Here is a 57,775-nt window from a genome sequence, read left to right as displayed (position 1 = left end):
GGCTTCTCCGGGAGCCTTGCCTTTCTTCGGTCGCCCTATGGTAGCTGTGCACGCGTGTTCACTAGACGAGAGAGGCGACACGTCTATCGGAGTGCCGGCTGCTCAGAGCTTTCTAGTATATCATTGATGTCACGGCTAAGTGAACACTTGCTTCTGCTCGACTGTTTCGTCAGATCAAGATGCTGAGCAGGAGTTGCGACACATTGGCACAAGAGTGTTGAAGCGACATCTGTTATCTCACCTGTTAAACTGTGAGACGTTGCTATCATTTTTTTACTTGACCGCTGCACGCATGCGCATCTGGTGTACTCTTTCGACTCAATAATCCGAAGTTTAGCGACCTGCCTGCTCCTGTTCTCTCCCTTAATAATTACGTTTTGTTCCCTCATCATGCTACTATGCCTCGCTTAGTTCAACGACACCTTTGTCACCCTTTGCGGCGGACGAATGGCGAGGTTGGCATTCCGAAATGCTCAAATTCAAAAGGGGTCAGTTGTCAACACGAACTAGCCCAGTCCGTAACAAAGGGAAGGGGTTCAGGGGTCCTCGTGACAGTCTTTGTAAAGGCCTGCTGCCCATAGTTGGCAAAGAAGCGTTGTCTTATGTCTGGAAGCAAGACAGAATCCCAGGGCTGACTGAAGGTCCAAGCCGTGCAGCAGGCTGGGTTGAAAGCTTGCCGTCTATTTCATGGACAACGTAGTCTTTCGTACAAGACCAAAAGTGTTCATAACTGCATCTTTCCTTGAGAATGGTATTGATTCTTGTGTACCACCGCCTTAACTACCTCACCGAGTAGCGTCATCGGCGTACGTGCTTGCCACCCATAATGCCGTGGTGGGCTAGGATTTGAGACACTAAAGAAAGCGTTATAATGTCGTTTCTCGGTCAATAAGTGGCGAAACTTTATCATTTCAAACACTAAGCACTGATTCGTGTGGCTCGCGCCACGGGATGGTAGTTACAAACTGCCACGTTGCGTAGAATAGATACAATTTAGACGTTGTTTGGACAGATAAACCAAAGTGCAGCATGTAGAGTGGCAAGTCTAGCAGCTGTCCTTTATTTAGGTAAGGTGCGACGTGCTCAGCCCGACAGTGGTTGCTCTCGCTCGGAAGACTACAGCTCCTGCTCAGCCTGAACACTACGACTCCGACTGAGCCGTAGTGACTCAGTCGGAGTCGAAGTGACTGGCCATTCGTATAATATACCACATATATTAACGAAGTCGTTCGATGCATCCATCGTACCAAAGGAGCAGAGATAATTGTACTACTCCGCTATTTAACGCATCGTTGACGTGGTCGTCGTTGTTTGTGTCTGAGAGTAGAAACTGTTCCTGCTGTAGCCACAAGAATTGCTGGAACCTTTTGTGTTGGTATGACGCGTGCGCTTTCGGCAATGAGTGTGGATAGTTCCGTCACATGACGCAAAGCTTGTTTCCTTGCAATACCACTAGATGGTGTCGCACTCTGGGCGTCATTGACGACGGAACCCATCGATTGCGTCCGTAGTATTGTGGGAATATAGTCACTATAGGCACTATAGTCCCTAGAATAATCTTGGCGCTATGTGGAAGCTTTGCCGTGGCGTGCATGGGTACGCCTCGCCGTTTCCCTCGTGCCGATGCCCTCATGCACGTCGGTGGCAGGGTGGGCGTTTGCCGCGGCGTCGTGTTCACGACAAATGCGCCATGCAATTCCAGCTGACAACGTTTCTGGCGCTGTGTCACGCTCGCTACCTTAGCTCGCTACCGTCTATTTCGGCACGTCCGCTGCATAGACACGCCAAATTTCGCGATGATGATTTGTCTGTTCGATCGACCTGCATTTTTTGCACGATTTCACTGCGCAGATCCAAGCTCGTGCGGCACCAGTGCTGAATCGGAAACGGGTGCGAAAGTACCGATGTGGTGCAGGTCTTCTGCGTGTGCACTCGCATCTCGCGCCTTACGTTGCTGGCGTTGTGTAGCACGTGCTGCGATTGTATCGGTAATGCCCACTTTTTTTCAATTTCACGGCTGCGGTGCAGTCTTTGCCAGCATTCCGATATCAAAATTGAGCAGTTAACGATCTAGTTGCAGTGCTGGCGGGTAAGTTGGTGATAAAAAAAAACGAATACCTCGATAGTGTACAATTATCTCTGGGCTTCATTCTCCATGGAAATGCCTTGCTGCAGCGCGTTTCAATGCAGCAGCAGGTCAGAGAAAGGGCTACCATTATTTTCTATCCCCCGAGGAGAACGGAATGTCGTGCACCGGAAGCAGTGGCTCCATAACATCGGGAGAAAGGATTTCTCGCCTTCTAAGCACGTCAATCTTTGCGAGGTGATTATTTCAGCTTTCATTATAGTGGTAGGTGAAGCTGTATGGAGATTTTTATGCCGTTTGCACAGCCGGACTGAGCTGGGAACGATGAAGTGCCATCTCGCACACTTTTGATGTAGCCGCACTGTGGTGCTTCTTTATTTCGCGAACGCTATTTGATTACCAGGAGGAGACTAGTCAGGGCTCCTATATAAGCATAATTGCAGTGGACTGCGCATGCAGTCGTGATAATAAACCGGGAACGACTCATGTGCAAACATGTTTATATCTTGTGGCAAGTACGATGATAAAAATTGTTTCACTGCAAATTTTGTTCCGAGCACGCAAAGCATAACAAAATATTCTTAAGCGACTGCAGTTTCGTTGAAGCGCAAAACACCAAGGCACTTTGGGCGCGCATCTGTGACCCCTTTTTTTTTTCAGAGTGAGTAATTCGATGACCCTTAAGCTAATAGTAGCGTAGCTAAGTGGGAAGACCTTCATGTATACACAACTGTGGCTGTTCTCGCTATTTATGCATCTGCCATAACTATCGGTATGTTGCATGTTCAGAATAACCGATGCTTGCAAGAGGCAGTGAAAACATGCTTTATTGGCACATAAACCAGCACTATCTACAGACTGCTCGCTTATAACCACTGTCGCGACGAATTACATGGCACTGCGGCGGCGAGGTCGCAAGCGGCGGTGCCTGAGGATGCACGAGGCACCTGGGGTTCTTTAAGGTGCACATAATGCACTGTACACAATAGTTTTCTGCATTCCGCCTCATCGCAATGCGGCGGGATTGTACCCGTGATCTCGTGCTCAGCAGCAGAACGCCATAGCCCCGGAGTTACCAGAGCGCGTCTGTCATTGGCAACGACAGCACGGCGATGCTTCGCATTCCTGCTCCTCCTCCTTAGTAGTAAGAAGCGAATGCAAGGTGTCGCTCGAATATATATCAATTTTTGCAAGTTGGAAAATTGATGTGTTTACTGTCGGTCTTAGTGTGTTGTAGTTATGGAACAGCAATGATTTACATCACCAAATTTCTGAAGTGTCTTCGTGCTTTCCAACACTTTGCACATAAAATAGCTTTTGTTCATGCAGCCTGAAGCAGTATTTTATAACCTTCAAGCACACTCATTTGTCCAGATTGCAACCATTGGCAGCTTAGCAGAGGCATACGATTATGAGAGGTATATCTAGGTTGTACGAAGTATAGGTGCGAAGGGTTCAGAATCTCAAGATAGATGTTATGGAATAATACCTGGTTAGAATAAATTGCTCTGTGGGTGATAAAGTACCTAAATTATCGAATGTTCACGCAAAAAAAGCAACTTCGTTGGTATACATGTCAACCTACTGAACCAATGCCGACTCCTCCCAAGTGAGTTGCCAGCAAAGGCAGCAAGACACAGGAGCCTCAGGATGCGGAAGTAAGGAGAAATGCACACTCACTTGCAGTTTTCACTCATCTTTTCGCAGCCGTCTTTGTTTGCGCAGCTCTTCAAGTTTGGCAATCCGCCGCTGCGCTTCTTCGAGGCGTCCCAGTAAGTCCATGGTAGAGCCCGGCTCAGCCTATAGGAAAGAACGAATTAGCAAGGGGGAAGAAAGTAAAATTGTGTTCTGTACGGTAGGTGTTTAGTAGATGAACCAAATATGTCGCCTTCAGTACCTAAATAATTCTGACCATTGGAAATTCATTCAACACTGTTCTTGCATCTTCAGAATCATGGAAAGCGTACAGCTGCAGAACGGATAAAGAATTTAATCCTTCAGCTAGTTTTGTCAAGTACAGATTGTGGACTCCACGTGTAAACTCTGTACAGAAATGTCAAATGTCAAAACAACATCTATTTAATGTCTAGAATACACGAAAACACTTAGCCGGCCACTTCAAAACTACGCTTGATGGAGAACAAGGAAAGGGGACCAGCTATATGACGGCATAGACACCGAAAGCAAACACTTAGCCATCTACCTGTCAACTCGTTTTACTAACACACTTTGCATTTATTGAAACTTGCATACATTTTGAAGCACATCTGATGGAACTTGTGCTGCTACACGTTTTAGATACTTTGATCAATGCTGTTGCTGTTGGTGTGCATCTTAACGTGTACAATTGTGTCCCCAGTGCCTCAAGGGGGTATAAACCTAATCATATTTAGAATGTCAGGAAGGACTGTTTCAGAGCAAAAAAACATAGTGAAAGTCAAATAAGATTACCCTCCTGAGCAAGGAAGTAGCTAACTAGGCGTAACAGCAATTCAGTAAGTTGGCCTAATCGGTTTTGCATACAGAGAATGGGAATGAAACAGTGAGCGAATTTTTAAATATAAATCACGATTCATTCCACTGCTGTTCATTTGATTTTCAACGAAGCATCAATTAAAATAAATAATAACTAAGGCATAAAGCATGCATTCACGATAATGTTGGCTCAATGTTAAAAATTGTTCCATGCCAATACGTGTCTTGTGGTTTAGAAAATATGATAAGCAAGCAGATAGCCTAGTGAACCTCCAGTGTCCAATAGTTCTGTAGGCTCAGGCAAAGCAAATGTCAACCAATGTCTAGAAAAAAAAGAATACTGACATTCACATGCAAAGAAATGTTCCTGCATGTTGACTCACTCACAGGTTGTTTGAGTGCACATATTGCAACAAGAATATTTTAAGTGAGCACTTGACCTATGCAGCATTTCATACCAAGTAGCTTGATAATATTCCGAATCAATGGTCATAACACAAATGAGCAATGTGAACCATCTTGAAGACAGAATACAAAGAAGCTATTAGCAAGCTATAGTGTAGGCTTTACTTTCGTAGAGTTGAATTGCATGCCAAATTTACGCTCAAGCCTACAAGCAAGATGATTAGAGCAGTGTGAATATTTCGACACTATTTCTGTGTGGAACAAAAGCAAGTAAAAAACGGTCGAAAGGAAGAAACCGAAAAAAATATACTTTCCCCACTAAGTGTTCGGAACATTGAGGCCTATCCACAAATTTCTGGGTGAACCTGTAAATGTTTCTGCGCTGATGTAGGCATATATGCCTACATCTGCGCAAAATATAGGATCTTCAGTATTTACATCTGCACATCTTCACTATAGTGAAGCAGCATAAGAAGCCTATCACAGATACTACAGGAAACAGACAGCTGTAGAATATTGTAACAAAAGAATCATCAGAGCCTCAATTTCGAAGCAACCTCGTCAAAATTTTCATTGCTCGCAAAAAAAATCACCGAAGATTACAATACTCCCTAATGCGAAATTTGAGCGCAGCACTATACGCGTTTTCATTTTCGCGATATATTGGCTGGCGCGGACAATCTGACTCGCGCGGCAGGTTGCAAACGGAGCGAACGTGGCGCGACTGCCTGGCTAATTGACAGATCACTAGAGCCAACGCGTGGGCGCGATTCACAGCAGCTCCCGCAGACAAATCTCCGCTCATGAAGCGATTTCATTCGATACAGACGACATGCGCTTCTCTGGCGCCATCTCGTTGCCATCGTCGCCGCAAAGCCCGTCATGCGCGGCACTACGCTTTTCTTCTCACGCTTTCTCCAATACCATCCTCCTCCGCTTAAGCCTCATGGTTTCGCTGGACCTTCCTCCTCGCGCTCTCTTCGCTTTCGCCGTCTTTCATCTCCACCTGTGCTCCGCGTTCGCTTTCATCATTCGCTGCACTCGCTCGCTCGGTTACGAGGGACAACGCCGACGCTCGCCGAAGGAACGGGCACCTAAGAGCTGCGCTCTAAACACCGGAGCCAGTAAATACAACTCTTTATTACACCTGTAAGTTGGGTGTCTAGAAGGAAAATAATATTCGAACGAAGCTAATAAACGTTGAAACACTGACATTTGAATGAAACCATATTCTACAGCATGTGTGCTAGTATTGGCCAGAGAATAAATATCAAAGCCTCCTTGATCATTTGGAGAATGCAAACAGGCGTGCAATGAATAAGGCACGGTTACCTGCCGGTGTACTTCAAGCCGCATTTTCTCGCAGGCGTTCCGGATGCGATCTTCCATCTCACGGTCAGCTTCAGGTTCCATACGCAGCGACCGCTTCATGTGTTTCACCAGGTCCTGATATTCCTTGATCTGTACTTCATGTGATTCAGCCTTTAATTCAGCCCACCTGCAAAGAATTTCAGATTATTCACTCGAGATTTCGCTTACTCATGTACCAAACAACCACAATGACACCACAATATAATATTAGGTGAGAAGACTGCGTTCTGATATCAAGGCTTACAATTAGCCAGACGGCGTTAAAATACCACAACTTAAACATGAAATATGCTGACGCTAATCCTGGGATTGAGCTTTGCTGCCAACGGTATGCAAAGTTAACAGCCTTTAGTTTCACGTGCATAGGAGCTCCACCTAAGGTATTGTGCGATCGAAAGGCGCATACGCTCAACGCAAATGTTTTACGTCGTTGTGCACTCCGCATACACGACTGAGCAGCAAGAGCCGGACATTGTGTCATTAAGACAGTGTTCATTTTATCCCACATGAAAACAGATAGGAAATGATCATAACAAAGCGTGGCAAGGCATTTTACCCCTCGAAACCATGAAGTAACGGCACCGTAAGTTAGTAGGAATGTGCAGTTTGCGAATTTAGCGAACTGTATGGCGCTGACTGCAGATCGCATTGAAAAAAAATTGGCTGTGGCAGCGTTCTTGTACTTTGAGAGAAGGTGCGAATGGGTCTATCATACGGTGACCTGCTGCCACATGTCATGCAGAAGCAATCACTATGTATCCGAGAAGATATTACAGGCATGAACTTTCGCGTGCACAAGACTTATGTCCATGCGTCTAAAATTATTATGTTTGCCAAAGCTTCTACGCACGTGAGATATACTGTCCACCTTGTTCTAACAAAAGGGGAGGGGGGTGTACAACACGCAAAGCTCAAGCCTTTTGAGGGATACTTATGCACTTCATAAACGATGATATTCTGTAGACATAACAACACAAAAAGTAGCAAGCTCGGAACAGTAAAGACTGACAAGCAACACTTTTTAGATCGAGACAGTGAAGACTTGCCTTTTTCGGCTGCTTCAGGAACTTACTTGAAACAAGTACCCCACTTCCATTCTTTCAACATCAAAAGACTTATTTTTTCGCCATTAATATCAATGCGACATTCGTAAAAGAAGCTCATATTTGTAAAGTTTGCCCACGATTTGGAGAGCTGATAGCTATGGCATCAGGATCAAGAATATTCAGCATTATCAAGGCCCCTATACGTCAAAACACGACTGCATCTAGAAAAATGGAACGGGTTTAGATTTACCGTCTCATAAAAACACCACAGGTGCAAGAAGAAGAATGGTGACTGACAATCGCTGATGGTAAGCAGTTTTTCTAATCAACACTGGCTGAAGCACTGATACAACAACAGGTTAAATCAAATGAACACGCACCTCAACTCGCCCCGCGTGTTCTCCAGTTCCTGCTCAAGCGCGTTGAAAGTCTCGTAAAGCTCCTCAGCATCATCCCCATTGAAGACCACAGAGGCTTCCGCGCCGTCACCAGGATTAGGTGCAATGGCGGCATGAAGCTCTTCGCCTCCAATGGCAAGATGCCACCTTTCACTCAGACGACGCACGGCCTCTCTACATCGAATGTGGCGCAATTCCAGCAGGTGCGGCAGCACTTCAATGGCTACTGCCGAGGACCTCAGTGCATTCAAGGACTCCTCTAGCATGGACATGGCTGGGCAGATGTTGACAATCAGAGAGACCTGGCCGCCCATAGTGAAGTAAGCCTGCATTACCTACGAAAATTAGGCGAAAATATGCAGATTCAATGCACGTGTTAGAACGTGATGCTAAGCTTTTAGAAAGCAGTTAATCGTACGCATCGCATTTAGTTGTATAGCATTTAATTGTCTATTTTCGTTCTAAAGGAATGTTCTCTACAAACAATATATGAGATTACACATTTCAATACTTTAAACTCCTGCAATGTTTATATTTACTTACCTGCCAACCTGTGAAGATTAGAAATTACAAAAACACGCAGACTCATCACCAAAAAGAATGAAGAAGGGCGGTAGGTTAAAAGCACAAATTTTTTTTAAGTTTACCCTGAGGAGAAACCCTTTGTGGTATACATACACAATTATTAACGTTTATCTTTAACCGCAGCACACAAGTAGTCACAGCAGAGGCTGACAAGCCACACGTTTTTAGGCATTGACTTCCTCAGCAACGCTGCTGTTGCCGATTTTGTTTTCAGAAACTTTTATGAATAAAATTGCTCGAAGCAAGTACGTCTTGTGTCCTCTCACCATCGAAACACTTCCAAGGGCATGGCCGGACACAGACGAGCGGAAACTTATTTTAGTCTTGTTTTCAGTAATAAATATTGTTACTTGCTATTCCCTTCATGCCGCGCTATTGCTTGCGCAGAAACAGCGCAAAACAGGTCGCGCGAAAGGGACAGACAAGAGCGCTGTGTTCTTTTCTAACGTCCTCTTTTTACGCTGTTTCCGCTCAAGTCTTCAACGAACCAGCCCAAATGTGCACGCTTCTCCAATAAATATCTCTTCACATTCAGCATTACGGTGAGGCAATGGCATCACCTCGAGCATTGTCACTGGAACCTATGGAACCTTAGGAAACATTCGAGGTGTAGCTGTAATGATATTTGGGCGCACTGTACGTCGCATTTTGGTTTGTTCTGTATGTCTAACAAAAATTATTTGCATGCATCTAACCTTGCGCCACATAATTTTTCACCACCTTGTAAACTTTACGAAAATTTCGAAAGCGTTGGCAGGTATATGTTTGTGCACTACACCGCTGACATTCTATGCCAAAGCGCAAGCATCAAATCAGGCAGATTCACAATGCGAGACGTCGACGAAGCAACGTCACGAGGTCAAAAACGATGTTTGGTGTTTTGGGGAGGAACTGTGAGAAGAAACGTGTGCAGAGAGAAATGAGACATGTGATAATACAGTTATGGCTTCTTTGAGTCAATGTCAAATACCCAGTGGCCCAAGAATCTGGCAGCCCAACTATTTGGAAATTATGAAAATCAAGGCATCCTAATATTTTGCGGTACTCCATGAAAAGGTCCATTTCCTTTAGAGGTATACCAATGAGCTGACATTACATTATCACATAAAACACCTACAAATATTGTTTGCGTATGCAGAGCACATGTGCTCTCACTGGAACTACTTTGTCGGCCGAAATTTCATGCTATATAAGTAAGACCATCTGGCGAAATACCAACCAAGCAGACATGTGTCGGAGAAGGCCTGCATAGGGGAGAGCAAGGAAATCTTTAGTTTAAAAGAAGTGCTCTACGTATACATTTGTACGTTCGCCTCAAATAATCCACAGGAGCTGGTCACACGTTACGATTGTTTCCTTTGACAATGCCTGCATAGGTTTTGTTGCAGCTAAACCTGCATTTGTTTCGCCTTCATCACAGGCCGCTGTCTTCATTACCCAGCGCAGCGTGAAGGTGCGTCCACTTGGCTTCGCTTTTGAAGAAAAATGCAGTACGAGTCTCTGGTGGCCTAATACTAGACACGTAGGCCGCTCATGTGCCGTAGATGGGAGGAAACATGACAACGCCGACAGCGAACGCGCCTCGAGCGTCCATATAATTGCTGTAGTAAAATTTAGAACTAGTCTCAAAACTAGCCTTAGTATTTTATGCTCTGAAATATCAACTGTAAAAGCACAGTAGAAGAGGCTCAGAGAATAAAAATGAGAAAGTTGATGTGAAGCGATGCTTCATTAAAATGGCAAAGGATAAAATCCAGATTACAACGTAAATCCATAACAGTGTAATTGTACCTGTGTGAGCTTGCTCTCTTGGAAGGGCAAATGGATCTTCTTGTATGAGCCACTGAGGTCACGTAGGCCCTCGAGGCAGCAGTTGAGCACCAACAGGGAGTTGTTGATGCGGCCCCCTTCGTGAAGTAATGGCCCTTCACTGCCAGATTTCGATGGCCTCTCTGAACCAGCCAGTTCACACAGCATCAGTGTGCTGACGTGCCAGTTCCGGCTGTCCACCACAGAGTTGACAAGCCGCATATTGAAGACGCAGTGGCTGCGACTAGAGCTGCGGTTCAGCTTAGACTCGGCAAACACCCTAATGCGCTTCATCAGCTGAATGTACGGGCACTTCGACGAGGCCGCGAACAAATGTGCGCTCAGCCCGGTCTTCACCCCGCCTTGGAACTGCGCGGCGCTCAGCCTATGGAAGCAGCAGGTCATTGATGCTCTCGTTGTGAATTTCGTAAAATGAGAGTCAAAGCGATGCCTGCTGAAGAAAGACGTGATAAAAAGTAAGGAACGCATCTAGATGGAAAAACATGCACAGGGTAATTGTCCTTATCACAAGCAGAAGTGATTAGACAGCTGGTACAAGGCAGGGTTGTTATTTGGAAAGGCCTTGTACCAAATATGACTAGCCCATAGCTGCAAATTCCCTTCTACGATTTTCTACGATTAACTCTTGGTATTGTTTATACTCTTGTCCTGGTCGTGGTTCAAGTAACATGCTTCGGAATGTTACTCTAGCTGGATAGCTAGAGGATGTACCGGAACTTGAATGTATCTGCATTAAAGTAACACTGTGGGGCCACTCGTTCATCTTATACACATTATATAGACCACCTGACTCAACTCTTGACTACTTACTAAAATTAAAGGCACATATGTCTAAATATCAGGACAACAAAGTTCTTTTGGTTGGCGATATTAATATGCCTGGAGTAGACTGGAAACGTTTTGAGACTTTTTCAACCAATACCTGTCATGCAAATGCAGTGTTTTACATAATGCTGCCACATAATTTGACACAATTAGTTCATGAACCAAGGCATTACCAAGGTGCCTCTAAATCTGTTTTAGATTTGGTATTCATTCCGCGTGATTTTCGCACATCCACCGTTGTAATTGATCAAGGGCTCTCTGATCACTACCTTTTCTGCGTTTCTATTCCCCTGGTGCCACTTTCGCAGACTATGAACCCGTCCTTTCATCATGTGAAAGACTATACACGTGCCCACGATGTACGCATTATCGACCACCTAGAAAATTGTCTTGTAGATTTTGTTGATACGGATGTTTGCCGTTTATAGGACCAATTTAAACGCATATGCTTCGACTGCATCAAAAATTTATACCGTCTAAACGTAAAAAAGCACATAAGCATACGCCCTGTATGACGAGATCTTAAGCGTAAAGCGAAAAGATTAAAGAAAAAGCATGCTGACCCCAAACGTATATCTAACACTCTAAATAACCTTGCAGATGCGGTGCATAGCTCGAAAGAATACTACTTCAACACGTCACTCGCAAACTTCATAAAAAATGATTACAAGAAATTTTGGAACTATATCAGCGAAAAAAAAAGAAACCCATATCACAAGTTTTTGTCGATGGTTCAATGGCATCTGATCAGACCGCCATTGCTCAACACTTCAATAACTATTTCCATAGTGTATTTTCTGCCCCTAGTGCTTCTCTACCCACCAAAACGGAGGACCATGCTGTAAATGTTAACTTCATTTCTTATCCAGGTGTCGTTGCTATGTTGCTTAACTCGAAGACTAAAACTTCTTGCGGGCCCGACAATATCCCTAACATATTTCTTCGTCGTTATGCCGAGTCTGTTGCAAAATCCATAGTTATTATTTTTCGTGTGTCTTTGTTATCAGCGGAATTACCAGACCACTGGAAGTCAGCCCGTGTTGTGCCGATATTCAAGAAAGACGACCGTCTATTATTGCAAAATTATCGCCCGATCTCCTTAACATCATCGTGTTGTAAACTTATCGAACACATAATAGCTCACAAATTAAACGAGTTCCTAGAAGAACACTCAGTTTTAACAAATCATCAACATGGATTTCGAAAAGGATTTTCTACTACAACACAATTGGTTAGTATAGTCCACACCTTTGCAGCTTGTCTTGACACTAACAGTCAAATTGATGTAATATTATAGATTAAAGTAAAGCATTCGACACTGTTCCTCACGATAAAATAATTATAAAGCTTTGGTTAATTAGCATAACAGAATTGTTTGTTTCCTGGATTTTAGCATTTCTGAATAACCGTAATCAATACGTTAAGGTGGGAGAAGAACAATCGGGCTGCCTTCCTGTAACTTCTGGCGTTCCGCAAGGGAGCGTACTCGGCCCCTTACATTTTTTTGCTCTATGTCAATGATATTGTCAATGTGGTTAACACCCCCGTACAAGTTCATCTATTTGCTGACGATTGTGTTCTGTTTAGAGAAATTACATGCCTTAGTGATCAATGTGACCTTAACTCTAACTTAGACAATGTGTTAAAATGGTGTGAGCAATGGGGAATGCTTCTTAATGCAACTAAATGTGTCCATCTCCCCATAACGCGCAGAAAAGTCCCCTAGACTACGCTTACAATTTGGCTGCAACACCTTTAAAGAAAGTAGCCTGCTATAAATACTTAGGTATAACAATAACCATTAACTTATCGTGGAACTTACACATAAATAACATCTGCTCTGCTGCTTTCCGGAAACTATGCCTTCTACGCCACAAACTAAAAACTGCCCCGCCTAGTGTTAAACTACTCTCTTACTTTTCCTTAATTAGGCCAAAATTTGAGTACGCTTCTATTGTTTGGGATCCTCACACAAAAATTAACATTAAGAACCTCGAAAGAATTCAAAGATAAGCGGTCCGATTTATTTACAATAAATTTAGGACTACTGACTCCTCCACTGCATTACTAGCCGCAAACGGCATTGAACTATTACAAATTCGAAGAAAGAAAAGTAGACTAGAGTTTCTATCAAACTTAATTAATCATAGGCTACCCTTAGACACCGCAACATACGTATCCCCCTTGATAAGCAGACCCACTCGACACCACTACTCTCATTCGCTAACACCAGTTTTCGCAAGGACTGACACTTTTGGGTACTCTTTTTCTCCACAAACAATAGCTGACTGGAATAAACTAACTGAAGCATTCCCCCCGCGCCCGCGATCTGTATGCCATTTGTGTAATTAGTGGTGTTATTTCGTGTTAGAGTTTTATTATAACCAAGTTGATTAAATTTTCTTAATCGTCTACCTTATGACGACACACATTGTGAAAAGTTTGTTGGAAACTTGTTGCATCCAGTTCCTTTGTGATTTTTCTTGTGCATCCTGCTCACCCTGCTTGGACTTCTTGTCCGCAGTATTTTTTAAATAAATAAAAAAATAACATTTCTGTTCTTCCCTTTAATATTGATGAATATTAACAAGGCACTATGCCACTTGAAGTCGCACCTATCTCTTTCCTTTCGACTTGTTGCTGCCGTTTCTGTGCAGTCCTATATTTTGAAGGTTCCCCGTTACATATACACTGTCTGCCGTGAGTGAGTATTATCAAAAGGAACCCACTGTGCAGTTTACTGCTAATATCAAAACTTACACTCTAGCTGATTCCTGTATTGGCAAAACTCTCTAGTATCACGCACTATCAAACAATCAATCATTTTATTTAAGCATCAATGAAAATCAATGACACTTGGTGGGTACAGACAAAAAGCCATTATTCAGGCTTGACAGGGTCTGTACCCCCGGGCTTGGCAAACAAGGCACATGATTATACAATACAGAAGTATAAAGGAACCAATCTGTATATTATAAGGAAGATAGGTTTTTCACTGAATGGTCATAAATGCGCTAGTAAGGTCGGAAATGCTAAAGGAACTGATAATGCCATCTTTATACAAATACAAACAAGACACGCGAGCATGTTACATGTGAAGGTCTGAATTTTTAAGTAGCCCAGGTAAGTGGTATTTTAACATTTGTGTGCCGTAATTTGTTCGTATTCTAGGCACCCTCCAGACTTCGCGTACCCTCAGGGTGCGCACATGCTCAGCCTGTCTTAACCCAGACAATTATGTAAAAAACGTGTCGTTGTTTTTCGTAGCCAATGTATAGCGTTTCTGTAACATTGAACGGTAAACCTCATTCACTGGTAAAAGATTGAGAGCCTTGAAAATTGGTTCCGTGTGTGCGTCGTATGCAGCATTAACGATATTTCGAAGTGCTTTCTTTTGAAGAAACAATAATATAGCAGAGACTGGCAAGCATCAACTAGTTGTAACTGCCGGGGAACTTAAAATTCACTTAAATACGAAACAGCAATATCGAACAAAGCATAGAACAGAGTTCCACCTTCCACATTGAGCAAACAGGCAAAGCTCTGCTTAGGAGCTCTCGCATCAGAACATTGAAAGTCAGCATTACTTTAGAAAACAGTGCAAAAATGCATTTTTGCACAAAACTGCAAAACTAGTCAAGTGCGAGTTGCGCATTCAGAGCAAGTGATCAAAGTATAAAGTTGCCATGAAGTTAGCTGGTAAGCAAGTGCGAATAGCTCAGCGTGTGTGCCTTTTCTACGAGCAGTCCGCACGTGTGACTGTCACAAAGCGGCATAGTTTCGAGTCATCGACACGCCGACGGCCGCCAAAAACGTCGTGGTCTCATGGTGCGGCATATAGCTTCGAGATAGCGACAGGCCGATTAACGGGCGTCAAAAACGTCGTGGTCTCACGGTGCGGCATATAGTTTCGAGATAGCGACACGCCGATTAACGGACCCAAGTGTGTGCGTGTGTGTATGTGTGGTGGAGTGCGGGGGGGGGGGGGGCAACCTCGGACAGCGGGGAGGTGAATCAACCGTTCCCTAGCCCCTGATTAAAAGGGGCGCAGCCAAGACTTTTGGGAGGAGTCATGAAATAATGAGGTGAACTCTGCATACCCGCAGTTCCCCGACATAGGGAACTAGGGAAAGGAGAGGCTATTTAAGCGCAGGTTTTCGCCCTGCTAATGAGTCTAGAAGTTCAGCCTGTAATCCGCTGAGAAGCAGTCAAGGAGCTAGTGCCGTCCAGTATCGCCTGGGCCACCTAGCCACGTCGGAACTCCAAGTAACTAGTTGACGTACGAGACGACAAACCAGCATCTGCAGCGAAGCTCACGCTAGTTCGCCTCAAGTTAGCTCAACCTGCTTGAGCGAAGTCGTCAGATCTAGACTCCCGGGAAACCCAGCCCAGCAATCGCATCCACCTCAACCAGATCGGCTCACCGGCATTCTTTGGGAAAGCTTCGCGCGCCGGCTTCACCGTTTATGGACTTGCTGCTGCTACCCGGCCATGCGTATGACATCGTTTGTTTATTTTGAACTTTGTTTTAGTGAACTACTGTTAAGTGTATTCTTGTATATTTGGTCCGCGCCCTGTTTCATTTATATATGTACTGTTAATTGCTCGTAATAATAATTTGTCGTCATCATTGTGCTATATTAAGCTCAGGTGTGTTAGTTGTCTTGTGTCTTTCTTATTATTTTATTTTATTATTCGTGTATCGTTGTCAGTCGATAAACATCTTGTTTTTTTTGTTTACTCCCGACTCTAACTCTTTCACTGTGTTCGCTCGAGTACGGAATGACCAACCGGCTTGTATATCCCGTCGATCGACTTCGCGCCGACGGCGAACGGGTGACAGTCTTGACAGTGACAACGGTTTTTGATTTGTTGTAAGAAAGGTCAAGTGCCGGTTTCGTGAACCATTGACACACTTCCGTAATCAATGCATATATCTCCCGCGATAGATCCGACAAGAGTGCGTTTTTGAGCCCATATAGTGTGTAGCAACCTTCCCCATTCTGAGTTTAACACCGGGCACACAAGCTTGCCAACATCAAAATCATGCCGAAAATATCACTTTACTTTCACTTACTTGAGCTTCTTTTATGAAGAAACAGACCCTAAATAGTGCAGCTTTCTTTTTCGCTTGGTTTTGAAAGGAATGGAATGTTTATTAACCACTTATAGCTGCTATTATTTTGCTTAAACACATTTGAATTGCACTTAGTTGGACTTCTCTGCAAGGTTGGAATATCCAAATTTAGTCTCGTGACATTCTCTACCCCGGTGTGGGATTTGATGACTCTGTAAACTGAAACGGGCATTTAGCACGAAACAATGCCGTTATAGTCGCATGGTTTCGCATTGAAGAAACTGACTTGGCAGCTAAGCCTGCATCTTGTGACTGTCTGTAAAAGAGACCGTATAGCAGAGATGGTGACTTCAACTGATGTACCTCAATAAATGTATGTGTTTCTTGAAGTGTTCACCCTCGCTGGGAACAGCATGCCACCTGGTGATACCCGTGGTGATACGCTGCCGGGTTTTTGCTGGAACACCTGACATGACTTCCAAAGTCAGGGTTTCTCGTGTCGCGTTTCAATTTATGAGAGCAGGTTGGGCATGTCGCGAAATCACGAAAACAGGCAACAAGATGTTAATTCATCAACTGTTTCTGCGCCATGAGCACACGGTGTCCAAAACCGAGCCATCTTGGCGAGCTATAGTGTGAGAAATATGCCCACCTTTGTGTCCTTTCTTGGTTGCCAAGCCTCTGCTCATAGCGAGTTTGACGTCCTCGTCATTGCAGATGTGTAATCCACCACTCTGGGTAAATTTATGTACACCTGTAGTGTCATTTAAATGAAACTAAAGGAAACAATTAACTTTAACTTTTTTAATGCGTTACCCCTAAACTCCGAAACAGTTCAGAAGCGGCTTGCGTAGTCAAAAAAGACGCAAAAATGAAAGACTGGCGGTAAGGCCGCCTTTCCTGCACCGAAGTTTACCGTGATGTCATAGATTTGATAGTGTCGCTCAGGCCTAGCTAAACTTTTATAGGCAAAGCTTTACTGCATTAAAGTCTTAAAAAATATTACGCAGAAACTCCTCTGAGTTGGATAAGTATGCGTAAGCATTGTGCCAGTTGATCATCTCCGCGCAGCTCATGTCATTATCAATGTTGTGAAACTTTATCCGACCAGTATAAGCGACAGCGCTGCGGCGACAAGAACTGCTGCGGAAGGCGGTGCAATGTGAATGGATGAGGCAAGCAAACTACTGCAGGTGGCGGTGCCAGGTGCGCTGATGACGTTGCGATCATTATCAGCCGGTATCGCTCTTAGCGCCTTATCAATCCGCGTCAAACCATTATCAACCGTGACCAACCACACTCCGGTGGCGGCTGTGTATGGCGCGGTCGCGCGCGATCCTATCTTGAAAGCGATCTGCGATGGGGACACAGTGCAGCAGTGCAGCGAACGCTGTTAGATCGTTCGCGCTGCGTTCTCGCCGCTTAGTTCGCGTTGAAGCGAGATTCGCGGGCCCCTATCTTGAAAGCGATCTGCGATGTTGGCAGAGTGTGGCGAGTGCTGATGGCTTCGTGAGCGCTGCGCTCTCGCCGCTTAGTTCGCGTTGAAGCGAGAGGCAGCACGAAGGTGAATTCGATGCGGGCGTTATCTTCAAAGCGATCGTCTTAGGGAAAGGACGGATGATTTTTCTCGTTAGGTTAGCACAGAAACGCTTACGCATTTAAAAGCCAAAAGACTGAACTCAGGAAGTTCCAGAAATATTATAGAGTCATAGCAGCCCAAATGAGAAAAAAAGAACAACACGTCTAAATCGATGATGTCACATTGATGAGCCAAGGCTGGATTTCCGGTGAGCAATTGTTTTGAGTGGAAGTTGGGCTTTCATTTTCTCTTCAAATAACCTCTCATACCACGAAAGTCACCATCATATTTTTCAAAGAGCGCTGTCAGTCTAAACCGATTTAGTGTTTCTTTTTGTAGTATCCCTTTAAAGCCAAGACCACTGCAATAATAAGCACCTGTGCTTTGTCGCTGTAGCTGCTGTCACAGCTGCCGGACGGGGACCCATCGCTGTTATTTGAGTGCGGGTGGAAGGCGCTGAAGTCGGCAGCGCTGCGGGCTCCCTCTTGGTCCAACAATTTCCTTTTTAGGGATAGTACAGATGCCTTCTCTTCTGCACTGAAAGAGGCTACGTCGTCGTAACCCACGGGGCGCACTGGTGCCTCCTGGCACACCTGAGTGGGGAAGAAGAGAGGAGCAGACATTTAGAAAATCACTGACCGATTGATGGGAGTTTGTACCAGAGAAACGCGGTGGCTATGAGACACTGTACGGGAGAGCTTCAGATCGAACTTGACTACCTAGGCTTCTTTGCAACATAGGCAACATACGCAACTGGTATATAGCACTTTTGTGCAGTGTCCAGCCATAACTTGCTTTCGCTCCGGTTCAGCGGAAACGGTTCAGTTTTGGTTGGAAATAGCGGTTCAAACCAGTTCGTGTTCCTTTGCATTACCGCTCAATATTTACAGCAAAAGAGCATAACCCTATTGTGTATAAAAACGGGACGGTGCTCGCGAGCAGCTCGGAGACAAAAAAAAAAGAAAGGTGGGGGGGGGACAGGGAGGCATACCCTTCAGGCATCCAGTAGATACAAAGTAAACTTATGCAGATCTAACGCAAACGTTGCGTGGTATAAAGCGAAGCGGCTCAGTAAATGCCATACAACTAAACGGGATAGTAGACAATTCTGTCTACCGTGACCTTAGTGATGTCGCGAAAAGTAAGGCTATGTCAGATGTTTCTTGAGGGAACAGTGGTGTTGAAAGGTATATGGCACAGAAATAGGGAACATGCATATGTAATGCAACAAGCGTATTCCTCAGTGGTAGAGCACTTGACGAAGCGGTTAACCAAGCTGGCTCAGTTGAAATACGACCTAGAGCGAACCACACGATCGTCAACGTCTTCTTACACAATGGCACAGAGCTGATGCCCCCCGATGTGCTCCTGTACGATCACTCCCCACGCAAAAAGGAAACAACCTGGCGACTTAGGGGAATGACAGCACAGGAGGGTGGTAGCATGGTTTCAGCCGTGCTACGTGAACTGTCTCACGCCCTCGGCTTTGGTGGTCTGAAGATGGCTCGAGCGGCTCGATGATATAGTTAACGGGCGATGTTTCCTCTACTACTCGGTAGGGACCGTGGTAATTTGAAAGAAGATTGGTGGAAATGTCGGGAGTAGTGGACGGGACCCAGAGCCAAACTAGCATTCTCGGGGAATAGTGGGCGTTAAATGCGGATTCGTCATGGCGAGATTTTTGGCGACATTGCGCTTGCGCGGTAAACGAGCGAGCCAGTTGACGACAGTCTTCAGCATAAGCAGTCGCTTCGGAAACAGGAGTGGCTTCAGAAACATCGGGTCGGTAGGGGAGAATAGTGTCCATGGAACATGATGGTTCACGTTCCCATAGAAAAAAGAAAGGAGAGAAACAACTGGTAGTTCGTGGCGTAGAGTTATAGGCGTACGTGGCGAAGGGGATCACCCGGTCCCAATTGGAGTGATCATCAGACACGTACACCGCAAGTATATCTCGAAGGGCATGGTTGAAACGCTCCGCCATGCCGTTTTTTTTTTTTTTTTTTTTTTCGAGGATGGTACGCAGAGGTGGTGCGGTGAACAATGCGAAATTCATGGAGCAGTGCCTCGATAGCGTTTGAGAAAAAGACGCGGCCACGATCGCTTAATAATTCACGTGACGCACCGTGTCGCAAAATGAGGTGGCGAAGAAGGAAGCGAGGTACATCTTTCGCAGTCACAGCTGGCAGCACAGATGTTTCAGCGTACCGTGTTAGATGGTCGAATGGTCCACTGGTTGCCTGCAGGAGTGTTCGGGAGGGGAGTGTAAAGATCAATGCCAACGCGGTGGAATGGTCGTGCACGGCACGGTAAAGGTTGTAGAGGACCAGCGGTGCTATGAAGGGGTGCCTTGTGGCGTTGGCACGAAGAGCATGACCGCACGTACTGGCGAATGTATCGATACATGCCGCACCAATAATACCTCAGGCGTAGGCGGGAGTAGGTCTTGAATACGCCAGCGTGGCCGCATTGAGGATTGTCGTGAAAGGCGGAGCATAAGTCCCAACACAGATGACGGGGGATAACAAGCGGCCACCTGCGGCCATGAGCTTGGTAATCACGGCGGTACAAGCCTTCATGAACGACGAAGTGTTGTGCTTGACGACGAATGATGCGTGAAACAGATTCAAGCGAACGTTGCTCAGCTGTCATGTCGGTGATGCTGAGGGACGAAGAATCGCAGGTGGAAGTTTGTAAGCAAAGTGGGTCAGAAGGCAGCGGAGAACGGGATAAGCCATCGGCGTCTGAATGTCTGCGTCCCGGGCGATAGATGACACGTATGTTATATTGTTGTAGGCGTAAAGCCCAACGAGCGAGGCGGCCAGTGGGTTCTTTCATAGATGACAACCAGCATAAGGTCTGGTTGTCAGTAACAACGTCAAACTGGCGTCCGTATAGCTAAGTACGGAATTTGCCGATTGCCCAAATAATTGCCAAACATTCCATTTTCGTTATGGAATAGTTTGACTCTGCCTTTTTTAGGCTACGGCTGGCATATGCAACGTCATATTCGTCATAGCCGGCTTTGCGTTGGGCGAGAATGGCGCCAAGACCGACACCGCTAGCGTCCGTGTGAATTTCAGCAGGCGCATTGGGATCGAAGCTGCGCAGTACTGAAGGGGACGTAAAAAACCAGCGGAGCGTCGTAAATGACTCGTCGCAATCGGGATTCAATGCCGAGAGGTCAGCGCTGCTGGCAAGTGGTTGAGTCAAGGGGGCGATAATAGAGGCGAAATTACGGATGAAACGCCGATAATAAGAGCACAAGCCGATAATAAGAGCACAAGCCGATGAAGCTACGGAGCACTTTAAGACTGGTTGGTTTGGGGAACTCGGCAACGGCTCGCAGTTTCGCAGGGTCTGGTGGGATTCCCTCTTGTGAAATGACGTGGCCTAGAATGGTAAGCTTTTAGGTACCAAAGTGGCATTTTTTCAAGTTTAATTGCGAACCGGCGGCCGTGAGACACTCAAGAACTTGCTCGAGGCAATCGAGATGACATTCGAAATTGGCAGAAAAGACAACTATGTCATCTAAGTAGAAAAGACAGGTACGCCCCTTAAGTCCCCGGAGGATAGCGTCCATCATCGTCTCGATAGTCGCAGGCGCGTTACACAGGCCCGAAGGGCTTCATATTAAATTCGTATAATCCATCAGGGGTCACAAAAGCCGTTTCTGGACGGTCTGCTTCAGCCATCGGCACTTGCCAGTATCCAGAGCGAAGATACAGGGAAGAGAAAAATTCGACACGTTGTAGACAATCTAGGGCATTGTATATGCCTAGTAAAGGATAAACATCCTTGCGCGTAATATTATTTACACGGCGGTAATCAACGCAAAATCTGATTGAGCCGCCCTTTTTCCGCACCAGTACGACCGGAGAAGCCCAAGGACTGTGTGATTGCTGGATCACGCCACGTTGCAGCATGTCATTAACTTGCATCCGCCTCACCCGACCACGACGTCTTGTTGCGCAGCGTCGATAGCGCGCTCCCGCAAGCCCAGCGCAATCAGCTCGTTCAACGCGCAAGTGACGGCATCGATAGGCAGTGGTGTCGTATCGCAAGGCGCATCAAACGGGAAGATGGCATCAAAAGTGTCGAGACGCCCAACAGATTCGCCATGTAATAGAGTTGAAGGGTAGGGAAACGGACTGCACGCGTAAAGTGCACCGGAATCAACAGCAAGTGTGACTAAAACCCCTATATATAAAATGTAGCGACACTCTCCTCCTCCGCCTTCCCTCCTCCTGGTTTCTCCTCTTTTTCGCGCTCCTTTTTCGACCGTTGCGCCGCCTACACCTCTTGAAACACGTGCACTTGTTTATCTTTCGCCGCTGATCAGATTCGACGATCGCCGACTGTGTTCGCCGCTATCGTTGTGCTCCTCGCCAGTCGGTATACGCTTGTCGGGCGAAAATGGCGATGGAGCGTGATCGTAAACAAACGCAGCCAGCGCCCGGCGGCGCGACGGTCCACGTGATGCCATTAGGCCAATACCGACGCGGCGTCGGCCTCGGACAGGGAATGCGAGGAGGCGGCGGCATTATTCAAAGCGTGACGCTACTTTTTATATATAGGGGTTTTAAGTGTGACGACTGCAAACGGTTAGACAAGGTTCCGGCGACGCGCACATTCCTCAGGCCTCATTCGCACAGCCGTCAAACGCTCCGTCACGTCACCGTCACGGCATCCGTTTTCGTCAGGGGAGAGGGTTTCCGAGAGGGTTTCCGTCACCGTGCTGGCGGCGGAAACGTAGAGCACCGTCGCCGGCGAGCCGTTTTTGAGGGGAAAACGACTCGGAAACCCTCTCCCCTGAAGAAAACGGATGCCGTGACGGTGACGTGACGGAGCGTTTAAAAACGGCTCGCCGGCGACGGTGCTCTACGTTTCCGCCGCCAGCACGGTGACGGAAACCCTCTCCCCTGACGAAAACGGATGCCGTGACGGTGACGTGATGGAACGTTTGACGGCTGTGTGAATGAGGCCTCAGACGGCGCAAAAATCACAGTTGAATTAAAGTCCCTATATTTCTAAAGCCCCTATATTTATAGCGCCATTCTTAGATCTTGCCGCCACCGTGCTCACCCCGGCATTTCCTCCTCGCAGCCTCCTGTCGCCCCAGCCTCCTCCGCTCGCCTATTGGCCAATTCGTGTCACGTGGTAGCAGGCGTTGCGCTGTTGTATATTTTTTTCTTTCCAGCGCGCTCCGTCCGCCATTCTCGGGCCTGTGCGACGAAAGTGCTGTACGCACAAACGGATCAAACGTGTTAGGGACAAGAACTTCTTCGTGATGGCATGCTGCTGCGCCTTAAGTTGCCGCAACCGACAAGGCGAGGGCAAAATGCTTTTTTTGTTTACCATCCGGCGAGCGCAAACGCTTGCTGTACACTTAGCATTTGCGACGTCTCGCATCGTCGCGTTGCTACTTCCAAAACGGCATTATTAAGGCCAGTTACTGACCAAGCAAAATCGCGCCTCAAAAACTGCTCCGCAGGGCGCGATCGAAGTTTTCCGCGGATTTCCTCTGGTAGCGCGTTATCTGTCGTCTGCCACGGCAGGCCCGACGTAGGCGGCGCCACTGTTGATATCGCGCTTAGATCGCGCTGGCCGCGCCGTGCTCGACAGTGGAACGGAGGAGGAGGGAAGTGGTTGGCGCTACTTTTTATATATAGGGGTTTTAAGTTGAATTGAGGACAGCGTCACAGTTGACGAACACTAAGGCGACAGAGAGAGCAGGGATGACGACATCAGCAGCAACAACCACTTTAGCAGACGGGCGAGGGTCATCGATGATTGTGGTACAAAACGGAGGCAAGGCTAGCTTGCACGAGCGCAGTCGATAACTGCATGATGCGCGGAAAGAAAGTCCCAGCCCAGGATAACGTCATGCGACGCATGAGAAAGGAGGACAAATTCAACGACGTAGAGCGCATCTTGAATTAAAACACGAGCGGTGCAGGTGGCCGAAGGCTTGACGTGTTGCGAGCTCGCTGTGCGTAGCGAAATATCAAAAAGCAGAGTCATCACTTTGTTCAGTTAGCGGCATAGACCTTCACTAATCACACAAACAGCTGCGCCTGTGTCGACAAGAGCGTTCATCGCGACACCGTCTATAAACACTACAATCTCGTTAGGCAGCGAAACATGAGGCCTTCAAAATTGAGACGACGGCGCAGTTCTTGCCGCAGGAATTGCGGCGGTTAGTTTGCCGCCTGGGCATGGCTGAAACGGCGAATCATGAGGGAAAGGGAGCGGCGGCGGGGACAAGGAGACCGGCGTGAACTGAAGGCGGGGCGACGTGAGTACGAGTCCGTGGCGTCAGGTGTAAGACGTTGAGGGGCATGGTTAAGGTAGTCGCATTTCAGTTTTTAACTACGGGACCTCCTTCTGTATATACTTACCATGTAATTAACCCCGTTTTTTGTATTGAATAAACTGATTCTGATTCTGAGCGCCATTGCGAAAATAAGAGTCCGTGGCGGCGACAGAGGCGCGCAACATATCCCGGAATACCGCAAGCGTAGCACACTGGCAGGTTGTCAGGAGTGCGCCAGGGGTTTACAGGTGGTCTCGGATGCGTAAACGGTAAGTAAACTGGCCGTACCGGACTTGGTGGTGTCTAGAAGTTCGTGGCTGGGCTGGATGGGACTCGCGTCGGTTGGGCATGAGATCGTGTAAGGGCCTCAGCATAAGTGAGCGGCGCCGTAACTTGAGGCGGCGAAGCGGGGGATGGAAGGGCCTCAGCAACTTGCGTCTAGATAACCCGACGAAGCGACTGGTTCAGTGTGGTGAGAGGCTCGGGGACCGATGCCACAAGAGAAAGTTGACGCGCAACCCCCTCGCATACGTATTGCTGAATTTGAGGCAGCAAAGAGGCGTTGTCAATACCTGCGCTGCTGGGATCCAAAGCTGAAAGGTCAGCCGTTTGCATTCCAGGGCGACGTGTGGAGATTCGTTGTTTATGAACCTCGTCACGAGCATACGAAAGGCGTCATCGTCTATGCATTTCATTATGTGTTTGATTCTTTCAGGTTCCGACATGGACGCATTCACCCGCCTACAGAGGCCGATGGCATCCTCAATGTAGCTTGTGAAAGTCTCACCAATCTGTTGAGATCGTCCACGGATGCTGTGTTCAGCGCGAAGCTTGCGCACCGCTGGCTGGCCGAAAAACGAAACGAGGGTCTCTTTGAAAGCTGGCCAGGTGGTAAAATCAGCTTCGTGGTTCTTGAACCACAGGTTGGCCACGTCGGTAAGATAAAAGATGACGTGAGTCAGCTTGTCGCAGTCATTCCACTTGTGTGCGCTAACGCATTATTACTCGGCCAGGCAGTCTTCCACGTCGTGACCGTCAGTGCCACTGAAGACTGGAGGATCACGCTGAAGAAGCCCCCCCCCCCCCCCCAAGAGCACACGACAGATGTGGGAGCGGGAGCAGCTCGCGAGGGGCCGGCGTCTTCGATCATTTCGAAGGCAGATGGTAGCGTACGGCTGCGGAGTTCCAGGATGCTGAAGGGGACGACCCAGCACCTCGACCACATGCAACAAGCACATTCTTCAGTAGTAGAGCACTGGACGAAGCGGTTAACCAAGCTGGCTCAGTTGAAAACGGACCTAGCGCGAACCACACGATAGTCAACGTCTTCTTCCACACTGGCACAGAGCTGGTGCCGATGTGCTCCGGTACAGAAAATACATTTACGTATTTTTTATCCTTTGTGGAAGTGACAGAGGAATGATCGAGAATGAGACCATATCGAGTATTAGATAACCCAATTGGCTAAGAATGGCGAGTGCAAATATAAGGCAAGAAAATCAAAGAAGCCTTTGAAAATCAAAGAAGCCTTTCAGAGGTCGGTGCACTTTAGAAATACCTATTTGCCGACATTATGGTTAATAGATTTGTGACGTAACTTGTTTTATTAAGAAAAGAAGTCCCAACATGCGCTCACTGGCACTAATTTATCGGCCAAATTTCAGTAATATACAAACAGGAGCATCCTGTGGTGCCTACCGAGCTCCTGTGGTGCCTACCGAATCCGTAGACTCGAATGGTAAACATAACGTGACCAAGATTTACGTTTTTATAATTTAAAAAATTTGGTGCAGCTAAAAAAACACCCTGTATATTTATGTCCACTGCAGGACGAAGGCCTCTCTAATTGCGATCTCCAATTACCCCTGTCTTGCCCTAGCTGATTCCAACTTGCACCTAAAAATTTCCTAACTTCATCACCCCACCTAGTTTTCTGACGTCTTCGACTGCGCTTCCCTTCTCTTGGTATCCATTCTGTAACTCTAATGGTCCACCTGGTATCCATCCGACGCATTACATGCCCTGCCCAGCTTCATTTTTTTTCTCTTAATGCCAATTAGAATATCGGCTATCCCCGTTTGCTCTATGATCCACACCGCTCTCTTGCTGTCTCTTAATGTTAGGCCTAACATTTCTCGTTCCATCGCTCTTTGTGTGGTTCTTAACTTGTTCTAGAGCTTCTTGGTTAACCCCCAAGTTTCGGCCCCATATGTTAGCACCGGTGGAATGCAATGGTTGTACACTTTTGTTTTCAACCACAGTGGTAAGCTCCTAGTCAGGGTTTGCCGATGCCTGCCGTATGCACTCCAACCCAATCTTATTCTTCTGTAAATTTCCGTCTCATGATCAGCGTCCCCTGTGAGTAATTGACCTAGATAAACGTACTCCCTTACAGACTCTAGAGCCTGACTGGCGATCCTGAATTCTTATTCCCTTGCCAGGTCAATGAACATTATCTTTGTCTTCTACATATTAATCTTCAACCCCAATTGTTCCATACAGCGCCCTAAAGGGGCCCTAGCCTGGCTTACACAAACTACAGAGACAACAAGGCTAGGATAAGAGGGCAAGCAGCTGCTGTCATTGGCATATCACATGACAATATATCAACGGTACCTATATGTGCATCCCGTTCTTCTGACTGCCGACTAGGGCCAGAATAGGGCAGAAGTTATAAACAGTGGCAACCAAGGGATTATGTGAACCAGCGCTAGGCAACGGGACATGAGACGAAGGCGACACAACACGTCTCCTGTCCTGTTCCCCGGTGCCGGTGCGCGTTATGCAAAACTAACGAGCCTAACGCTGTGTGTCAGCAACCAATAAATGTCGCTGGAACTATCATTTCTGCAAGGGCTTTGTCTTCGAGAAGTAAGCTTTTAAAAGGCTTTCATGAAGTCCACTCATTGAAGCGTTCACTCCAGCTTGAGACAGCCCTTATGCAACCATTGTTGATCACTTGAAGTCTCCATCTTCCAGTGATCATCTGTCGGGTGCTGGGCAGAGTTCGAGAAGAGATATATGAAAATTCCCTTACCCCAGGGCCCAGCAGCCTGAATACTCTTTCAATAGTGCGAGGCACCACTCCTGGATCAGTGGGCGGACCCTCCATGGTATGAGTCTTGCCGCTGGCAGTGGGACCGTATGCAAAGAGCAGCACGTTCGCGCCCTTCACGAAAGCATCCACACGATCCTGCACCGCTTCCTGAAACACCTGCTCCTGGCTGCTGCCCTCTGGAAACACCTGGGCATAGAGGGGAACAATGTGACAAAACACATTCAAGAAACATGGCCTACAGCCGAGGTTTATTTTGGGATTAGGCATGAATGCAGAACTGAACGAATGCTTCAAAACGCTGCACATCATATTTCCCGAGTGGAAAAGCTGACGAGCAGGCGAGACATTGCAAGAACCATGCCATCTATGTCCATCTCTCCTCTGATTCTGCCGTTTCACATTGGTGAAACTTCGCCAAACAATGCACACTGCAGGGATAAATGTACGCGTCCACATTAAAACTGCACAAAGACATGACAGCAAAGAAGACAAGGGAAGGTGAAACCTGTCCAACTTGTCCTCCTTGCTGTCATGTCTCTGTCTGCTTATAATGTCTAAGCATAACCTAGAAATTCACTGGGTGAATCTGTCTAATAAAACTGTTGCATTTGCCTCTGCAGCACTCTCAATATGACGAAACATAATGAGGGTTCTTTCGGTGCACTTAAGGTACATTCAACTGGCTCTTACCGTGCTTCAACTAAGCAATTATGTGGAGCCCTCTAGAGATTGCTTCCAGGGAAAGCCTGCCCGAGCTGAACATTCAGCTGATCTGAGAGGAATCGAAGGAGTCCTGTGAAAAAATGTCTATCAGATTTCTATCGTGTTCCAAGCTCGAAGGTGAAAGCACCTCTGGAAGAACAAAGTGAATCTTCCAGTTCTGTCCTAGCACTCTAACGCAACCAGTCAAACGTACAAGGTACATGCCTCGTTAGCACTCGGAGACTCATTATGAGGCGTTGCCCCCCCATCGTCGTCGTCGCCGTCGTCGCCGTCGCCGTGAGCTTCCGTATAAAGTCCAATGGCGATAAAGTCGTCGCTACGCGCCGTATGTGCGAGTGATACTTTCCCGGAGAGCGAACGCACGGCGATGAGCAAACGCGACTTCTTCCGTCGCGCGAGAGGCCGTGGGGGCAGCGAGGGGGCGACGCTGGGCTGCGGCACCAAATGCGTATCTTGCAACCGGGCGCAAGTGGCACTGGCGACTGAATCTCCCACGCGAAAGGAGGAAAACGGGAAGGCAGTGACGGGGTGCGGCTTCTACTCTGCCAACAACATTGCGCCGCTGCGGGCTGTCGCGCGCACCGTATCTTGAAAGCGATGTCCAAACAGCTCTTACCTTTGTATGCGCTGTGCTTTCGCCGGGCAGTTTCCGTTGAAGCGATACACCTCACGAACCTTCGCTCGCTGCTGCGGCTGCGCTTGCTCACGCAGGCGTTTTGACAGTGGTTTTATGGGGTCACCGAGTGTGATCTATTCATGTTTGCTTGTGCACGCTGACACCGTGCTTGTTAATTCAGTTAGTAAGCGGTAAGCTCCAAGTTTATGGAGCCGATAAAACTGCTATCCCTACTAGTAATTTGCTATCGCAATTGATGCTTCGCCTTTCGGGTGAAACTGTGACATTTTTGTCTATGTGCCTCGGCTTTGTGGCGAACAAATACGCTATAACCTGGACAACATTCTGAACGCCTTGCACAGTTGTGGACATTGCAGGTCTACTATTACGGAAAATATCCACACTTTCATGGTAAAATATTGCACCAGTGCCAACCGTGGTAGGCAGCAAAATCCTTACAGTGGTATGAAATAATTCACAAGCAAGACATTTTATTGATACCAGTACCTCGGGCCTCAATAGTGGAAATTGCGTCTGAGTTCCAAGACAAGACTCGGCATCAAACTGCATGAAGCTGGTTGTTTCGAGTTAAATTGATGCACGTGTTTTGTCACATGCAAATATTGAACACTGTAATGACACTGGCTGTAAAACCCACCTTTGTAAAACTAAAGCGTTTCTGATGTTGATGCTTCCGAGTGGCAGTTGTGGACTCCACAGTTGTGTCGTTGCAAGGTCGGAATGTGGGATCTGCGAAGGGGCGCCCTCCAACTCTAGGTCGGATGCGTACATAGACATTTAGGCTGGACCCTGCAAAGAAAAGTCATATTCTCACTGTATGCACCAACGCCGAGTACAAGACCTCATCTACATAATTCACTTAATTGGCTCTGAAACAATGCTTTTTCCCAACTATAGATTATAGGTGATTGGACTGTATTTTCTGGCCATTTCGTTCAGACATTTCTACAAATGTACACGTACCAATAGGGAGGGCATTGCCTCTCGTTTATTGCAATAATTGTAGTAGTACTAAAAGAGCAAGGAAGTGGGGGTCACGGATGCTATTTTTTAATCATAAAACGCGTCGAAGAAATGTTCGAAGGAAAGCACTTCAGTGCAATAGAGGCCTTTAACTCTACTAGTGTACCCTGGTAACAATGCAGGCATTAAATATGTACTTAAACTACGTATACCTGCTAAAGGAAATGTTGTAGCCAAAGCGAGAAGGAGTTACGTGTGCATAGCCTGAACAAACTATTGCTGCGCCATGTCTGCTACCAAAAGCGAACACGTTGCCTGCTTTTCCAATGTAGCCAGTGCCGGTGAAGTGATCGGATGCTATACTGGCGTTACAAGCAGGCAAATCGAAGATCATGGTGCAGGTGTTCCAAGCTGCACTGCCGAAGTCGAAGACAAAAGTGCTGCGTTGCCTGAACCAGCGTATAAAACGCAGCCAAACCGAAGAAATCACATGTAAGGATGCTGGGCTCAATTCAAAATGGGCAGCTGCACAACTAATGCCAGATTAAGGCATGCTTTGCACAAGCAAATAGCCCAAAGTGCAAGAAAAAAAGCCTGGGAAATAGGAGCTTCAAGAGTATTCATGCAAATTTTTGATAAACATATAGCAATCAGTAATCAAGCAGCACTTTACATTAATCTACCATAACAGCTTTTCTGGGAGCCTAAGCGGCCTCCTTAGCTGGCGCTACTATACATTGAAGCCATCGGTAAGAAAATCATTCTGCCGAAAGTGGGAGCCGCTTTATACCTCAATCTGACGTCGGATATAACGTCACTACCCGAGTACTCCAACACCGGGACATGACACGCACACCCTGCCTCTCCTATGGCTCTGCGCCGCCCTGATCCAGCGCGAGCGGTCTCCGGTTGGCTGTGTCATTCAACTACAGACAGACAGACAGATGAACTTTATTTGCGTCCCGCGAAGGGGTCGGGAACCAAAGGTTCCCGATCGCTTCACAGGCTCCCTGAACCGCCCGGAGTTGGTGCGCAAGGTCTGAGCTTGCGATGCACTGGAAGAAGTCCGTCTCGTTGACGTGATGCTTCCTTGTGGAGACGCGTAAGCGGGGGCACCACCACATCAAATGAGGAAATGTTGCGAGTTGATTACATGCCAAGCAGTTAGGTGAAATGTCCGTCTACATGGCCATGGCGGCCGGCGACAGGAAGGATTCAGTCTGGAGGAGTCGGAGAGCTATCTCCTGCCTCCTAGATAATTCTCTATGCGGGAGCCCGTGAAGGATTTCCTGTCTAGTCTGCAATGCGAAGTTATCTCGTGAAAGGTAGTCAACGGGTCCCCGTCGGCGCCACCGCCACTTCCCTCCCCCGCAGTGGGCGGGGGGCTCGTTTGCACGGGGCAGTGAATGAGTCCTCGCGCCCGAGCGTGAGCCAGTTCGTTGGGGTTGGCGATGCCGTCGACGGAGGCGCCCATGTGGGCGGAAAACCACGTCAACTCGTGAGGAAATACTTTGTTGTGAGCGAGAATGCTGTGAGCAACCAAAGAGATTTGATTGGCGTCAAACGACCTGCCGGCCGTCATGGAATCAGAAAAGATGAGGAATGGATCTCTAGCCGTTAACGCCAGAGAGATGGCGACTTGTTCGGCTACCCCGACGAACTTGGTCCTTACAGAGGCGGCACTAACAGTGCGGCCGCTCATGTTTACCACGGCGGCCCCGAAGCTATTTGGTCCCGAACGAGATGCGTCTACGAAAACCGCGTTTTCTCTTCTGCTGTTTAGCAGAGAGATGTACTTTAGTACGACGTTCTGGCGGGATAGTTGGTTCATAGCTTTTAATTCCTACTAAAGTACATTTCTTCTCCTCTGGGCTCTATTTTATGTGCGCAACTGCGCTCGTGGTGTCGTGTATGTTTTCTTTCTTGTGTCCTCGTTTTTTTTTTTTTAGCGCAGTTTATAAACGTGTAATAGCAGAGAGAGGTAGGCTTTAGCCCGCGCTCTCCTTCTACCCTGATTATGTACCGGATTAATGTTTCGTGGAAGTGGATAAACCGTGATCTTCGACCTTACGGTGTCGGGCAGTGGAACTGCTCTCTCCTTAGTCAGGGTAGAGGTGATGCCTGCTCTGGCTAGAATCGACTAACGTCTTCATTTATGTATTTCTAGTGTTCCAGCAATATTACTGAGACCACCAAGAGCATCTAGAGAGACTACCTTAGCTCTGTGGGCAAGTTTGAGCCAACTAGCTCTCCCCGTGTTGCATATCTTAGTTGCTTTAGAATTAACCAATGCACTTTACGACTTCCGCCAACAGGTCCCAAATGCTTCGCAATCTACTGATAATTTTAACCTGGTGTCTTTCGTTCCCCTGTAGCAAGGAATTTAGCACCGAGCAGTTCGACTCTAAAATGGTATCCCGGACACTGGTGACAACCAGACAATAATATTGTTGACCCCGAAACCTTAACACCTAATACTGTAAACATCAACAATACGAAGAAAAAACGACGCAATCAAACCACCTACTGCGATGCAATTGTACATAGTTTTACACGTAATTAGGCAAGCCTATGTCCGCATTTTTACATGGAATTTCATTAACCCTTACGCTAATACTCCCCAGATAATTCGGGAAAGAGAATATGCTGCTGGACGAGTTGCTTCAAGTCTAGGTGGTACATATTAGCGCCACGTGGAAGTAAAGAGCGAGCGCTAAACAGAGCGAGTGGGTGGAACCACGTTTGCAAAACCCCTGCTTCTCCCGAGTATACTAGTTGGGTTTACAGCACACTCCAGGCCTCTCCCTAAGCAACTCATGAAACTAAGCTTGGAGGACGCTTAAGCTTCGCCTTTAGGAGTGGAACGCGATATCATTCCAAGATCCCTTACTGCTTCTCACGCTTCCCGGCAATTGCAGCTCGAACCGCAATGTTTACCGGGAAACGCTGACGGCGAACTCTATTCATGCGGGCGAGCGCTGTCCGGTGGAAACGCGGCCTCTTGCGTGGGCCGATCTTTTGTTATTGTTGCGTGCTTTTAATAATTAAGTCTGGGGAGATTTAACATAAAAGGCATGCGCTATAGGTGTTTTGTTTCATGACCTTTTTTTGTGGGCTGTCATTCTCAAAATTCAGAGGAACATTGTAAATAATGTAAGTCAAAGTGTGAGCAAATTAAGTGGTAGAAGTACTTTATTGGCGTATAAAATAGTTTTCGCTCACAGTACGCCAACGCCGGTTACGGCACCGCACGCCGGACGCCGACTGCGGATTTCCAGCGACACGGGAGGTAAAAATGCATGTCAATCGAAATTGACGCGAAAGAAGACAAGGTGGACGTACAGCCTCCCGCATTTTTAGCTATATCGCGCGAGCGTGCATCACGCGTTAATTTAGTGCCTTTAAGAGGCGATAATCAGCGAGACCGGCAGAAGTACTCTTAAGTGCACGAAGCACCTTGTGCAAGAGTTGTCTAATGCGATGTTCCCTTCACGACGACGTACGACCATATTTTAGTGTCCTCGCGCGATATAGCTGAAAATGCGGGACGCTGTACATGGTATATGTATACCGGGTGTCCCAGCTATCACGCAGCACGATTTAAAAAAAAGAGCAACTGCGTTACGCGAAGCAAATATAGTGCGTATTGTTTCCAGTACAGTGTAGTAGCCGCCAGTAATATTTTCGTTACTGATATTTAATTAATTAATTTTAATTATTTATCTAACTCGAGAAGTACTGTCCTTATTATCAAAGTGTCAATGAGGCGTTTGTAGGCAACCACGTGGGACATCTAACTGCGGTATTTTCAGCGCCGTACTAATTGCGTACTCAATTTTTCCAAGTGATAAAGAAATCCCGCGAAATATAAAAAATACCACGTGACGATGCTCCAACCCGCATAATAAAGCAGCGCCCTCGAACAAGCTCCCTCTGAGTTAGCCAGAATGAAATAAACGAAAGAAAGAAAGAAGAAATCGTGACCGAGTTTGTGCTTTACGCCGACCAAAGGAGCACATCGTGTTTGGTGTTAGTTGGAAACGAGCTACGATAGCTGTTGTCTTAGCGTAGATAGTGTGCATGGGTGGCTTTTTTTTTCTGCGCAGAACCTGTCACCGCAGAAGCTGATCGATGAAATCCGCGCAAAGGGTTAAAGGTGTGTTTTGTATCGCCCCAGTCGCCATGTCTTATTCTAATGAGCAGAAGGCGAACATGATGCTTGCCTTGGGAGCTGCAAATGGCAACACAAGGCCGCAAAGATTTATCGGTCATGGAAGTGGGGCGGTAGACCCAACGCATCGACAATCATCAGAAATTATGAAAGCCTGCGAGAAACCGGCAGCTTCAAGAAACAGCGACAGAGGACTTCATCTTTGAGTCCTAACATACGCGCGGATGTTCTGGCATTTATGGCCTCAAACCCTCAAGCTAGCGTGTGAGACGTGGCCGCCCAGACACCAATTTCCAAGTCGTCAATTTGGAGGATTTTAAACGACTCGGCCTTTCACCCGTACCACGTTAACTTGCACCAATGCTTCGAAGCGAGGGACTTGCAGAATCGTCTAGATTTTTCGAATTGGATCCTCACAAAATCCGATGAATCACCGACCTTTCTGAGCAACGTCATCTGGACAAATGAAGCCAATTTTTGCAGAAATGGCCAGGTAAATCTGCAAAATGCACACTATTGGATTGACTCCAATCCACACTGGGTAAAGCGCACTCGGCACCAGTACCAGTGGTCGTTCAATGTGTGGTGTGGAATTACGACGGTGGTATAATTGGTCCCATATTCTTCGATCAGACACTGACTGGACAGCGTTACGTGGACGAAATCCTTGAAGGGACGGTGGATGGGTTTTGCAGCGAAGTCCCGCTGTCACGTCTTCCACTTGTGTGGTATCAGCAAGATGGGGCGCCAGCACACAGCAGCAGCCGAACACGAAACTGGTTAGAATGCGACTTTTCACACACAATGGATTGGAAGTCACCGGCCTGTCCATTGGCCGGCTCGGTCACCTGATCTCTCTCCACTCGATTTCTTTCTGTGGGGTTACGTAAAAGATCGTGCTTACATGAGCGAGACGAAGACGTCAGATGAGCTCAAGGCAAGGATAACGGATGTCTGCAGCAGAATCCCACCCTCGGTCATCAAAAAAGCCACTGAAGATGTGATAAAGCGGGCTCACTACTGCGTGGCTGCAGAAGGGGACCTATTCGAACACGTCCTATAAGCGGTAGCTAGTGTTCCACGGCACTTACGAATGCACCGATAATAAACCATGCAACCATGAGATCTGACTTTTTCCTTTGTTTTTCGCTCACGTCCCCATTGCCAAATCGGAACATTAGGCAGTGGAACATTACCTAATTGAACGCATCGGTTTTGTCTTTTCTCTACACGTGGGTCACTTCCGAGTGTGTTTATTTTACTTTTATTTTTTGCCATGAACCTGTTTTGGAAGCACGTACTCATGAAAAATAACGCCCTCACTTTAATTTGGCTTTGCTCCGAAGCAAGCTTCTGGCGCGAAGTATAGCTGCGCATGCACTCCTTCGATGCGGTGCGAGCAGAGCTGGTATTTTGAAATATTCTATGTCTATTTCATTGCTTATTGCGTGTCGTCCGTGTTATCAAGGACAATTTTTATCAAGTGGCTCACTCAGCCGCGTGAGACAGATAAGAAGCGTGACATATTATTGACAGGAAGAAATCGCTGCTATGCCGCGAAACTTGCTGTTGCGGATACATCCATACCATTGTCAAGGTGATGCGTTGTCTCTTGGGCGGTGCGACAGGCAAAAGCCGTTGCTTTCAATCAGCTTACTTGAGGGCGCTGCTTTATGATGTGGGTGGGAGCGTCGTCACGTGGTATTTTTTTTTTAATTTCGCGGGGTTTCTTTATCACTTGGAAAAATTGAGTACGCAATTAGTGCGGCGCTGAAAATACCGCAGTTAGAAGCCCCACGTGGTTGCCTACAAACGCCTCATTGACACTTTGATAATTAGGACAGTACTTCTGGAGTTAGATAATTAAAATTAATTAATTAAATATCAGTAATGAAAACATTACTGGCGGCTACTACACTGTACTGGAAACAATACGCACTAGGTTTGCTTTGCGTAACGCCGTTGCTCTATTTTTTTTAATTTTGCTGCGTGATAGCTGGGACACCCTGTATATATTTTCTGAATTTGGGGCATTAAAGATTTAATGCCGCATAATTGTGTGATATTTCTGCCTTACTTTCTTCGTTCCATTGCCAGACATTACATTTTTTCCAGTTCTTCTCCTTTTTTTATTCATGTGTCGTTTTTTTTTTTTATTATACATACGCGTTTTCTTTACGCCGATGTACGTTGCAATGTCGTCTTTTGCGTCGACTTTAGTTGAAATGCCCTTTTTTTTTTCTCACCAAGAGGCCAGGTTGGCCAATCCTCTGGTGGGCCATGGTAGAGCCCGTAGTGCATGGTTCTCTCTGCTTTGTCTTATTTGAGCTACAAGGTCTCCAAATAAATTACTTATTGAATGTCAACCACTTTTGTTGGTGCTCTGTCGCTGTTTCGGCAAGGCAGCCATAAAGAATCAGTGTGGCGCCTCTATCCGCTCGTTGACAGACGAAGTAATTTGAGAACAGTTAGTTAATTCTAAGAACGCAAAAAGCTACGACAGAGAACCAGTTTCTAAGTAGCATGATTGGTCTCCACTAAATCAACAAACAATAAAAGAAGCCGGCAGGAGCAGAAGAGCAGTCGTAAAACGAACCCGGATGTCAGAGTTAAAGGCAAATGCCGAATAAAAATGCTACTGCAGACTGCTGTTCGCAAATAGTTTCCACAGGCAAATATTGTAACATGGAAGTTACAATGTGGAACCAGCAGCAAGGAAGACCCACACAAGGGGCATAATTAGCATCTCATGCCGGTTTGCTTAAGTACACTTTGAATGCTCGAAAGAATAGAAACGTTTCCTAGTTAGGCACATAGCATTTACTTTGTCAGCTGCATTTACCACTGGTAATACAACGCATAATTTTAAACATTAAAAGGGCATAGTATTGCAAACTAACTGACACCTCAAGTGGAAAATCTTGACATACGAAAAAATAACCAGAATATCGTGTGCTTCATAATGCTTCGCAGTGCAAGATGGAAGAGAAGTAAGCCCTTTGAGATGCATCAATTTCGCTAAATAGGTAGAAGGTTTAGAATGTCGTGCGAGTACACACATGTTGACTATGATTTACCTACAGGTGTGGAATGCAGGCAGGGATTTCGTTGCAAAAAGGTAAACACGGAAAATCAAAGAATCAGAGTGTCCTCACACCAAACATTTTGTTGGTGCATTAGAGAAACACACCAAGGTGCTCAAATACAACAAACGCGCCCTGCAGAAATTAGACACGATGAAAGCTGTCAAGGAGGTGATAGGGAGTAGATTGCGGCGCAGTGAGGGGGGGTTACGTTTAGCGGTTCTCAACCACATATTCACCTGAAGAGTGTCTTTCGGGTAGAACATGCCGACACGTGAGCATGTATATCTTCAAGAATATATAGGGTGATCACTTTTAAGCTGCACCGCAATTTTTAAGGTCGCCTGTTGGAAATAACGTAATTCTAGTCCTCCAGCTGGATTATTGAGAGAGGCGGACATTGCTTGCACGAGTGTTCAAAACACATATTGATATAAATATCAAACATTCACTAATTAGTTTCTTAATTATTTACTTTATGGCATATATTGCAATTTACGTATTGTTGTCGGCGAGTTTGTAAGTCGTATCCACTTTGGATGAATTTTCAGAATGAGACCTGATTGGGGATATGCGCCATCAATCTCGCCGTAAAAATTCACTCTTGTTCCACTTACTTTTTTCACAAGGCGCTCCTTTATGCATTCAAGCACAAAAGTAACTGGAACGCCCATGTAGATCGTCCAACACTTTAAGAAATAATATCTCCAAACTGGCGTCATCTTGGAAACTCTTTTCTACGAGTAGTTTATACGCCTTGCAAACGCAATGGCTACAAATCGTCAATTGGAATATTGTCATAAAATAGCAAAGAAGTTATTGGTAAATATTCTTTATTTATTTGAATGTATTTCGATTTCTCATGCAAGTAACGTCCACCTCTCTAAATAGCCCAGGTAAAGGATAACAATAACGATGTCTGTAACAGCTGATTTTCTAAAATACCGTAAAATTTAAAACTTCTTCTTCTTTTTGGGGTTTTACGTGCCAAAACCAGTTCTGATTATGAGGAACGCCGTAGTGGAGGGCTCCGGAATAATGTCTTAACACCTGGGGTTCTTCAGAGACAGACTGGCGGACTTTGAGGATGTGGTTTCCGCAGCGATGCGTTTAGCGTCTAGGCGGGACAGAGTCTTGGTTTTAGGGGACTTCGATGCGCAACACTCCGAATGGGGATACGCGGCAGACTCTCCGAAAGGAAAACTTTTGCTGCATTTGACGGAGAGGTACGATTTAACCCTGTTAACTCATCTTGATAAACCCACCAGAGTCGGTAACAGCGTCTGGAAAGATACCTCGCTGGACTTGATCTTTACGAACCAAGCGGATGAGACAACGTGGACGAACCTAGGGGACAACCTTGGAAGTGACCACTATATCCTCAGCCTTTCGGTAAACTCGTCCCGTATAAGACGCAAGGTTGCGCCGGCCATACTGACAGATTGGACGAAATATCGCGATCGCCAGGTCAGCACAGGTCCGATAGCGAACGTCTGAAACTGGGCGAAGCAGCTTCTCAACGCGCTGGCGGGGCTGACGAAAGTTGTAACACAACGCGAGACGCCCCGGTAGTGGACAGGCACCTGCTACACTTATGGGAGGCCCGCCGTAGCCTCACCAAGAGATGGAAAAGGCAGGCCGCCGCGGCCGGGATTCTCACGCCGTATATATACAGGGTGTCCCAGCTATCACGCAGCACGATTTAAAAAAAGAGGAACAGCGTTACGCGAACCAAACCTAGTGCGTATTGTTTCCAGTACAGTGGAGTAGACGCCAGTAATTTTTTCGTTACTGAGATTGAAATATTCAATTGTAATTAATTATCTAACTCGAGAAGTACTGTCCTAATTATCAAAGTGTCAATGAGAAAGTTGTAGAGCAACATGAAAAACTCCCGATACAGCTTTCTGTTGCTCAATACGTAATACATAAATGTGTTTTTGCGAGTGTGAAAGAAGCCCGCGAATACACGCAGAATTGCCGCACGACTGGCCGCTCGAGGCACTTTGCGTGTATTCGCGGGCTTCTTTCATGCTCGGAAAAACACTTTGATAAACAGGATATATATATATATATATATATATATATATATATATATATATATATATATATCGATTCATTCATGGAACTTCGACCCCGCTCCTTATACAAAACGCTAATGGAAGTGACAGAAAATTTTAACAAAAACGATGCTCCCATCTTTCTTAGGTAACCGTCTGAACCGTCTGCTGGTCTCCATTTCAATTTCTCATCTAAATACAGACCTTCAGCTCCATCTGCAGAAATAATACATCCTGCATGATTGTCAGGGTACATTGCCCATGACCCGTCTGCTGCAAGTTGTGCAATTAGCGTGCACACTGAATCTTGCTCGCTCCTACCTTCAAACAAAAGGTCACGGTGCTGCAATGTCATACTGGCATGCTGGCCCTACCTTGTTGAAAGCTCATAAGTGCTGATTCTCACTAGTTAATGTTCAACATTGAATGTGTAATCGTCTTACTATAATTAAACATCCCAAAGTACAGATCTACGCGTTCGAGCTGTGCTTTCGCGTTGCGTGCGGCGAGTGTCATGGTTACGCCGGCAGCCGTTGGCGACAAGCAAGTATGACTGCGTGCAGCGAACATCCGCTAGACAAGTGCGTGTGCCTCGAAGTTTGAAATGGCATACAATAATTGGAACACGGTCAAATGAAATCTTTGAAGCTGACTCACAAATTATTTATTCATTCATTCATTTCCTTATTCGTTTATGTAGGACAAACTAAACACAAAAATTATAAACAAGTAAACGCGCTATAGTCATAGCCCACAGCTTCCGGTAAACGCATGGCACGCGCTCTTACAATTTGGTGGATCTGGTTGTTTGAGAGAAAATTTACAGGCTAACACCGCAATATATATCCGCTAGTGGCGCTCCCGGCGCTCGTAGCCAAGAGGTCTCGAAGCCATCGGTCGATAACCGCTAGGCGACGCTGGCGCAGTGCGCAGGCGGGCCCTCTACCAGGTATTTTTTATAGACAAGTAATGTATTTAAACTCTTTATTGCGATATCAATTTGATGGACACTCTAGACGATTTTCGCTGTCGCCGTGATGTTCCTACAAAGTCGAAGTGCGATCAGAAAAGCCGCTCGGCGCTTTTCGGCGAGCCGCTGATGACCCTGGTGACGACCCTGGTGACCCTCACACACTGGCCCTCGGCGAGGGCCAGTGTGTGAGGGTCACCCGAGAAGGATGGCTTGATGAGCGCTGTCTACCCGCGCGCCCAACGTCGGCTTTCACGTGATCGAGCGCAAGCTAGTGAAAGAGAAGGTGGAAAGCGCGCCTATCTGTGGCGGGATCCACGGCTAAAGGATAGCCAGAATGGCTAGTGGCTTGATGCGCACTCTCCTCCCGCGCGCCTACGATGTTCACGTTATTAAGTAGGGGTACCAATATACAGAACTTTTGAATAACGCATCGAATACTGTCCTATTCGATTTGGTCCTTGAATCGAAAGCCACTAGTCCAAAATTCGAATATTTTTCGAATACTTGTCGTTGTTCATTGTTCATGATACAACACGAAATCGAAGCAAAAATATCCGAGGACATCTAAGCACTTGTTATGAGCTGTGAATGTAAAAGCATGAATGACCAATTGGACTGCGCTGAGCGGTCCTTCGAGTTTTGCGCTGCGATACGTGCTGACCGAGTCAGCAAGCAGCAGCAGCCTTCGGGGCCAACGTTAGACGCAACCGACGCATCGCTGCCCATCGAGCGACGCGTCCCTGCCATGCCCTCTCCCCTCACGCAAAACATGGCGGGCTATCGGCGCAGCAGGTGTACCTAAAGTTAAAGTCCCTATATAAGAAAAGTACCGCCATCCTTTAATAAACGCCGCTTCTCTCTCTCCCGTATCTCCGATTGGACGATGATAGCGCGCGCTTTTCACTTCTTTATATTTTCTTTTTTTCCGCCTCAGAGCCATGTTGAAAGTCTTCTGCGCAGCCGCAGTCGCCGGCGGCGGCGGCGGCGCGCGCCCGGCCACGGCCGGGCTCGACTGGCGCGCGCGCTCGTTTCTTACGGCCTTCTCACCCGTCGGGGAAACAATGGGAGAGTTTCTCAGTACGTTTCGCCACCCGTCGGCGGTAGGGGCGCTGCGACCCTGACCCTTCCTCCCCTGCTCCGCGTACATGCGCTTGCCTTCGCGCTCGCACGATCGTTTTCCCGCGCATTTTATGCGGTGCTCTGTCAGTGTTGTTCAGTATGCAGTCTCCTGAAGACGGTCGTACAGCCTTTAGTACGCGCTGCCACAGCCAAGTGTTGGCGCCGTTCACTGCACATCGGTATATAACTGCTGTGTGATGGTGTATGGCTGTCTTCCGTATTGCAAGTCCCGTTTCGAGAAAACACCCGGTGTTTCTTTTCACCAGTTCCCAAGCAATGAGGATATAACCCGAGTTTCTAGCGCTTTTGGACAAGATAGCATCAACTAATAAAGGGGAATTATAAGATGGACATAAAAAGATCGTAGCCTTCTCCTCCGGATACGCTACTCGGCAAATACATAATTTCACTATAACTCCTTTTTCCTCACGCAACGACTCTTTTAAGTATTCTTTTTTTCCGCGCACAATAGTGGACTGGAACCAGCAAAAATGACGTCGTCTCTGCGCCAACATTCACTTCTTTTTTATCATGTTTACAGTGACATTATTTTGTTTGTGCCATGTTTGCAGTGACAGTGTTTTACTTCTTTAGTGTAACGTTGCGTGTGCCCAACCTGTACGCTTTGTATTTATTCAAATAACAGTTTTCTTTATTAACCTGTGCATTTTCTGTACATACCAATGTATTCGTTATGCTTGTACCACCCTGCTAAAATCACCGCATGGTGATTGCAGTATTTATAAAATTAAAATAAATAAATAATAGCGTTTTTTTTTTCGATAAAGCCTCCGAACACCTGCCACGCAGGAATGTACTAGAAGTAATCGAAAGATAATTACAACGCGCTCCCATCTTGAGCTGCCCTGAAGGTGTTGACGACAGCCATGCGATACGATCCGCAAATCTAATTGCCGAGAAGTTTCTGAGAATAGTCCTTGTAAATCAGTCAAACCAACTGAGTGACGAAAACGACAAGTCGGCCTATGTACACAAGCCGCCAAGGAAACACTTTAGATTGTAATTGTGAATAAGACACATTTGTGAGCTGGTGTGTCCGCAAAAGTTTTCGCCTGAAAGTATGGCAACCATTGTAAGTGCGTACGAGCAATAAATATTTATTTAAATTCCTCAAAATGCATTTGATGGCGGAGAGCTGTTCTCCCGGCGCATACATCTCCAGTGAATTTAAAGAAGCTTGATGTATTAATTCAGTTACACTGCATCCATTTATAAGAAGCCTAGATGAACAATTTACGCGTCCTCTACAATTAGGCGACTTGTTCTTGAATGCACGGTGAGGTAAGAAGCGCGCCCGACCCAATCTTCCAGCGTTGCGCGCGCTGCACAGATCGGCTGGGAGCAGCTGAGCAGGGTGGGGTCGCAGCGCCCCCCTCCAAGCAGCGGCCATAGGCATGAACTAGCCCCGATGCGAAGGCCGTAAGAAGCGAGCGCGCGCGCCAGTCGAGCCCGGCCGTGGCCCGGCCTGAAAGCTTCAACGTGGACTTTCTAGGTGCGCCACCGTCGACTTGGCTTTCGCAAGCAAAAAGTAAAAAAAAAAGCAAGCGCTTTAGGAGAAGAGGCGGCGGAGGAAATAGTAGATGGCGGTACCTTTCATACATAGGGATTTTCCACCATCTACTTTTTCCTTCGCCGTGTCCTCTCCTGAAGCGCTCGGTATTTTTTTTTTTTTTTTTCTTGCGAAAGCAAGTCGACGGTGGCGCCCCTGGAAAGTCTACGTTAAAGCGTGCAGGCCGGGCGCGCGCCGCCCCTGCCGCCGGCAACGGCGGCTGCGCAGAGGCACATTCGACATGGCGCTGAGGCGGAAAAAAAATATATATATATATATATATATATATATATATATATATATATATATATTTAAAGAAGTGAAAGCGCGCGATATCATGGTCCAATCGGAGATACAGGAGAGAGAGAAGCGGCGTTGATCCAAGGATGGCGGTACTTTTCTTATATAGGGACTTTAGGTGTACCGTTCCCCGCCGAGGTGGCTCAGGCAGCTAAGCCGTTGCGCTGCTGAGCACGAGGTGGCGGGATCGAATCTCGGTCCCGGCGGCCGCATTTCGATGGAGGCGAAATGCAAAAACGCCCGTGTGCTTGCGTTGCAGTGCACGTTAAAGAACCCCAGGTGGTCAAAATTAATCCGGAGCCCTCCACTACGGCGTGCCTCATAATCAGAACTGGTTTTGGCACGAAGTAGGTGTACCATTGCCCGTTTGCCAATGCCTCCTCAATAGCAAAAGGCGTTAATTCGCCCGCTTGCCAACGCCTCCTCAATAGCAAAAGACCTGTGCACTGCTATCCATGACGTCATGCTCCCTTGCCCGACTGCAATATATCTAATGGGGAAGCTCCCGAGTAAGCCGCGGTGATGTTGACGTCACCACTTTTGTCAGGCTGGGCTGGACTGTGGAAATTTAGGTCCAAGTAGCATGACGCGATAAAGCAGAGTGCGCAGGCCTCTTATCGCTGCGCTCCGTCGACAAGCGCTCGTTCCGAAATCGAGAGCGAGGTGGCGTCGCGGCGTTGCCCTCACTAAAGTCGCTATATAAGAAAAGTACCGCCATCTACTCTTTCCTCTGCCGCCTCCTCTCCAAAGCGCTTGCTTTTTTCTTTACTTTTTGCTTGCGAGCCATGTTGAAAGTCCTCTGCGCAGCCGCAGTCGCCGGCGGCGGCGGCGTGCGACCGGCCTGAAAGTTTCAACGTAGACTTTCTAGGTGCGCCACCGTCGACTTGGCTTTCGCAAGCAAAAAGTGAGAAAAAAAAAAATCAAGCGCTTTAGGAGAGGAGGCGGCGGAGGAAAGAGTAGATGGCGGTACTTTTCTTATATAGGGACTTTAGCCCTCACCCCTCACGCAACACCTCGCGCGCTAGCATTGCAGCCTGCGTCCCCTTTCATCCGCTCTGCTCCTTCGAGGCGCAGCTCGTGACGTGGCGTCGCAGCCACGTCACGTCACGTCAGTCTGACCACTGACAAAGCGCGATAAGCGCGAAAAGGCATTATTACTGGAAAGGCATCGCTACAAAATACTGGCCCTGATCACCATTGTCACTTTTACTTTTGTTTTTGTTGTCTTTTGGGTTATTAGTTCTTCGCATGTGCTTTTTGTTATTCCTACCTCTTATTTTGCATGCTTCCTTTTTCTTGTTTAGAAGTGCCTTCAGTTTGCGTGCGTGATAGATGGCGTTAGTGACAGCTGCCGGCTAAAGGCCCTATATATAAAAAGTAGCGCCATCCACTTCCCTCCTCCTCCGCTCCACTATCGCGCTCGGCGCGACCAGTGCGATCGAGGCGCGATATCGACAGTGGCGCCGCTTGTGTCGGGCCTGCCGTGGCAGACGACAGCTAACGCGCTACCAGAGGAAATCCGAGGAAAACTTCGATCGCGCCCTGCGGAGAAGTTTTTGGGGCGCGATTTTGCTTCGTCAGTCAGTAACTGGTCTTAATATTGCCGTTTTGGAAGTAGCAATGCGATGATGCGAGACGGCGCAAATGCTAAGTGTACAGCAAGCGTTTGCGCTCGCCGGATGGTAAACAAAAAAAGCATTTTGCCCTCGCCTTTTCGGTTGCGGCAACTTAAGGCGCAGCAGCATGCCATCACATTGAAGTTCTTGTCCCTAACACGTTTGATCCGTTTGTGCGTACAGCACTTTCGTCGCACGGGCCCGAGAATGGCGGACGGAGCTCGCTGGAAAGAAAAAAATATACAAAAGCGCAACGCCTGCTACCACGTGACACGAATTGGCCAATAGGGGAGCGGAGGAGGCTGGGGCGACAGGAGGCGGCAAGGAGGAAACGCCGGGGTGAGCGCGGTGGCGGCAAGATCTATGAATGGCGCTACTTTTTATATATAGGTTTTTTACTGCCGGCCGGCAGTAGCTCTTGCCGCATTCGGCGCCTGATAACTAGCTGCCTTGGCTGTGCTCTTTTTTGACGTTCGCTATCTCCCTTGATTCCAACTTTTTTCTTTTAAATACTGTCGCTGTTCGAAAGAAACCACCAGTTGACACAGCACCCGTGTTTTCTTCTCGTAGTGCTGTTATCTGCGCTATTTGTTCAGTAGGTGACGTCACGTGACGTCACAGACCCAGCTTATCACCGTGCCGGTGCACCAGCATGGCGGCTATGATGACGTCAGTGCAAGGCATGTATAGAGCACGCTGCGTCGCTCAAACATCCAGTCTTTTCCGGCTAAACACCATCACTCGCAATAAAATGGCACACAGAATTCGGCAGTGGGTATTGTTTGGTAGATTTTATAGATGCAGCACCTGTGTCATCAACGGATCAAGTATGAATAGGTTTCATTGCAACATAGTTCATACAATAGTGGCACCTTCTGTCACGATCATGCGAATGAGGAAAACTGCTTGTTTTTCCGCTCTATTCCTGCAGACGGCACACATTGCCGATTTGGTCGCGAAGGTAGACACTGATATTAATTAGCCAACATGGCTGCGTCTCTAAACTGTATAACTGCTCAGTTGTGCCTAATGTTTACATTGTAAATTTATTAATGTATGTTTTATAATGTGCAGTGTAATGGCAAAATTTCTAATATGCGTGCCAAGGTGTGAAGCTATGCTCTTGTGCAATTTATACGGCCGAACCTTACTTCGTGTAATTTCCTAATAATTCGCTATCGCTATTGATGATTCACCTTTCGCACGATACTACTACAAAAACATTTTTAAATATTTTCGTCCAAGTTACTACTTACACATATCGTCATCCTGCGTGAAAGGTGCCAATGCATTATGCACACCTGTGAAGCTTATAAAGTGCTACGTTAAACAGCCGACTAAAAGTTTTGGCGCAAAAGTGGAGGCGGGTGAATATTCCGAATCGCCATGGTGCACCAGATGCGATCATGTCCCTGTTTTTCGTGTACAAGCTACTCGGTTGACCGGATGTCTGTTCTTAAAGTGCAATAAGTGCACCAAATGTAAATATTTCTTTTGCGAAACCAACTTCACGAAATCATTTTACCCAATTTTGTTCGAAATTTGAAAATATTTTACATTCGAATCGTTTCTCGCGGATATTCGCATTCAAAGTTCTCGCAATTTGAGCACCGCGAATAAAAGTGAAGAATTACTAAGAAAAGAAAACTCACCTCCATAAACGTTATCCTCCAGTTGTCGACGTCTGGCCTCCAGTGGTGGCAGAGCCTCCGCGCTTGCCGACAGCTCCGCCTTCCCCGAAAGGCTATACGTCCCTGCTTGTCGTTGCATGCCTGTTTGAGGCCCAAGTTGCAGAATAGCATATCAAGAGTCAGCTTGCTTGCGAATTTCGTAGTCAATGCGCACGGGACGGGATAAGCATACTTTGTCGAGGTAATGGTGTGCAAGCAAGATGAACCAGAACCTTATTTAAAGGAAACTTTTTTTTTTTTGCCTTTACACCTCTTGACAACGCGGTCACCACCTCCAAGAGGTGTTGGTTTGGTTCGGAGTGTTGTGTGCGCGATCGGTTACGGTTTAAAAAGTTTAATTATGAGGTTTTACGTGCCAAAACCACGATCTGATTATGAGGCACGCCGTAATGGGGGACTGGGGAATAATTTGGACCACCTGAGGTTCTTTAACGAGCCCTAAATTTAAGTACACGGGTGTCTTACATTTCGCCCCCACCGAAATGCGGGCGCCGTGGCCGGCATTTGTTCCCGCGACCTCTTGCTTAGTAGCCCATCACCATAGCCACTAAGCAACGACGGCGGGTGACGACGGTTTCCGCTGGATGTGTTTGCGACGTTGTAACGCCACAAGTGTACGTTGGGCTCAGGAGTATCCCGGAAGGTGGGGGGGGGGGGGGGGGGATTCATCGCGTGCACAAATGCCTGGAAACGGTCACTGAGCAAGAAAAGTGTGCCTCAAAAGAAACTTTCGCTTCAACCGGTTGCCACAGCATGTGGACACCACTTAGTTTTCCGCGGTAGTCCGGCAAAGTGAAAAGTTGGAAGGCGATTCAACATCCAGTTGAAGTAGATCACAAACGACGTCTTCCTGAGCGAGTTGGGGGCGAGGATGGGGAGAAGTCCCTGCGCACGGCACTCTATCGCGGGGAGATTGAGGAGCGTAAGACTGCTGCAATGTTTTTACGGCACTATATTCGAAATCGGCCAAAATTTTGACCGCATGATTACGTGTTAATGAACATAAGATAATTTCTGGAGCTTTATATGCTAAAACTACGATGTGATCATGAGGCACACCGTAGTGGGGAAAACACATTTATGGCATACTGGTTAAAATATCGGCCTTCTGTGCTAAAGGACCTTGGTTGGAATCCGGTAGACGTGCAATTTAACATACATACATACATACATACATACATACATACATACATACATACATACATACATACATACATACATACACGCATGCATGCATGCATCCATGCATACATACATACATACATACATACATACATACATACATACATACATACATACATACATACATACATACATACATACATACATACATACATACATACATACATACATACATACATACATACATACATACATACATACATACATACATACATACATACATACATACATACATACATACATACATACATACATACATACATACATACATACATACATACATACATACATACATACATACATACATACATACATACATACATACATACATACATACATACATACATACATACATACATACATACATACATACATACATACATACATACATACATACATACATACATACATACATACATACATACATACATACATACATACATACGTTACATACATACATATCGGAACATCACTGTGGCTTCAGGGCACATTTTCAATACCACATCTCAGCCGACATTTTGACAGTGCACTATCTTAAGAATAAATCCACGAAAGCGTGTAGAAATCTAGATGCACCATACGGAAAAGTGGGAATAACTTGCTAAGAAAGACGTCTTTCAAATGAGGCGAACCCTGTAATACTCACGCATGGTTCCACATCAAGAAAAATTCGAACACATTGTTGGCGTCGAACGACTGGCGTCGAACGACCTGACGGCCGTCATGGAATCAGAAAAGATGAGGAATGGATCTCTAGCCGTTAACGCCAGAGAGATGGCGACTTGTTCGGCTACCCCGACGAACTTGGTCCTTACAGAGGCGGCACTAACAGTGCGGCCGCTCATGTTTACCACGGCGGCCCAGAAGCTATTTGGTCCCGAACGAGATGCGTCTACGAAAACCGCGTTTTCTCTTCTGCTGTTTAGCAGAGAGATGTACTTTAGTACGACGTTCTGGTGGGCTAGTTGGTTCATAGCTTTTGATTCCTACTAAAGTACATTTCTTCTCCTCTGGGCTCTATTTTATGTGCGCAACTGCGCTCGTGGTGTCGTGTGTTTTCTTTCCAGTGTCCTCGTTTTTTTTTTTTTTTTTTTCGCGCAGTTTATAAACGTCTAACAGCAGAGAGAGGTAGGCTTTAGCCCGCGCTCTCCTTCTACCCTGATTATGTACCGGATTCATGTTTCGTGGAAGTGGAAAAACCGTGATCGTCGACCTTACGGTGTCGGGCAGTGGAACTGCTCTCTCCTTAGTCAGGGGAGAGGTGATGCCTGCTCTGGCTAGAATCGACTAACGTCTTCATTTATGTATTTCTAGTGTGACCCTGGTGACCCTCACACACTGGCCCTCTCGCCCTCGGCGAGGGCCAGTGTGTGAGGGTCACCCGAGAAGGATGGCTTGATGAGCGCTGTCTACCCGCGCGCCCAACGTCGGCTGTCCCGTGATCGAGCGCAAGCTAGTGAAAGAGAAGGTGGAAAGCGCGCCTATCTGTGGCGGGATCCACGGCTAAAGGATAGCCAGAATGGCTAGTGGCTTGATGCGCACTCTCCTCCCGCGCGCCTACGATGTTCACGTTATTAATTAGGGGTACCAATATACAGAACTTTTGAATAACGCATCGAATACTGTCCTATTCGATTTGGTCCTTGAATCGAAAGTCACTAGTCGAAAATTCGAATATTTTTGGAATACTTGTCTTTGTTCATTGTTCATGATACAACACGAAATCGAAGCAAAAATATCCGAGGGCATCTAAGCACTTGTTATGAGCTGTGAATGTAAAAGCATGAATGACCAATTGGACTGCGCCGAGCGGTCCTTCGAGTTTTGCGCAAGCAGCAGCCTTCGGGGCCAACACTGCATGCCACCGACGCGTCGCTGCCCATCGAGCTACGCGTCCCTGCCATGCCCTCTCCCTTCACGCAAAACATGGCTGGCTATCGGCGCAGCAGGAGGTTTACCTAAAGGCCCTTCCGCCATCTACTTTTTCCTCCGCCGTCTCCTCTCCTAAAGCGCTCGGGTTTTTTTTTTTTTTTTTTTTTTTTTTTTTTTTGCTTGCGAAAGCAAGGCGACGGTGGCGCCCCTAGAAAGTCTACGTTAACGCTTTCATGCCGGGCGCGCGCCGCCCCCGCCGCCGGCAACGGCGGCTGCGCAGAGGTACATTCGACATGGCGCTGAGGCGGGAAAAAAAAATATATATATATATATATATATATATATATAAAGAAGCGAAAGCACGCGTTATCATGGTCCAATCGGAGATACAGGAGAGAGATAAGCGGCGTTGATCCAAGGATGGCGGTACTTTTCTTATATAGGGACTTTAGGTGTACCATTACCCGCCGGGGTGGCTCAGTCAGCTAAGGCGTTGCGCTGCTGAGCACGAGGTCGCGGGATCGAATCCCGGCCCCGGCGGCCGCATTTTGATGGAGGCGAAATGCAAAAACGCCCGTGTGCTTGCGTTGTAGTGCACGTTAAAGAACCCCAGGTGGTCAAAATTAATCCGGAGCCCTCCACTACGGCGTGTCTCATAATCAGAACTGGTTTTGGCACGTAAAACTCTAGAAAAGAAGTAGGTGTACCATTTCGCCCGCTTGCCAATGCCTCCTCAATAGCAAAAGGCATGTGCACTGCTATCCATGACGTCATGCTCCCTTGCCCGACTGCGATATAATCTAATTGGGGAAGCTCCCGAGTAAGCCGCGGTGATGTTGACGTCACTGCTTTCGTCAGGCTGGGCTGGACAGTGGAAATTTCGGTCCAAGTAGCATGACGCGATAAAGCAGAGTGCACAGGCCTCTTATCGCTGCGCTCCGTCGACAAGCGCTCGTTCCGAAAGCGAGAGCGAGGTGGCGTCGCGGCGATGCCCTCACTAAAGTCCCTATATTAGAAAAGTACCGCCATCCTTTGATCAACGCCGCTTCTCTCTCTCCTGTATCTCCGATTGGACGATGATAGCGCGCGCTTTTCACTTCTTTATATATATATATTTTTTCCGCCTCAGAGCCATGTTGAAAGTCCTCTGCGCTAGCCGCAGTCGCCGGCGGCGGTGGCGGCGTGCGCCCGGCCTGAAAGCTTCAACGTAGACTTTCTAGGTGCGCCACCGTCGACTTGGCTTTCGCAAGCAAAATGTGAAAAAAAAGCAAGCGCGTTAGGAGAGGAGGCGGCGGAGGAAAGAGTAGATGGCGGTACTTTTCTTATATAGGGACTTTAGCCCTCACCCCTCACGCAACACCTGGCGCGCTAGCATTGCAGCCTGCGTCCCCTTTCATCCGCTGTGCTCCTTCGAGGCCCAGCTCGTGACGTGGCGTCGCAGCCACGTCACGTCACGTCGCTCTGACCACTGATAAAATACTGGCCCTGATCCCCATTGTCACTTTTACTTTTGCTTTTGTTGTCTTTTGGGTTATTAGTTCTTCGCGTGTGCTTTTTGTTATTCCTACCTCTTATTTTGCTTGCTTCCTTTTTCTTGTTTAGAAGTGCCTTCAGTTTGCGTGCGTGATGGATGGCGTTAGTGACAGCTGCCGGCTAAAGCCCCTATATATAAAAAGTAGCGCCATCCACTTCCCTCCTCCTCAGTTCCACTATGCGCCCGGTGCGACCAGTGCGATCGAGGCGCGATATCGACAGTGGCGCCGCTTGTGTCGGGCCTGCCGTGGCAGACGACAGCTAACGCGCTACCAGAGGAAATCCGAGGAAAACTTCGATCGCGCCCTGCGGAGAAGTTTTTGGGGCGCGATTTTGCTTCGTCAGTCAGTAACTGGTCTTAATAATGCCGTTTTGGAAGTAGCAACGCGACGACGCGAGACGGCGCAAATATCATAGTGTGCAGCAAGCGTTTGCGCACGCCGGATGAAAACCCCCCCCCCCCCCAAAAAAAAAAAAAAAACCTTTTGCCCTCGCCTTGCCGGTTGCGGCAACTAAAGGTGCAGCAGCATGCCATCACAACGAAGTTCTTGTCCCTGACACGTTTGATCCGTTTGTGCTTACAGCACTTTCGTCGCACAGGCCCGAGAATGGCAGTCGGAGCGCGCTGGAAGGAAAAAAAATATACAAAAGCGCAACGCGTGCTTCCACGTGACACGGATTGGCGAATGGGGGAGCGGAGGAGGCTGGGGTGACAGGAGGCGGCAAGGAGGAAACGCCGGGGTGAGCGCGGTGGCGGCAAGATCTAAGAATGGCGCTACTTTTTATATATAGGGGTTTTACTGCCGGCCGGCAGTAGCTCTTGCCGCATTCTGCGCCTGATAACTAGCTGCTTTGGCTGTGCTCTTTTTTGACGTTCGCTATCTTCCTTGATTCCAACTTTTTTCTTTTAAATACTGTCGCTGTTTGAATGAAACCACCAGTTCATACAGCGCCCGTGTTTTCTTCTCGTAGTGCTGTTATCTGCGCTATTTGTTCAGTAGGTGACGTCACGTGACGTCACAGACCCAGCTTATCACCGTGCCGGTGCACCAGCATGGCGGCTACGATGACGTCAGTGCAAGGACATCTATAGAGCACGCTGCGTCGCTCAAACATCCAGTCTTTTCCGGCTAAACACCATCACTCGCAATAAAATGGCACACAGAATTCGGCACTGGGTATTGTTTGGTACATTTTATAGATGCAGCACCTGTGTCATCAACGGATCAAGTATGAATAGGTTTCATTGCAACATACTTCATACAATAGTGGCACCTTCTGTCACGATCATGCGAATGAGGAAAACTGCTTGTTTTTCCGCTGTATTCCTGCAGACGGCACACATTGCCGATTTGGTCGCGAAGGTAGACACTGGTATTAATTATCCAACATGGCTGCGTCTCTAAACTGTATAACTGCTCAGTTGTGCCTAATGTTTACATTGTAAATTTATTAATGTATGTTTTATAATGTGCAGTGTAATGGCAAAATTTCTAATATGCGTGCCAAGGTGTGAAGCTATGCTCTTGTGCAATTTATACGGCCTTATGACGTGTAATTTTTTATACGGCCTTCGTGTAATTTCCTAATAATTCGCTATCGCTATTGATGATTCACCTTTCGCACGATACTACTACAAAAACATTTTTAAATATTTTCGTCCAAGTTACTACTTACACATATCGTCATCCTGCGTGAAAGGTGCCAATGCATTATGCACACCTGTGAAGCTTAATAAAGTGCTACGTTAAACAGCCGACTAAAAGTTTTGGCGCAAAAGTGGAGGCGGGTGAATATTACGAATCGCCATGGTGCACCAGATGCGATCACGCCCCTGTTTTTCGTGTACAAGCTACTCGGTTGACCGGATGTCTGTTCTTAAAGTGCACTAAGTGCACCAAATGCAAATATTTCTTTCGCGAAACCAACTTCACGAAATCATTTTACCCAATTTTGTTTGAAATTTGAAAATATTTTACATTCGAATCGTTTCTCGGGGATATTCGCATTCAAAGTTCTTGCAATTTGAGCACCGCGAATAAAAGTGAAGAATTACTAAGAAAAGAAAACTCACCTCCGGAAACGTTATCCTCCAGTTGTCGACGTCTGGCCTCGAGTGGTGGCAGAGCCTCCGCGCTTGCCGACAGCTCCGCCTTCCCCGAAAAGCTGCACGTCTCTGCTGGTCGTTCCATGTCTGTTTGAGGCCCAAGTTGCAGAATAGCATATCAAGAGTCAGCTTGCTTGCGAATTTCGTAGTCAATGCGCACGGGACGGGATAAGCATAATTTTCGAGGTAATGCTGTGCAAGCAATAGGAACCAGAACCTTATTTAAAGGAAACTTTTTTTTTTTTTGCCTTTACACCTCTTGACAATGCGGTCACCACCTCCAAGAGGTGTTGGTTTGGTTCGGAGTGTTGTGTGCGCGATCGGTTACGGTTTAAAAAGTTTAATTATGAGGTTTTACGTGCCAAAACCACGATCTGATTATGAGGCACGCCGTAATGGGGGACTGGGGAATAATTTGGACCACCTGAGGTTCTTTAACGAGCCCTAAATTTAAGTACAGGGGTGTCGTGCATTTCGCCCCCACCGAAATGCGGGCGCCGTGGCCGGCATTTGTTCCCGCGACCTCTTGCTTAGTAGCCCAACACCATAGCCACTAAGCAACGACGGCGGGTGACGACGGTTTCCGCTGGATGTGTTTGCGACGTTGTAACGCCACAAGTGTAGGTTGGGATCAGGAGTATCCCGGGGAGGGGGGGGGGGGGGGGGGGGAGTCATCGCGTGCACAAATGCCTGGATACGGTCACTGAGCAAGTACAGTGTTCCTCAAAAGAAACTTTCGCTTCAACCGATTACCACAGCATGTGGGAACCACTTAGTTTTCCGCGGTAGCCCGGCAAAGTCAAAAGTTGGAAGGCGATTCGACATCCATTGAAGTAGATCACAAACGATGTCTTCCTGAGCGAGTAGGGGCGAGGATGGGGCGAAGTCCCTGCGCACGGCACTCTATCGCGGGGAGTTTGAGGAGCGTGAGACTGCTGCAATGTTTTTACGGCACTATATTCGAGATGGGCCAAAATTTTGACCGCATGATTACGTGTTAATGAACTTAAGATAATTTCTGGAGCTTTATACGCTAAGACTACGATGTGATCATGAGGCACACCGCAGTGGGGAAAACGCGTTTATGGCATACCGGTTAAAATATCGGGCTTCTGTGCTAAAGGACCTTTGTTGGAATCCGGTAGACGTGCAATTTAACATACATACATACATACATACATACATACATACATACATACATACATACATACATACATACATACACACATACACACATGCATGCATACAAACATACATACAAACACACACACACACACACACACACACACACACACACACACACACACACACACACACACACACACACACATACATACATACATACATACATACATACATACATACATACATACATACATACATACATACATACATACATACATACATACGTTACATACATACATATCGGAACATCACGGTGGCTTCAGGGCACATCCTCGATACCACATGTCCGCCTACATTTTGACAGTGCACTATCTTCAGAATAAACCCACGAAAGCGTGTAGAAATATAGATGTACCATACGGAAAAGTGGGAATAACTTGCTATGAAAGACGTCTTTCAAATCAGGCGAACCCTGTAATACTCACGCATGGTTCCACATCAAGAAAAATTCGAACACATTGTTGACAAGTAATTTTGCCTATCAAGAGTACATTTGTAGAAAAAAAAAAGCTTTACTGCAGCATATCAGTAACGCAACTGTGGGCTGTGCAATAGTTTGCCGCGCTTCAATCAGCATTTTGAGGCGTCAAGCTAAACGTAGCGTATATGACACATTGGGCATTACAGGACCGACAAGCACGGCAACGGTTGCGCTGAGAGCTCCAGACAACTTACTTGGTATAATGCGCTTTGGTAGAGGCTGCTCGAGGTTCCGGGGATGGAAGGCGCCTCCGGACGTAACGCGTCTAAAAGTTTAAGCGTGATCAAGTGGAAGCTACACAATGCTACGCCACTAACTCGAGGGTATATACACCTTGCTGTGCGTCTCGTTGCTTTAAGCCTAGAGCACCCTGCAGCACTTATGCTGATTGGTCCTATTTTTTTCCTCCATGAGTGCCGTGGAGGCTGGTGATTGGTTGCAAGGGCTGGTTTCTTCTTTTTCCTTCAACTTATGGCATGTACCCACGAGGAGGGGATCGGGCAAGGTTCGCACTGGAAACATAATATTGTCCCGGGACCGTTACCCAAGCGCGCGCACGAGGACGCAGAGAAAGGAAGACGATGAAGGCGCGCCTCGGCTCCTGCGTGGCTCCTGTAAATAAACATTTTACCTCTCGCTTTCCGTGTTACAATATGAAGGTCTTGCTTCCTGTTAACTTATTGTTCAGTACTACCTATATTTAATTAATAGTTAAAGGACGCAGTGCGGGAAGGAAAAGTTATTATTATTATTATTATTATTATTATTATTATTATTATTATTATTATTATTATTATTATTATTATTATTCCGTCAACACCACAGTTCGCGCGGGACTCCGCAAGCGCACGAGCGTAAGCCCGGAAGCGCCGACGCGGGGACCAAAGGGTATGGAAGCGACTGACAGCGATATAGCACCATCCCTGGCTAAACTAGGAACACGTGTCGCAGAAAGTCTTGAGGTGTGGCCGTTGAACTGCTGCACGTTTCGTACTAAACACGCGAATTTCATACAATATATGGAGTCGGCGCCTATTCCTCCGGATATCATTTGTTTGCAAGTAATAGGAAAACACAAGAGATAATCTTAAAGGGTACGACTTGTACACCCATCCCGATTACCCACAGGTCGCCACTTTCGCCAAAAAGGGTGTTGCGCTAAGTGTAGAATACATCCATGGGGAGATACAACATCAAATAATCACGATATGGCCACATAAGCGCAGCAAGCCTAAAATAGTGATTGTAATAGCTCTCTCAGAGACAGACTGGCGGACTTTCAGGATGTGGTTTCCGCAGCGATGCGTTTAGCGTCTAGGCTGGACAGAGTCTTGGTTTTAGGGGACTTCAATGCGCAACACTCCAAATGGGGATACGCGGCAGACTCTCCGAAAGAAAAACTTTGGCTGGATTTGACGGAGAGGTGCGATTTAACCCTGTTAACTCATCTTGATAAAGCCACCAGAGTCGGTAACAGCGTCTCGAAAGATACCTCGCTGGACTTGATCTTTACGAACCAAGCGTATGGGACAACGTGGACGAACCTAGGGGACAACCTTGGAAGTGACCACTATATCCTCAGCCTTTCGGTAAACTCGTCCCGTATAAGACGCAAGGTTGCGCTGACCATACTGACAGATTGGACGAAATATCGCGATCGCCAGGTCAGCACAGGTCCGATAGCGATCGTCGGAAACTGGGCGAAGCAGCTTCTCAACGCGCTGGCGGGGGTGACGAAAGTTGTAACACAACGCGAGACGCCCCGGTAGTGGACAGGCACCTGCTACACTTATGGGAGGCCCGCCGTAGCCTCACCAAGAGATGGAAAAGGCAGAGGTTAAACTAAAGTCCCTATATAAGAAAAGTACCGCCTTCCTTTGATCAATGCCGCTTCGCTCTCTCCTGTATCTCCGATTGGACGATGATAGCACGCGCTTTGACTTCTTTATATATTTTTCCCGCCTCAGAGCCATGTTGAAAGTACCTCTGCGCAGCCGCAGTCTCCGGCGGCGGCGGCGGCGCGCGCCCGGACTGAAAGTTTCAACGTGGACTTTCTAGGGCCGCCACCGTCGACTTGCTTTCGCAAGCAAAAAATAAAGAAAAAAGCAAGCGCTTTAGGAGAGAAAACGACTGAGCAAAGAGTAGATGGCGGTAATTTTACTATATAGGGACTTTAGGTTAAACAGGAAGCTTAAAATCTGCATTGCTCAGTTAGCTCAGCAGGCGAACACGTACGCGCAGGAAACATGCGACGGTAACTGCCGCCAGCTCTGCGATTCCTTTAGGGGGACCCTCAGTACCAAAAAGACATGGCACATTCTCCGCAGCATGATGAATCCCGGGGGAACCAAGACGGCAGCTCAAGCTACTGGAGAATGAATTCAAGGGCAACGACGAGGAACTCATTGATCACTTAAAGCATATTTATATAGGTACGAATTCCAAAGAGGCGAGCCGGTGCGGTAGCTATACGGGGCCGGAACAACCGAATCTGGTCGCACCGATAACGATGGCGGAGGTTTATGCCGCGGCTCAGTCCTTCAAAAGAAGCATGGTGCCAGGGCCCGACCAGATTACTAACGCGATGATTCGAAACTTGAGCAACGAAACCATAGAGCAGTTAACTGAATACTTTAACGAGAAAATATGGGTGGATCAGGGAGAACTAGTGGCTGAATGGAGCAAAATCATCCTTATTCGAATACCGGGGAAGCCCCGAGATATTCGAAACCTACGACCTATATCGCTAACGTCGTGTGCCGGAAAGCTCTTTGAAAAGGTGATACAGACCCGGTTATCGCGCTACATATAAAGCAACAATATCTTCCCCACAAACATATCTTCGAATTTCACCCAGATGCGCCGGCATAGGACGTTTTTCTGATGCTTCAGCAGGACGTTTTGCACCCGGTAAGGAGTTCCGAAGACAGCATTGTGCTTGCTCTCGACGTAAAAAAAAAGGCATTCGATACGATTTCCCACGATGCAATACTAGAAGGACTAGAAGCAGTAGGTTGCGGGACGCGCATTTACCAGTATGTACGCAGCTTTCTGTGAAACCGTACTGCCACCATCGGTCTGGGCTCAACTAGGTCGAAACCCTTTGCAGTTCCCGATCGAGGAACCCCACAAGGTTTCATACTCTCCCCTCTCCTATTTATTCTGGGAATGCGTAAACTCGCACTAGAACTGGATGCGAAGCAAGCCCTAGGGAGCGCCATTTGCTTTTATTAGTTTATGTGAATGATCTCATTGAATTTTGTCTGATACAGTGTGTATAAAACTTTTTGCTGATGACTGTACCATATACAAGGAGATATTGTGTGAGAGTGATCATGTTGTAGTGCAGCAACAATTGTTCCAGATTGAACAGTGGTGTCGAACTTGGGATATGGAAATTAACGTGCAAAAAACAGTCTTATTAACAGTTACACGTAATTACAGCCATGTTTCTTATT

General features: G+C 46.9%; 1 protein-coding gene across 1 annotated transcript; it reads right to left on the bottom strand.

Moving 5' to 3' along the window:
• Nucleotides 1–10,521: 10,521 nt before the first annotated feature.
• On the bottom strand, nt 10,522–52,736 carry LOC125943777 (kinesin-like protein KIFC2). Its single transcript, XM_049663300.1, has 5 exons — nt 52,619–52,736; nt 29,049–29,200; nt 27,031–27,237; nt 18,055–18,270; nt 10,522–10,629 (listed from the first exon to the last, which is right to left on the bottom strand). The coding sequence occupies exons 1-5, from the start codon at nt 52,734–52,736 to the stop codon at nt 10,615–10,617; spliced, it is 708 nt and encodes a 235-aa protein (XP_049519257.1). The 3' UTR covers nt 10,522–10,614.
• Nucleotides 52,737–57,775: the final 5,039 nt, after the last annotated feature.

The sequence above is a fragment of the Dermacentor silvarum genome, chromosome 1 (assembly GCF_013339745.2).
Source record: "Dermacentor silvarum isolate Dsil-2018 chromosome 1, BIME_Dsil_1.4, whole genome shotgun sequence".
NCBI lineage: Eukaryota > Metazoa > Arthropoda > Arachnida > Ixodida > Ixodidae > Dermacentor > Dermacentor silvarum.
The sequence above is the reverse complement of the archived record's forward strand: the minus strand, read 5'-3'. Positions and strand labels throughout refer to the sequence as shown.

What these genes read in the sequence shown, in the direction of transcription:
- LOC125943777 (XM_049663300.1), bottom strand. Translation starts at nt 52,736, where the DNA reads ATGGAACGACCAGCAGAGACGTGCAGCTTTTCGGGGAAGGCGGAGCTG. An exon ending in GGAGGATAACGTTTCCGGAG is followed by an intron (nt 29,201 to 52,618) that starts GTGAGTTTTCTT and finishes TTTTCTTTGCAG; the next exon opens with GGTCCAGCCTAAATGTCTAT. An exon ending in AACGCTTTAGTTTTACAAAG is followed by an intron (nt 27,238 to 29,048) that starts GTGGGTTTTACA and finishes CTCTATGCCCAG; the next exon opens with GTGTTTCCAGAGGGCAGCAG.